We start from the raw sequence: 71,404 nt of genomic DNA on the forward strand, positions 1-71,404 counted from the left end.
CTGGAAGTGTTACCTATACCTGGCTTCTTTTCTGGTTTCTCCCCTCCTGACTCCACTGAAACTGCTCTGTCCAACATCTCTGATGATCTTCCTAATACCAAACAGACAAGGTCTCTCCTCTGTCCTCCACACATACACATACACACATGGGTCTGTCTGCTGCCTTTGATACCTCTTATCTCTCCCTTGCTTGTTTTTTTTAAAATATTTTTTTTATTTTTATAACATAACATAACACATAAAACAAAACAAACAAATACAATAATTAAAAAATACAAAAGAATATCAATTATATAATCTGCTTAATACAATCAAAATTGCAAAATTCAAAATATCCTTTTGACCCACCACCCACCATAGAAAGTTACCCATCACCAGACTTCCGGAGAAGTGTCTAAACAGTTTAAAAATTACAGTATTGACAATAAGATTAAAAAAAAAGTTAAACTTATTTCCATAACTCATTAACTAAAATAGTAAAATCCATTTTTGCCTGTTTATCCCAATATGTGACGCCCTTCGCCCATGTTTTTTTAAATTCTTGCATATCTTTTCCATGTAGGAATTCTGTTAATTTGGCCATCCTCATATACATCCATAATTTCTCTCTCCAGTCACTAATTGAAGGTTTATTTACTTGCTTCCAAACTTTGGCTATTATAATTCTTGCAGCAGCAAAACTATATTGGCAAATGACCCTATCATTTCTATCCATTTTTTCTTGAGGAATCCCCAATAAACAAAATGCAGGATTTCTTTTTACTCTCATATTAATCAAATTATTAGTTTTTCTTATTACTTTTTTCCTTTTTTTTTAATTTTTTACATACCCACCATGCATGCATAAAAGTTCCTCTTTCCTTTCCACATTTCCAGCATAAATCCATGTCTCCTTTTTTTCATTTTGCTTATCATCACGGGAGTTATATACCATCTATAAAACATTTTATATAAGTTCTCTCTAATTTCATGGGTTATTGTAAATTTGAATTCTTTCTTCCATAAGTTTTCAATATTATATCCTAACTCCTTCATCCATTTCACCATTACTGGTTTAATTATTTCTTGTTCTAAATTTACTTCAATTAATAACCTATATATCCTTCCTATCAATCCTTTATTTCCCTTTATTAATATATTTTCGAGTTTGGATTTATTTTTATTAAATCCAACTTGCTTATCTTTGTTAAATATATCTTTTAATTTATAATACATAAACCAATCTTTAATATTGTTCTTCTCTATTTCTTAAAACTCAATCTCCTTCCTTATAATCTATAATTTCTCTATATACATCCATATCTAAATTTAATTATATCCCTCTCTTCATAAATGCTTCTACTGGATTAATCCATCCCGGAGTTTTATTTTCCAAAAGCCTTTTACATTTTTTCCAAGTTTGAAATAAACCAAATCTAATAATATGAATATTAAAATCTTTGTTTGCCTTTTCCTTATCATATCGCAAATATGCATGCCATCCAAAACGTATATTAAAACCTACTATTTCCAATATTTTGGGATTCTCTAACAAAATCCAGGTCTTTAACCATACAAAACAAGATGCCTCATAATACATTCTCAAATCTGGTAACCCCAAACCTCCTGTTTCTTTTAGTTCAATTAAATTATTATATGCTATTCTATGTCTTTCTTTGCCCCATAAAAAATTTAAAATATCTTTTTTCCAAATTTTAAATATTTGAGCCCCTTTTATAATTGGTAAGTTTTGAAACAACAACAAAAAAAGCATTTTAGGTAATACCATCATTTTAATTACCGAAATTCTACCCCATAGTGATAGGGGTATTTTTCCCAGTTTTTTAAATCTATAACAATTTGTTGCCATAACTTAATATAATTGTTTTTGAATAAATTAAGGTTGTTTGAAGTTAACCCTTGCTTGTTGAGTAGGGTTTCTTGACTCCTCAATTGGTTCTCCTCCTATGTGTAACTGGTCGTTCACACTGTTTGAATCTGTATTCCTCTGTTGTTTTGTTTGTTTGTGGGGTACGGTCCTTGACCCCTTCCATGCTTTCATGATATGCTGGGTCTAGATGAATTATTCAAACTCTATCTGCTTGTCTATCTAGAACATTTTATCCCATTGTTCTTCCAAGTTGCTCAGAGTGACTTCTGTGATTCTACCCATCTTCATTTCATCCTTACCTTACTGTGAAATTGTTCCTTGGAAGAACAATGGGATAAAATGTCAGTCTGAGGGAAGAAAACTGGTTCGAAGTCACCCACACAATTTCATGTCTGATTGTCTGGATGAAAGTATCCCAGATCACACATAGCACTGGCTCTCCCACTTAGTTTTCATCACCACATACACACAAAAACACCGACCAGGAACTGAAACATCCTCCCTCCCTCCCTCTAGTCTCTCCCCTCCAATTGCACTTCTGGGATTTCCACTTGGATGGCACATTGCCACCTCAGATTTAAAACATAAACCCCAGACTGGACTTCTCCTCTTCTCCCAAGCTCTCCTGTCTGTCTCAACTCTGTATTCATGGTCAGTATAACTATAAAACAGCATGAATCACTAGATTTATCTAAGTCTTAAACTCCAAAACTGAATTGTACCCTTCTAGGCCCTTATAAGGGTACAACTCTTCTTAGGGTTACACCGTAAGACTCTTCTGTCACAAACAGGAGCAGGAATTTAGGGGAACAGTTGATGGCCTTCACCAAAAAGATCATGGAGGATGTTTCTGCAGGTCAGAAGCAGTGAGGGCCCAGTCATAGAATAGAATAATAGAATCATAGAGTTGGAAGGGACCACCAGGGTCATCTAGTCCAACCCACTGCACAATGCAGGAAACTCACAACTACCTCCCCCCCACACCCCCAGTGGCCAAGATGCCTTCCCTCTCATTATCTGCCTAAGGTCACAGAATCAGCATTATTGACAGATGGCCATCTAACCTCCCCTTAAAAACCTCCAGGGAAGGAGAGCTCACCACCTCCTGAGGAAGCCTGTTCCACTGAGGAACCGCTACAACTGTCAGAAAATTCTTCCTAATGTCTGGAGGAAAACTCTTTTGATTTAATTTCAACCCGTTGGTTCTGGTCAGACCACCTGGGGTAACAGAAAACAACTCGGCACCATCCTCTATATGACAGCCCTTCAAGTACTTCAGTCTCTCAGCGACAGACCCAACAGCAAGTCTAGAGACCCAGAACAGAGTAGCTTTGGGGTAGGATAAGAAACAAAGGAGCATTTCGGTAAATGTGGCCTTTTGTAGATTAGAAACAGTCAAACTGTATCAGTGGGTATTATGTGTTGAGTCTCAGATGCAGAAGGATCTGAGAAGAGCAAGACCATCCAGGTTCACAGAAGCAAAAATATATTTCCAAGATGGGATGTATTGGTTGAGGGCCAACAGATGTCCATATAGATCATAGAATCATAGAGTTGGAAGGGACCACCAGGGTCATCAAGTCCAACCCCCTCTGCACAATGCAGTAAAATTCACAACTACCTCCGCTCAACACCCCCAGTGATCCCTACTCAATGCCAGAAGATGGCAAAAAATAAAAAATAAAAAAATTAAATAAAATAAAAACCACCCAGGAGCCCTGGCCAATCTGGCCTGGAGGAAAATTGATTCCTGGCCCCAAAGTGGCAATCGCCACTACCCTGGGCATGCAAGAAAGGGCCACGAGAGCCAAACACTGATGCAAACCTTCCTGCTCTCCCTCCCATGATCTGCCTAAGGTCATACAATCAGCATTGCTGACAGATGGCCATCTAGCAATCAGCATTGCTGACAGATGGCCATCTAGCCTCTGCTTTAAAACCTCCAGGGAAGGAGAGCCCACCACCGCCTGTTCCACTGAGGAACCGCTCTAACTTGGAAAGTTCTTCCTAATGTTTAGCTGGAAACTCTTTTGATTTAATTTCAACCAGTTGGTTCTAGTCCGACCTTTTGGGGCAACAGAAAACAACTTGGCACCCTCCTCTATATGACAGCCCTTCAAGTACTTGAAGATGGTTATCATATCCCCTCTCAGTCTTCTCCTCTTCAGGCTAAACATACCCAGCTTCTTCAACCTTTCCTCATAGGACTTTGTCTCCAGACCCTTCACCATCTTTGTTGCCCTCCTCTGGACACATTCCAGCTTGTCTACATCCTTTTTAAATTGTGGTGCCCCAAACTGAACACAGTACTCTAGGTGAGGTCTAACCAGAGCAGAGTAAAGCGATACCATCACTTTGTGTGATCTGGACACTATACTTCTGTTGATAAAGCCCAAGATCACATTTGCCTGTTTAGCAACCACATCACATTGCTGACTCTTGTTCAGTGTTTGGTCTACTAAGACCCCTAGATCCTTTTCGCACACACTACCGCTAAGACAAGTCTCTCCATCCTATAATTATGCATTTGATTTTTTCCTGCCTAAATGCAGAACTTTACATTTATCTCTGTTGAAATGCATCTTTTTAGTTTTAGTCCAATTCTCCAGTCTGTCAAGATTATCCTGTATCCTGGCTCTGTCTTCTGCCATACTTGCTCCCCTCCAAATTTAGTATCGTCTGCAAATGTAAGCATCCCCTTTATTCCTTCATTATTCCTTCATATGGTAAACTTGTAATCACTATTTTTAAATAGGTTTGGTTATGGGAAAACGTAGCAAGATGAACCAACATTTTTTATATATTTTAGGATGTTAAAGTACAGATAACTTGGTATGGTGTTTGAAGTTATAATTAGCTAAGAATGTGCCCCCTTATCAAGTGGGACAGATAGGTATTGTTGTATGTGTGTGTTAAGTGCCGTCAAGTCGCTTCTGACTCATGGCAACCCTATTGTTAGGAGATGACATTTAAAAACCTATGGATTTGAATTGATGGGGAGCTTCTTCTTAGAGAGGGTTTCTGTGACTGCTAATCTTTGGGTAAGTATATTAATGGACTCGTGTCATTGGTCTCCTTTAATGATCTATGTAGCAATGCTAGATTCTGTAGTTTTCTGGAGTTTGTCAATTAAATGCTAAGAGGAACTTTTTTTGCACTTGAGATTATTTTAATAGTTGTCAGTGTTAAGCATAGACTTGGAAAACTTCACTGGACCCCAAAGGAGACATATCTCTGCCTTCCTCCCCTGATAGTGAATAGTTCAACAGTTCACTGCATCTATTCACATTCCTTTCTAGCATCTGCTTCTCCCTGGCCTCCTTTCTCTCTACTCCCTTTTCTCATCTTCCCCACTGCTGATGCTTTGATTGAAATGCCCTTGGAACAGGATTTGTTGGTGGGGTGTTCTGCTTACTTTACATTGGAAAGCACAATGGCATTATAAGCAAATAATAACTGTGTATTACTGTGATTTTATTGAGGCACTATCTGGATTGCATTGATTCAAGCTGCCAAAGTGGCAAAAAAAAAAAAAAAACCTAATTGTTGTTCTAAGAAAAAATATATGCAGTGCCCATTACATTCTACTGGACAGTTTTGAAATCTGAACAAACCATAGCTCAGTAAGACTCACCTGGAGGAGTTGTTGCCAGCCAAAGAACTTGAGAAGCTACCTCTTATTCTGCCTATGGGTTGAAAGGGGGATTTCCCAGTACCTGGAAATACGCTGGCCCCAAAAAGCTTCTCACCTTTGCCTATTCATGACAAGTCAGGGTCGGGTTCCTTCACCTCTAGGCTTCACCTCTAGGCTCTTATTCATCTTGTTTGCATGTAGGCAGAGCAGTTTAGCCTAAGGTTTTCAGAATGGCAGTGCATGGTAGCTCCTAGACATGGAACCTGCAATAGGTTCCTCTCTCTGCCTCCAGCATGAAGTTGCCAGTGCTTTGGAGCAGGTCTCTCTGCAGCTGGAGGTGTACAAGGCAGACACTACCTGGAGGTGAGATATTTTTGGGGGCCAGGGGGGCCTTGGGGATATTCCTAGATTGGAACCCCTCAGGAAGTAAAGCTCAGAGAGTTGGTATGGATAATGCCTCACAATGTCATGGGATATAAATATAATTTATACCCAGAGGGCTGTCCAAAACTTGTAAACATCCAGTGGGCTTGTTACCCTAAGTTAGCAATCTCCACCTTATTTGGGGGAATTAGTTGGGGAGACAGAGTGAGAGGGGGTAACTGGGATTGATAACCTATGTATACCAGGATAGTCCTGGGGGAAACTCTCAAATGTTCAGTTATACAATTAAAATGGGTTTTATTAAAGTATAATAAAAACAAGAAATACATTTTCAAGCATTGAACATACATGCACAAATTATACAAGAACTGACTAAGAAGAAAAGGGCAGAGGTGGTACAGGGCTTCAGGGATGGGTGATATTTACCAGTCTTGAGGAGATGTCCAGGGAAAGCAGCGCTGAAGCAGGAAATGATCAGTGTTTCCAGGAGCGAAGAAATAGCCCTCACGCAATGGGGGTGCATGGATGGATCCAGAACACACGCATACATACTATGAATGGCCAAAGGACCAATATTTATATCCCAAAATAGATCCTGAGGCAGTATGAGGTAACTGGCAGGAAAGCCAGACACAAAGAATTGATTGCTTTACCAGGGTCCGAACAAAGATGGGTGCAGATAGGGAAAGTAATGATCTGCTGGGAGCGCTGGTTAAATCACCTTAGGGTGACACATGGGGATTAGCTAGCCCCATTGTCCAGCCAGGCACACTTTAGGGCCAGGGGGAAAGTACACCTGCCAACTGCAGGAAGCCCAGGCTCGACATACAAGATGGATCGCAAAACTATTTGAGGGGCACCCATTTTGGGGAGAACAGTGCCTTGTTCTTATGCCCGTCTTTGGCCCCTGTGCTTTCATGGTACCCCTTAGCGGGATCCAACTGCTTACAGGTTGGCCTAGCAGTTTTGCCCTAAGCTTTATCCCTAAAATTGATGTGATTGTCCATTACAGGGTTAAAATCTTTCCTGAATGTAAATTATATCCCTCTGGATCAATAAACTATCATTCCTATTATGGAGATAGATCACATTGGGTAACCATTAGGGTTGTGCATATCTATAAACCTGAACCGAAAATAAACCCAAAATTAGCCATTTTGGCAATATTCGGTTTTTGGTTTTACTAGAGACTAAAACCTGGGAATAAAGCTGAAGCTGAATAGTCGATCGCTGATTTTTTTCTGGCTGTGGCTTTCCCCAGGCTTTTCCCTATGGATATTTTTAATGAGCTCTGGGGAATGCATTTTTGGAGGCAGAGTTCCCAAAGTTGCAGGGTAGCTTCAAGGGACTCTCCTTGCACGAACCCCAAAGTTTAATGAAGATTGGGTCAGGCCCCCCAGATTTTATGGGGTCCGGAAGGGGTTGCCCCCTCCTCCATAGAGAAGCACTGAAAATTTTACCATACTTCTCTATGGAGGAGGGGGTCTACCCCTTCCAGACACCATAAAATCGGACCCCCTAACCCAATCTTAACCAAACTTTGGATTTCATCCATGGAGAGTCCCTTGAAGCTTACCCTGATATTTTGGGAATTCTGCCTCCAAAAACACCCCCACAGGAGCTTCAAAAAAAATCCCCATAGATGACAATGAGCCTGAATTTTTCAACAAACCTGGAAATAAGCTGAATACTGAAATTTACTGGTATGAGTATTCGGCTTACTTGGGGTTTACCAAAAATATTGGGCCCAATAAACCCGAACCTCAAATTTACTGCATTTGTTGTTGTTTGCACAACCCTAGTAGCCATGTTAATCTGTCTGTAGCAGTTGAAAAGAGCAAGAGTCCAGTAATATCTTAAAGACTAAGAAAATTTCTGGCCAGGTATGAGCTGTGAGTCTCTGAAGAAGTGAGTTGTGACTCATGAAAGCTCATACCCTGCCATAAATGTTCTTAGTCTTTATGGTGCTCTTGCTCTTTTCTACTGCTACTGACAGATTAACCTGGCTACCCATTGTGATTTATCTCCAGCACTAATGGTCAGTTTTGAATGGGACTGACCCTTGGACTTGCTGCAAGCAAAAAGAGAAGTTTTACTACTTAGCAATAGTCTCTTCCCCTACATTTTAACATACTGATTTAACATGCCTCTTCAGAAGGTTTAGGGATAGTGCAGTGTGAGCAGCATCAAAATAGGAGTAGAAAAGAGCAAGAGTCCAGTAGCACAACTCACTTCTTCAGGGAGTCATGAAAGCTCATACCCTGACAGAAATTTAATTAGTCTTTGCGGTGCTTTTGGACTGTTGCTCTTTTCTGTTCCTATTATGTTTTGATGCTGCTCACACAACATTGTCCCTAGACCTTCAGAAGAGGAAACAGCATGTTAAAATTGAGGGGAAGAGACTATTGCGAAGAAGAGGAAGAGGAAGAGTTGGTTTTTACATGCCAACTTTCTCTGCCACTTAAGGAAGAATCAAACCAGCTTACAATCACCTTCCCTTCCCCTCCCCACAACAGACACCCTGTGAGGTGGGTGGGGCTGAGAAAGCGTGACTAGTCTAAGGTCACCCAACTGGCTTTCTGTGTAGGAGTGGGGAAACAAATCCAGTTCAACAGATTAGCCTTTGCCCCTCATGGGGAGGAGTGTGGAATCAAACCCGGTTCTCCAGATCAGAGGCCACCGCTCCAAACCACTGCTCTTAACCACTATACCATAAAGAACATCTCCTTATGCAGAAAGTCCAAGGGTAAGTCCCATTCAAAACTGACCATTAATGCTGGGCTGAACCATTAGTGGAAAGAAGGATAAAGAGCAGCACAGGGTTCACGAAAGCCCTGGAGAACAAATTACTGATAGGAATCACAAAAATCTCCCCCTTGCCCTATTTTATAGTGTGGAGACACGTAGACTTGCTTTGGCTTTCCAAAACCTTCTTCAGGGCCCCCTTCACTTCCTTGTTTCGGAGGCTATAGATGAGGGGGTTCAACATAGGGGGGATGATGCAGAACATGGTAGAGACCAGAGTGTCAATCTCCAGGGAATACCCTGAGCTTGGTCTATCGTAGTTAAGTAATGCATTTCCATAGTAAATGATTACAACGATGAGGTGAGATGCACAGGTGGAAAAAGCTTTGCGTTTGCCAGTGGTGGAATGGATCTTCAAGATGGAGGACAGGATGAAGATGTACGAGAGGATAGTGAACAAGAAGGGGGCCACGCCCACAAAAAGACTTGCCATGCCTAATGCCATTTCAATGGCCTGTGTATCACTGCAAGAAATTTTCATTAGCGGGGGAAGATTGCAGAAAATGGTACGAATCTGGTTGGTTTCGCAGAAGTACAAGTTTGAGCCAAGAGCTGTATGAAGAGCTGAATCCAGGAAGCCACAGATCCAAGTGGCGAAGGCTAGTAGGGTGCATACCTTGGTGTTCATGAGCAAGGAGTAATGCAGAGGTTTACAGATGGCGGCATAGCGGTCGTAGGCCATGATGGCCAGCAGCAGAGCCTCTGTCCCCGTGAAAGAGATCAGGAAGAACAGGAAGGGGCCCACACCCACAAAAAGACTTGTTATGTGGATTACCATTTCATTGATGCGTGTGTCGCTACAAGTAATTTTAATCAGTGGGGGTAGATCACAGAAAATGTGGTGAATCTGGTTGACTCCACAGAAGTACAACTTGGAGCTGAGAGCTGTATGAAGAGCAGAATCTAGGAAGCCCCAGAACCAAGCAGCAGAGGATAGTAGGATGCACAGCTTGGTGCTCATGAGGCGGGAATAATGCAGAGGTTTACAGATGGCAGTGTAGCGGTCATAGGCCATGACAGCCAGCAGCAGAGCCTCCGTCCCCGTGAAAGACAAGAAGAAGAACATCTGGGCCATGCACTGGTTGTAGGGGATGGTCTGTTGTTGGTACAAGAAGTTCACCAGGATCTTAGGAACTGTGACTGAGGAGATGCAAATATCTAAGCAGGAGAGATGGCTGAGGAAATAATACATGGGGGTATGGAGGCTGGAATCCAGTTGAATCATAGTAAATATCATGAGGTTCCCCAGTATGGTGACCAAGTAAATGGCTAGGAATGGCAGGAAGAGGTAGATGTGGCTGTTCGGAATGCCAGAGAAACCCATGAAGACAAATTCCACCACTTGCGTCTGATTTCTCGCTCCCATCGAGAGATCAGAACTCACCTGTAAGGATAGAATAATGGGTGGAGAGAATACACCTTAGGTAGCTTAGGGATCTAATAACCAATGGGTTGTAAGTTAAAATTCCAGCCTGTAATGGAAATATCACATTTTGCTCAGGACATTTTGGAGGACATTAATTCATAGGGTCACCATAAGTCGGAAGTGATTTGACAGTACTTAACACACACACACCCATCTATATTGTAAGCCACCTTGAGCTTCATATGAAAGAAAGGTGGCTAGTAAAGGTTTTAAATAAATACAAATTAATAATCCAAAGTCATAGTTAGTAGAAAAGAGCAAGAGTCTAGCAGCACCTTAAATACCAACAATATTTCTGGCAGGGTATGAGCTTTCATGAGCCAAGGCACACTTCTTTAGATACTGACAAAAGTTCATAGCCTGCCAGAAATTTTGTTAATCTTTAAGATGCTCCTGGACTCTTGCTCTTTTCTACTGCTACAGACGAACATGGCTACCCATTGTGATCGATCTCCAAAGTCAGAGCTTTTGCAAATAACCCCCTCTCCCAATACACACCCACAAAATAACTTTGAATGATTTTTCTAAATAAAGAATGGGTCTGGAAAGAACATAAAACCATTGAATTAAATTTGCTAGTTCTCAGCCAGTTCAGGCTATTCTAAATTTCTTTCGACGTATGGGAAGTAATCCACATGAACACATGAAGCTGCCTTCTACTGAATCAGACCATCCAGGTCCATCAAAGTCAGTACTGTCTACTCAGACCAGCAGCGGCTCTCCAGGGTCTCAGGCAAAGGTCATTCACATCGCCTACTTGCCTGGTCCCTTTAACTGGAGATGCTGGAGATCGACCCTGCGACCTTCTGCATGCCAAGTAGAGGCTCTACCACTGAGCCCACAGTGGCATCCACAATTATAACTTTTGCTGGTAAATGTGACATAAGTGGGAAAGTACCCTGGCAACGCCAGAGCCAATGAGTGTTGTGCTCCTAATATGAAAAGCAGAGGGGTGTTAAGGGTGTGAAGACCTGGCAGTTGGTTTTGTGAATGAGGAGTTACGTTTTGACACTGGACTCTTAGAAAGTATGCATGGGAGATGAAAATTTGGTCAAGAGTTAGCTTAACAGCAGATTGGATTAAGGATAGTGCAGGGATCAGATTGTCCATTTGGCTCCCATCTAAGGGATCGTGCCCCTCCTCCTCAGCCTGACACCCTCCGTTCTTGAGTCCCTCAATCTCCATGACAGCCGCAGAGCTATCAGCGCAGGAGTGGGACAGTTCCAGCAGGTTCCGGATGGTCTCCTTAACATACCTCTCTGTCTCTCTCTGTTTCTAAGGGTCAGCAAGCTTTGCTTCAAGGGAATAAGCCTGCTCCTTGAGAGCCAAGATTTCCGTGCATGGCGCACACAACAACAACTTCCGTCCAATGGGAAAATAGCCATACATGAGGCACTCCCTGCAAGACACTGGATAGCTCCCACTGGCCTGCTGGCTTTCCACCTTCATAATTGGTTTGGTTGCATAAGGTGTTCAGAGTCCTAATAGAGTGTTCACCTGAATCTATGTAGATTTCTGTAATGAGAAGGACTACACCAGCATGGTGTAGTGGTTAAGAGTGGTGGTTTGGAGCGGTGGACTCTAATCTGGAGAACTGGGTTTGATCCCCCACTTCTCCGCATGAGTGTCAGAGGCTAATCCGATGAACTGGATTTGTTTCCCTGCTCCTACACATGAAGCCAGCTGGGTGACATTGGGCAAGTCACAGTTCTCTCTGCCCCACCTACCTCACAGGGTGTCAGATGTGGGGAGGGGAAGGGAAGGTGATTGTAAGCTGGTTTGATTCTGCCTTAAGTGGTAGAGAAAGTCTGCACATAAAAACCAATTCTTCCTACTATGGCTAGAAGCCCTTCTTCCGTGAATCTGTATAACCCCCTTTTAAAGCCATCCATTCTGGTGTTCATCTCTGTGTCCACAATACAATTACTCATTGATTACATATATGAATGTCGGGTGTCTGATGAAGGGGGCTTTGACTCTCAAAAGCTCAGACTCTGGAAATCTTCTGGTCTTTAAGGTACTACTGGTGTCAAATTTTGCTCTTCTACTGCAGACCAACGTGGGGTCCCCACCTTCAACTATGTACAGTATGAATATATAAAGCTGCTTCATGTCAAGACAGATCATTATCTATCAAGGTTAGTGTTGTCTACTCTGACTGGCAGTGCAGTCCAGGGGTCTCAGACAGAGAAGAAGTAGTAGTAGTAGTAGTAGTAGTAGTAGTAGTAGTAGTAGTAGTAGTAGTAGTAGTAGTGTTTTTTTGTATGCCAACTTTCTCTACCACTTAAGGAAGAATCAAACCGGCTTACAATCACCTTCCCTTCCCCTCCCCATAACAGACACCCTGTGAGGTAGGTGGGGCTGAGAGAGCTCTAAGAGAGCTGTGACTAGCCCAAGGTCACCCATCTGGCTTTGTGTGGAGGAGTGGGGAAACCAACCCGATTCACCAGATTAGCGTCCACCGCTCATGTGGAGGAGTGAGGAATCAAACCCGGTTCTCCAGATTAGAGTCCACCCCGCCAACCTACCGCTCTTAACCACTACACCATGCTGGACAAGTCCTTTCGAACTGGAGATGCCGGAGATTGAATGTGGGACCTTCTGGACACAAAGAAGCTGCTCTACTAGTGAGCCATGGCCTCTGCTGTTTAAGTAAAAAAATCCCCAAAACCTTATTTTTGTCTATCCTGAATCTACTGCCCATCAACTTCACTGGTGCCTCTGAATTCTAATATTATGGGAGAAAGAGGAAAAGTTGTCTATGTCCCCTTTCTCCACATCATGCATAATTTTATAAATCCCTTCATGCCCCTCTTAAATCACCTTTTTCTTGCAACTCACCTTTGCCATGGATGACTAGCCCAGGATGAATTCCTTCTCCAGACCATCAACTCTAGTTCAACACTGAAAGCGGAATCACACCGTCTTTGGCTGTCTTTGCCACCAGATCACAAGGTCCCCTAGCAAACATTGCCTGAGGCTTGCAGGGGGGTCGTGAACACTAGCCCCACAGAGTGGTGTGCACAATGAATCTGGAAGGTCTCTCTCCATCTCCAACACCCAGAGCAAGCCTCTGCAGCCAGTGTTGTGTCAGGCTGAAGTTGCCTTTATTTGCCCTGGGGATTTAAGGATGCTGCTGGCATGGGAATGATGGTGTCGCTGCAGGAAGCTCAGCGAATTGGTCCCTCTGGTGGGGGCTTTAACCCTCTAGTTGCCTGATAGAGCCGTGCACAATGGATGTTGCCTTGAGATAAGCTTCTTTAGTGAAGAGTGTACCTAACGTAGGGTGGATTTTGAACAGGGAGAAGCTTAGCCTTGGAGAGGGAGAGAGAGATGGGGTAAGCTGTTCCCACAAGCGCACATTTTTGTAACTAAATAATTTGAATATGTACCTCTTGGGCCCAAACCTTATATGTCTGAACAAACATTCAAAATAGAATTACTGTCCTTCTGCTTAACTGCTTCAAGCAGAAACAGTGAAGATAACTAGTCAGTTTTCCACTTCTGCTGGTCTGTGCCCCCATAGAAGGGCTGTAGGCAACCAAAGACTTCCTGAGTCCCCATGATCACAGTCATTCTATTTCTCTGGCTGCTGGGGGGAAGGAAGTTTTAGATGACGTATGTATGTTTTCCCAGTTGTGGGTGCCAAGTAGCTTTGGAACAAAGTAACAACACCATCTTTATTTTAAAAGGATCATAGAATCATAGAATCATAGAGTTGGAAGGGAACACCAGGGTCATCTAGTCCAACTCCCTGCACAATGCAGGAAACTCACAACTACCTCCCCCACAAACCCCCAGTGACCCCTACTCTGTGCCCAGAAGATGGCCAAGTTGCCCTCCCTCTCATGATCTGCCCAAGGTCATAGAATCAGCATTGCTGACAGATGACCATCTAAACTCCCCTTAAAAACCTCCAGGGAAGGAGAGCTTACCACCTCCCGAGGAAGCCTGTTCCACTGAGAAACCACTCTGTCAGAAAGTTCTTCCTAATGTCTAGATGGAAACTCCTTTGATTTAATTTCAACCCGTTGGTTCTGGTCCAACCTTCTGGGGCAGCAGAAAACAACTCTGGACAATCCTCTATATGACAGCCCTTCAAGTACTTGAAGGATGTTTTGATCCCCACTCTGTGAGGACTGAGCAGATATTTAAAGATGAGAATTCCCTCCCATTTTGATGTAGTGTACATTGCTATTTCATGCTGATTCCACTGGAAGAGTAAGATCAACCCAAACTTTGGTCAGAAAGGTATCCTCCTCATGCTCATCACAAGCTCTGGTGCAGATGAGGAATCTTTTGTGCCTTGATTTATATCCTGAGAGGCCCCTGACTTCAGGGGAAAATAAAGTGCTTTTATGGGAACCAAGTTATAAAACTCAGGTTTGAGGCAGGGATGAGATTGGTGTCCTGTTTATGGTGAGAAATAGCCAGTTCAAGGAGAACCATTTGCCCACTTGTCAGGAAGAGGCAAGACAGAACACTTTGGGGATATCCCAGATTAGGGCTACAAACACCAAGGATGTGCACCAAATTAGGTGTGTCTGCCCAAAAATCACTAAATTTTGTTTTTCTGTCAGACAAGAGACAACCAGTATTGCTGTGATAATAACAGAATAATCTAATTACATACCAAAGGGCTCTGTCTATCCATTTGAAATGAGTTACTGTTTAACTCCCTTCACATGATACCATTGACCCCTTGGAGGTTGGCAACCCTAATAACAACATATTGGGCATGCTTGATTTGAATTCTGAACACACACCCCTACTGAGAAAATGTTTGCAGCAGATCTCAGTGAAGTTTGCCACCAGAAATGAAACTTAATCTGTCCACTTCTTCAGAACCTTCCTGAGGGCCCCCTTCACCTCCTTGTTCCGGAGGCTGTAGATAAGGGGGTTAAGCATAGGGGCGACTATGCAGAACATGGCGGAGACCAGTGTGTCTATTTCCAGGGAGTAGCCAGCGCTTGGCCGGTTGTAGTTCAGGAATCCGTTTCCAAGACAGAGAATGACAACGATTACGTGAGAAGCACATGTGGAGAAGGCTTTGCACCGGCCGCCTTCAGAGCGAATCCGCAGAACGGCGGTCAAGATGCAGACATAGGAGAGGATGATGAAGAGGAAAGGGCCCAGGCCCACAAGTCTTTAAGTTGCCACAGAACATGCTTCTGATTTTGTCTGCAACAGAATAGAGCAGCTGCCCCACCCAGAAGGAACACAACCCACTGGCACCCATTTTGACATATTTACACCCTTTCTAATTGGTGGCTTTCTTCTTTAAGTCGCTTTTACTGTGGATCTAAGTAGCTTCTCGGTTTCCCAAGGGCCCTGGCTCAGTGGCAGAGCATGCGCTTGGCATGCAGAAAGTCCTTCGTCTAATCCCTAGCAGCTCCAGTTTGAAACCATCTTGGGTAGCACAGCAGGGAAAGATCTTGGATCTTTCGAGTATATTTTAACCCACCTTTTGTACTCGGGGCTCAGCCTTTTCCATTCTATTATTACGATGACCCTGTGTAGTAGGTTTGGTCGAGAGAGAGAGTAACTGGTCTAGGGTCACCCTGTGAGCTCCAGAGGGCAGCTGTGTGGTCTGCATTAGAACAGCTAGTCCAGTAGTACCTTAGGGATCAACAAGATTTTCAAGGTATGAGCTTTCAAGGGAAGTTTTGAAGGGATCTTTGACTCTCAAAAGCTCATACCCCAAAACTCTGTTGGTCTCTAAGGTGGTCCTGGACTTGAATCTAGCTTTTCCAGTGAGCTCTGTGGTTGAGTGGAGATTTGAACTCACATCCTAGCCTAACATTCTCACCCATATTCCATGCAGGCCACAGTGACCTTGAGACCTTAGAGAGAAGCTGCCAATCAGAACAGGTCAAACTATTGCAGGTGGACCCAGTAAGGAACGTTCATGTGTCCATTAGGGCTGTGCCCTCCTAGACTATTCCCTTGAATAGTGCTGCCTCAGCTCACACACCCCTTCTCACGACAATGGATGACCCCATCAAAGGAGAAGGTAAGAACTTTGTAGTCCTCTCTCCTTTGACACATCAGACCCTAACGTGACTCACCTTTCCTTGCAATGATAGTCACCTGGAGTGGTCATGGAGGGACTCCTTCTTCCCACACCAGGAAATGGTGGCAGTCAGTTCTGGACCATCAGTGTAGAAATCTGTGGCTCTTTATGTGGCAGATGTCTCCTCTACCAGCTGGAACCCAGAGGTGTCAGCAGAGAAGAGCACAGCTTAGGGTTGTTACGCATGAAATCAATATATGCTATTGGAAATGTATTCTCTGATTTGAATTATATTCTTTGTACTCAATAAAGTATATCTGCACTCATAAACATGCCACACTCAGTATATAAGAGTTGGCATCCATTACTATAGTCACACCAAGCACTTGTATATGTTACATGCCTCAAGTATAAGAGGCTAAGTTTTGCTCCTTAGTTAGAAGCTAATTAAAGAATCCATAGATGGTCTTAATATGCTTTCATAAGCTGGCTTCCCACTCGTAAGGACCAACTAGGAACCTCCTTAGTTAGCCTTGGCAGGAACCAAGTTCCAAGATAAGGATAGCTATGATTTAGGATCAAACAGAGAAGCACCTGACACTGGTGGGTCTTCTCTGCTCATTAGTGAGCATTAGATCACCACATCCTCTGCAAGGCCTCCGATTCTCTAATAGGGAATGCTAATCCGGGGGTCCCTAGTATCGGGTATTTGGGTCCTTACGTTATGTATTACGTCTCTGTACCACCCATTACCAAAGACTATATTCGTGCTTGCAATCCTTTGATGTGTGTTAATTGTCCTGCGCTTTGGGCAATTTTCACCAGGTGTTTTGTGTATTGGCCAATAAACAAACTGCTTCGAATCTTCAACCTCCTGCTGTTTTATTGTCATTGGGTATTGATACAATAATACAGGCATTTCAGGGTAAAGCCTGCAGGATCTCAGACCATTCTGAGCTTCCAGACATAGTGCCAAGGAAGGCCTTAATGATTTCCCTTCAAGACCAGGAAGAGTGTGGCTACTATGTGGCTCGTGCTGTTTGAAGCAACTTGGAAGAGAGAATATTTTACTCAATAAGTGGGCCCTAGAGATGCTTCTGTGCTCTCAAGCCCACAGGGAGCAAGGCTGGTAGGGGAAGAGCCCTGGGAAATGCCGCTTCCCATGTGAGCTCAAGACAGAACCAAACACCAGGGAGAGAGGCTGCTCCCTCATGCAGGCCCTGCACATACCAATGACGGCAGGGCCACTAATGGCACCTTCTGTTAATCAGGCACACCCCACATTGGCTGGAGGTGAATCGACTCTCTGGTCCAGTTGCATGCTCCTGGAAAATTAAAATGGCAAATGAGATCCAATGTGAGCAGGTGTAAAGTGATGCATATTGGGGCAAAAAAATCTGAACTTCACATATACACTGATGGGATCTGTACTGGCAGCAACAGACCAAGAAAGGGATCTCAGGGTGATAGTGGATCGCTTGATGATGTCAACCCAGTGTGCGGCTGCTGTGAAAAAGGCAGATTCCATGCTGGCCATAATTAGATGAGAAATAGAGAATAAAACTGCTGCTATCATACTGCCCTTGTACAAATCTGTGGAGAGACCACACTTGGAATACTGTGTCCTGTGATAGTGGAGTCAAATTATATTATTTGTCCTTTGTTTCCATAAACACTGGCAATTTACTGTGGATGGAATCTGACATGATATTAGCAAGTCAGGATTGTTTGCTTTTAGGATGAGCTTTCTTGCAAAGGTTACCTGGAAACCTCATTTTGCATTTTACTTAATTTTCTACAATTATTTCTAATCAAGCTGCATCTTCCCCATGGTCTTTTGATATCATCTCTGGGTATGAAAGCCGGTGTGTGTGCGTGTGCTTTTAGCTATTGATTTTTCTACTTCCTTGGACAACTCAAGGCCCTAGATGATTATAAAGATTCTGGTGAAACAGAGTGGGGAGCAATGTTTGTCTCCCCCCTCCCTCGTACACTTGCTTTAGTAAAGAAATGGACCTACACTTTACACATCAAAGAGTAGATAAACTCGCAGTTAACGTGTCCCCTAGGTGGGGCGTAGAGATCTCCCGCTATTATAATTGATCTCCAGACGACAGAGAACAGTTGCCCTGGAAAAATGGCTGCTTTGGAAGGTGGACACTATGGCATTACACCCAAACTGAAGTCCCTCCCCTCCCCAAACCCCATCCTCCCCAGGCTCCACCCCCAAAACCTCCAGGTATTTTCCAATCCAGAACAGTCAACCCTAGTGTCCCCCTTAGCTGCTTGTATACTTTAAAAAAAAAAAGTATTTAAGATTTTCAAAAATATACAAACAAACACACACATATACCTATCTCAGTCATTCATATATATACAATGTGAACAGTCTTTCAGGGAGTTCATTTTGAATTAATACTTGTGTCAAACTGAACATTTATTTACTCATTAGTCTACTTAAATCCAGTATCCATGTTTTCACTTATTTTCAAGATGACTATAAAAGCTATACTTAATATTTAGTACAATTCTTGTTTTGCAATCTATGTTTCACTTTTATTCTTCATCTGCTACTCTAGACTATTACATAAACACAATATTTCTGCTACTTTGATATTAATATTATTATATTTATTACTATATCTCCACCTTTATTAATACGACTAAATTCTAATATCTGCTTCATATATTCAAAATACAATGCCCATTTCTTCTGACATTATTCGATTGTTCTACCATTCACCAAGTTGGGTAATCTGGTCGTCGCTGCATGTTCTGCCATTTTATCCTGCCAGTTTTCCATTTCTGGAATTTCTTCTTGTTTTCAAGTGGTTGCTGTAAAGGAAAAGCGCTCTGCGTTTCCTTTTACTGCAATACTACACAACATTGGCTCTCAAAAACATTGGCTCAGGCTTCAGCCTAGCTAGCAGTATTTAATATCAATCCTTTGCGGGCTAGGGACGAAGACCAGCCCCTAGCAAATGCATTTCAAAGCGAAGTTGGTTTCTGTTTGAAGACTGTGAGAGTGGGGGAAAGAGCTCCTTCACAGCTACCTTTCCTCTGAAGCTTCCCCCCTGATTGTAGGCCATAACCGCCCATTTGTTTCCAAGGTGACACATCTGTCACACCTTAGTTGTCTCGGGCTCTGAGAAACTCCTGGTGATTTGCATTCACTGCAGGGATGCAGATTGCCCCTTGTCTTCAAAGAGCTAGCGGCAACATGGCCAATATTAATGTGGTTTATTGTTCTCCTGACGACTACATTGGCTGACTGATCACCAGCTGATGAATTCGGAAGGTATAAGAATGAACCTCTTCTGATATAGAACTATAGAGTTTTGGGGACGCGCTGGCGTGTCCTCATTCGGCATCACTTTGCAATCTCTTTTGCCCCAGGGGGACTCCCTGTGGGACTGACACTCTGCAAGATGGAAACAAGCCTTGCGTTTGGAAATCTGGTAATAACTTTGAAGCAAATCCTTTTGTTGTTGTAACCTCTTGCAAGCCTCGCCTATTGCTTAAGAATTAATATGTAGTTAGCGATTGTTAGACTTTCTTGTTTTCATGCTATTTTGCTTCCACGAATATTTTACTTTCTGTAATGAGCACATTTCTTTAGAATAAATCTTTGACTTTACTTTGGAGTCCGTGAAACCTTTTTGAGCCTCAGGGCTAAATCTAAGTGCCTAAGTGTGTGTGTGTGGAAACCACCTATCTTTTGTAACGTTTGCTGACAGCTACCCACCCCTGACAGAATCTCTACTCTGCAGGGCTGGCGCGGTCTTTTGGGAACTAGCTGGGGAAGAGTTGCTCTCAGCTCCTCCCTGATAAGGCTAAACCTTTTGGAACTGAGAGCTGGTGGCAGAACCACCTACATTGCGTGGGTGATTCAGGTTTTCTTAAGGAAAACTTTTGGCAACTTTTGACCCAAAGAGGAACCGTCTTGCTCGAGAGTAGGCCGGACCTCCTCTGCAGTTGCCAATATTAGTCTCGATGCTGTAATCATATAGCTGAACAAGTCTCTATGATCCTTGTCAATCTTCTCCGGCAGTATTCCAAACAGCATCACTTCAGGATCTAGAGGAAAGTTAGTTTTCAAGACCTGCATTTCTTGATGAATCTGAATCCAAAATATTTTTACAGGTCCACCACATTTGAAAATAAGTCCCATCTTTTCCTTTGCATTTCCAACATCGACTATCATAAGCTTTATCCATTTTTCTAATGTCTATTAGTGTAATGTACCATCTGAAAAAGTGTTTATACCAGTTTTCTCTCAAATTGTTACCTTCTGTAAACTTTATTGAACTAGTCCAAAGTTTTTCCCATTGTTGATTGTGATCTATTTCTTAAAGTTTTGCATCCACTTGACCATACAAGTTTTTACTTGTTCTTGTTCTGTTTCATATTTAGGCAAAAGTTTATATATTTTACCTAAGACGTGATCTGATTCTTTATACACCAGGTCCTCAAATTCAATAGCTTCTTTTAATTTACTTTGTTGAAAACAGTCTTGCTTGCATTTCACAATCCATTGGTTATACGTTAACCACCCAATCTTCTTCTCTTTCTTAATTTCTTCCCATGACTTCAATTTGCTTTGATTAGTTATCATATCCTGATATCTTATAAAGCCTGTTGGCTTTTTCTCCACTTCACTTAGATAAGCATCTGATGGTGACATCGCAGAGTATTTATAGTTTTTGAAGACATCTTAGAGAACTCATATCCTGAATTGAGGAGGGGCTGCGGCTCAGTGGAAGAGCATCTGCTTTGCATGTGGAAAATCCCAGGTTCAATCCCTGACATCTCCAGTTAAAAGACCTCTTCCTGAGACCCTGGCAGCCACTGCTAGACTGAATGGACAATACTGACCCTGATGAACCAAGGATCTGATTCAGTATAAGGCAGCATCATGTGTGTTCACATTTCCCTTTTACTTAGATGTAATCGAATCCTTCTTCATCACTGGTCTCTCTCCTGTCTCTGTGTGTTTGTGCTTAGCTGACTTTGCACTGCCAGGGGACGGCCCTCTCATCCTGCGATATGCACATCTCAGAATGATGGAATATGTCTGGCAAACACACCTCCTCAAGAAAATCCTCAGCTGATGCAGCACTTTTCCTTGCTGGGCTCAGGAATGCCAACTGGAATGACCTTGTTTGGTATAAAAATGGGCTGTTTTGGTTGGATAAGGTCTCTGTCAGGCAGGTATCAGCTGAGCCAGTCTTGCCTCTGGCTGCCCAATCCCAAGAATGTGATATTTTTAAAGATTGTGGAAAAAATTGAAAATAAACGAGAATAGAGGTACAGACACAACGGGACTGTCAAAAATAGTGACAGGATGTCCCAGTTAGTTCCAAAGTATAACAACTCAGCATAAAAACTAGGGTTGCCAGCGCCAGGTTGGGAAATACCTGGAGATTTGGGAAGTGGAGCCTGAGGAAGGCAGGGTTTGCTGAAGGGAGGGACTTCAGTGGGGAATAATGCCATAGAGTCCACCTATCAAAGTGGTTATTTTCTCCAGGTGAACTGGTGTTTGTTGCCTGGAGATCAGTTGTAATCCCTAGGTGTTGGCAATCCTAATAACAACATATAGAGCATTCTTGATTTGAATTCTGAACACACACCCCTACTGAGAAACACTGTTATCAGCAGAACTCAGTAAAGTTTGCCACCAAAAATGGAACTTAATCTGTCCACTTCTTCAGAACCTTCCTGAGGGCCCCCTTCACCTCCTTGTTCCGGAGGCTGTAGATAAGGGGGTTAAGCATAGGGGCGACTATGCAGAACATGGCGGAGACCAGTGTGTCTATTTCCAGGGAGTAGCCAGCGCTTGGCCGGTTGTAGTTCAGGAATCCGTTTCCAAGACAGAGAATGACAACGATTACGTGAGAAGCACATGTGGAGAAGGCTTTGCGCCGGCCGCCTTTAGAGCGAATCCGCAGAACGGAGGCCAAGATGCAGACATAGGAGAGGATGATGAAGAGGAAAGGGCCCAGGCCCACAAAGAGGCTTATGATATGACTGGTCAGTTCATTGACACGCGTATCGCTGCAGGCAATTTTTAATAGTGGCGGGAAATCGCAGAAGATGTGTGGAATCTGATTGACTCCACAGAAGGACAACTGTGAGGCCAAGGCAGTGTAAACCACTGAGTCCAGGAAGCCCCAGATCCAAGTGGCAGATGCCAACTGGATACACACCCTCTTGTTCATAAGGAGAGAGTAGTGCAGGGGCCTGCAGATCGCGGCGTAGCGGTCATAGGCCATGATGGCCATCAGTGCAGGCTCACAGCCTGAAAAGCCAATCAGGAAGAAAACTTGCGCCAGGCATTCCTTGTAGGAAATGGTGTTTTGTGGGTGCAGCAAGTTGATGAGCATCATGGGGAGGACAACGGTGGAGACGCAAATGTCCAAGCAGGAGAGGTGACAGAGGAAGAAGTACATGGGGCTGTGAAGGCAGGAATCCACCAGGACCAGGATTAGTATCATGAGGTTTCCCATCACAATGGCCAGGTAGGCAGCCAGGAATGCAACAAAGAGGAAGATTGGGTGGTTCGGGAGGCTGGAGAAGCCCAAGAAGATGAACTCGCTCACCTGCGTGTCATTTTCTACAGCCATGGCAAAGAGGGGGTGCCTCTGTGAGGAGAGAAAGGTGGTATAAGAGGAAACCCAGGAATGAGCTCATACTTCAACACATGAAGCTTCCTTATACTGAATCAGACCTTTGGTCTTTCATGGTCAGTACTGTCTACTCAGACTGGCAGCGGCTCTCCAGGGTCTCAGGCTGAGGTCTTTCACATCACCTCTTACTGGTCCTTCTTACCGGAGATGCGGATTGAACCCAGGACCTCTGGTGTGCAAAGCAGAAGCTCTACCACTGAGCCACATCCCCCTCCTGAGATGTAGGTTGGAACATAAGAAGAGCCCTGCTGGACCAGACCAATGCCCATCAAGTGTAGCAGGCTGTTCCCACAGTGGCCCACCAGGTGCCTCTAGGAAGCCACAGCACCTGATATAATAGGCATGTTACTCTGATCTTGGAGAGAATAGGTATGCATCATAAGAACATAAGAAAGGCCCCGCTGGATCAGACCAAGGCCCATCAAGTCCAGCAGTAGCTAACCAGATGCCTCTAGGAAGGCCTAGCAGTAGCTTTACTTTGGAAGTTGGTCTAATAACATCCAGACTCCCATTAACTGGGAGTTCTTGATGCTTGAAGAGTAGCATCAAACGTGTAGCTGGAATAACGATGAGCATACTCAGATTGTCAAAACATCTGGACTTGATGGCACTTTCCATCACCACCACCACCACCACCACCACTGTTGCTTGTTAATGGAAAAACTCCTACTGAAAATTGTTTTTGTAAAAAAATGCTTCATGAATCAAGACTTTCCTTTTAGATCCCTCCTTTCCCAACAATTCAGATCCTTAGGAGGGAAAGAAGCCCTGGGGGCTGGTTTAACCAGCAACCAGTCATTCTAAAAGGGGATCCTCTCTATTTGACATGATCATTCCCTGAAAACATGGGATGCATAGATAGCTTCAACTCCCCTGGAGAACAATGCAAATGATTAATTTTATTTCTCATCTGAAATTTTCTAAACTTGCCTTTTTAAAATTTAAATCCCCACCCCCCAAAATTTAAGAAAACCAAACACAAACTTGCACAAAGGAGATGCAAGCAAACAATTAGAGATGCAAAAAAAGATTTTGAGGGGCATATCACTAAACACACCAAGACCAACAATAAGAAATTATTTAAGGACATTAGGAGTAGGAAACCAGCTAGCGAAGCGGTTGGACCATTGGATGATAATGGGAGTAAAGGAACACTAAGGGAGGATAAAGCGATTGCTATATGAATTCTTCTCATCTGTCTCCACTGGTGAGAATATAGGGCAGATACCTTCTCCTGAACAGTGCTTTTGGGGAGGGGAGAATGAGGAACTGGGGCAAATAGTGGTAACAAGGCAGGAAGTCCTAGAACGTCTAGACCACTGGTTCCCAACTGGGGGTCCGTGGACCCCCAGGGGTCCGTGAGAACTAAATTAAGGTCCGCAAAACAAAGTTATAAACCCATAATAAATTAACATTTTCAATTAAAAGTTCTCTATTATAAAAATATATATTCAAATATTATTCTAAGTTTAATGTTTAACTAACAGTTATGATTAAAGTTTATTTTCAAATTCTCGGAATTTTTATTTTGGACCTTGGGGTCCCTGCACCGAACAAAAAAGTCCTAGTGGTCCCTGGTCAAAAAAAGGTTGGGAACCACTGGTCTAGACCAACTGCAAACTAACAAGTCACAGGGACCAGATGGCATTCATCCTAGAGTTCTTCAAGAACTGAAATGGGAAATTGCTGAACTTCTAACAATAATATGTAACATTTCCCTTAGATCAGCCTCTGTACCAGAGGACTGGAGAATGGCTAATGTAACACCCATTTGGGCTGGAAATTACAGGCCAGTTAGTTTAACGTCTGTTCCAGGTAAACTAATGGAAAGCATTACTAAAGCATATGGAAGGGCAAGCCCTACTGAGAAAAACCAACCTGGCTTCTGTAAGGGTAGGTCCTGTCTCACTAACCTATTAGAGTTTTTTGAAAGCGTCAATAAGCATGTGGACAGGAATGAGCCTGTGGATATGGTGTATTTGGATTTCCAAAAAGCTTTTGACAAAGTACCCCACCAAAGACTGCTAAGCAAACTTCATAGTCACGGGATAAGAGGACAAGTCCTCTTATGGATTGAGAGATGGCTGAAAAATAGGAAGCAGAGAGTAGGAATCAATGGTCAGTTCTCACAATGGTGGGATGTGAGCAGTGGGGTGCCTCAGGGATCTGTGCTGGGACCGGTACTTTTTACCTGTTCATCAGTTGCCTGGATCTGGGAATGAACAGCAAGGTGGCCAAGTTTACAGATGACACCAAATTACGGAGGGTGGTTAAAAAAAAAACGGACTGTGAAGAGCTCCAAAAGGTTCTCTTCAAACTGGAGGAATGAGCATTAAAATGGCAAACGAAACTCAATGTGAGCAAGTTTAAAGTGATGAGTATTGGGGCAAAAAAATCCCAACTTCACATGTACACTGATGGGATCTGTGCTGGCAGCAACAGACCAAGAAAGGGATCTTGGGGTGGTAATGGATAAAGGGTGAGAGATTCAAAACAGATAAAAGAAAGTATTTCTTCACACAATGCATAGTTAAATTGTGTAACTCCCTGCCCCAGGATGTGGTGTTGGCTGCCAACTTGGAAGGCTTTAAGAGAGGACTGGACATGCTCATGGAGGAGAGGGCTAGCCATGGCTAGTAGTCAAAATGAATACTAATCATGATGCATACCTGTTCTCTCCAGGATCAGAGGAGCATGTCTATTATACTAGGTGTTGAGAAACACAGGCAGGATAATGTTGCTGCAGTTGTCTTGTTTGTAGGCTCCCTAGAAGAACCTGATTGGCTGCTGTGTGTACAGACTGCTGGACTTGATGGGCCTTGGTCTGATCCAGCATTGCCTTTCTTATGTTCTTATGGACTCGAATGTAGCTGTACCAGTGAGCTCTGTTAGTTGAGTGGAGATTTAACTCATGTCCTAGTCTAACATTCCCACCCATACACCATACTGGCGGCAGTGATCTTGAGACAGAGAGAAGCTGCCAATCAGAACAGGTCATACTATTGCAGGTGGACCGAGTAAGGTAGGTTCATGTGTCCATTAGAGCTATGCCCTCCTAGACTATTCCCTTGAGTTTCATGCTGCCTCAGCTCACACACCCCTTCTCATAACAATGGATTACCTCATTGGTTTTTATATGCCGACTTTCTCTACCACTTAAGTAAGAATCAAACCGGTTTACAAACACCCTCCCTTCCCCTCTCCTGTGAGGTAGGTGGGGCTGAGAGAGCTCTAAGAGAACTGTGACTAGTCCAAGGTCACCCAGTTGGCTTCATGTGTAGGAGTGGGGAAACCATCCCGGTTCACCACATGAGATATCACCACTCTTAACCACTACACCACACTGGCACGCTGAAGAAGGTAAGAACTTCATAGTCCTCTCTCCTTTGACACAACAGACCCTAACGTGACTAACCTTTCTTTGCAATAAATGTCACCTGGAGGGGTCATGGAGGGACTCCTTCTTCCCACACCACACCAGGAAATGGCGGCGTTCAGTTCTGGACCATCAGTGTAGAATTTTACGGCTCTTTATGTAGCAGATACCTCCTCTACCAGCTGGGACCCAGAAGTGTCAGCAGGGGAGAGCACAGCTTAGGGTGATGCCTGCAGGATCTCAGACCTCTCTGATCTTCCAGACATAGTACCAAGGAAGGCCGTAATGATTCCCCTTCAAGACCAGGAAGAGTGTGGCTGCTGTGGCTCATGCTGTGTGAAGCAACTCGGAAGAGAGAACGTTGTCCTCGGTAAGAGGGCCCAAGAGATGCTTCTGTGCTCTCAAGCCCACAGGGAGCAAGGCTGGTGGGGGAAGAGCCCAGGGAAACGCTGCTTCCCATGTGAGTTCAAGGCGGAAGCAAACGCAAGGGAGAGAGGCTGCTCCCTCATGTGTCAGACTCAGGGTTTTTGTCCTAGTGTCCCTCAAGCAAAACGTGCTCAGGCAAGACTCTGAAACAGGTTAGACTTTATTTGGGAGCAAAAGTGGACAAAGTCAGAAGCCGACTGCTACTCCAGCAGAAGAAGGCTACTAATGGAGTAATAGGGCTAGCATACAGGGTAAATTACATTGCAGAGGGTTACGCTGGCCGGTGAAATCCATGATAAGCTTTCCCAGGGTAGAAAGTCATTACAAAGCATAACAAGACATAACAAGGGTGTGCAGCTGTGGTAAACAGGATGGGCACACATACCACACTACTAAGCAGAGAGAGATAATATACAAATGTATGAGAACCAGAGGCACGTGACCGGGGCCTTGTCACCCGACAGAGCCAGGAGCAAAGTCAGGCCAAGATGAGGAGTCTGGGCCTGACATCATGCAGGCCCTGCGCATACCAATGACTGCAGGGCCAATAATGGCACCTTCTGTTAAACAGGCTCACCCCACACTGGCTGGAGGTGAATCAACTCTCTGGCCCAGTCGTATGCCCACAAAGCTCTCCCTACCCTTGGCTCGTAATGTTGGCCGGACGTCTGGCATCCAGGGTTGCCCACCTTCATGTGGGCCCTGGAGATCTCCCAGAAATATAACGGATCTCCAGACTACAGAGATCAGTTCCCCTTGGAGAAAATGGCTGCTTTGGAAGGTTGCTCTATGGCACTGTACCCTGCTGCGGTCCCTCCCTTCCCCAAACCCCACCCTCCCCAGGCTCCACACCCAAAATCTCCAGGAAAATTAAAATGGCAAATGAGATCCAATGTGAGCAAGTGGAAAGTGATGCGTATTGGGGCAAAAAAATCCCAACTTCACATGTACACTGATGGGATCTGTGCTGGCAGCAACAGACCAAGAAAGGGATCTTGGGGTGGTAGTGGATTGCTTGATGATGTTAGCCAAAATGCCCGGTTATGAATTGTTATATGGGGGAATTAGCGAATCAATAACCGGCAATGGGCATAATTTAAGCAGGGATGCAACCTTTGTATACCAGAGTCCATACCATAACCAGTGAATGAGGCAGAAGCAATGGAATTAGGTTTACAAGGATTTTACTCAGGTTATGTATACACACATACAAAACTACACATACGCATCACACAACATACAGAGTCTAGGAATCAAAGAGAGGAATATAGAGACGTTTGCCAATGTGGCAGGCCCACGATGATGGGATATACTGCACCTGTCCTGGAGTGGAGTTGTCCTGAGTTCCGTGTGGCTAAAGGAGGGAAAAGGGGTATGGATTCCCGTGGCTTAACCTGCGGGCTGGAAAGCTGGGTGGTCTGGCATTGCTACCCAGACCAACAGAATGGCAGCAAGTATGGAGGGGAAAACCTAAGGTAGGGGTATGGACTTTCGGGGACTCCAGTTATACTGTTCTCTGGGGGCAGGGTGATTGGATTACCCCTTCGTGGTTCCTGTGTGACAAAAGTTGACAAAGACACTAATGGTTGGCTCCCGGGGTGAGGCAATGGGCAATTTACTTAAACTATTCTAATTCCATGATTTGTGAAATACTGAAAGGGTCAAGAGTTGCTTGAAGATGGGATTATTACTCATACACAAAGGTGCTCTTAGCTGTCTCCGGGGCATGTCACTTTGCATAGCCGGAGGAACAATGTTTTGCTGTTATGTCAACGTCTGTCGATGGCTCATTGATCATCACTGATGGTGCAAGGGGAGGGGAGGTGTCGATGGGTGCTACATGCATGACAGCTCCCTGCGGTATGGCTCTCACTAGAACAGGACACACAGGAACATGGATTCCCTCTGGTTCTCTGGAGGGACCGTCTTGGCTGCTGTCCTTTCACTGGCGGTTTTGCGGGATGACGAGGAGCCCTTTCCACGGCGGTACAGGCTTGCCGCTTGGTCTGGAGAGGCAGCTTCACGCGTCTGCTGGGGTTGCCATGACCAGTCCAGGAGATTGGCAATCCATTTCCTTACAATGAAGATGTCAACCCAGTATGCGGCTGCTGTGAAAAAGGCAGATTCCATGCTGGCCATAATTAGACGAGGAATAGAGAATAAAACTGCTGATATCATACTGCCCTTGTACAAATCTATGGAGAGACCACACTTGGAATACTGTGTCCTGTGATAGTGGAGTCAAATTATATTATTTGCTACTTTCACGCTAGAGGAAACATATGTCCTAGGTTGATATTTCTTCGGGACTCACTCATGGCTGGTCTCTGACCTGAGATTGTGCTGATATCCTGATTAACTCGAAAACAGTGATTGAATATTTGCTAATTGATGTGCTGGGACTTGAGAGCTTTTATTTTTCTACTTTCTTGTGTGACTTGAGGCTCTAGATTAGTACCATAGAATCATAGAGTTGGAAGGGACCACCAGGGTCATCAAGTCCAACCCCCTGCCCAATGCAGGAAATTCACAACCCCCTCCCCCTCCCACACCCCCAGTGAACAGAAGATGGCCAAGACACCCTCCCTCTCATCATCTGCCTTATTATTATAGAGGTTCTGGTGAAACAGTGGGGAGCAACATTTTTCTCCCCCCTCCCTCCTACACTCTGCTTTTGTAAAGAAATGGACCCACACTACACATCAAAGAGCAGAGAAACTCCTAGTTAACGTGTCCCCTAGGGTTGCCCACCTTCATGTGGGGCCTGGAGATCTTTCGCTATTATAATTGATTTCCAGATCATAGAGATCAGTTCCTCTGTAGAAAATGGCTGCTTTGGAGGGTGGACTCTGTGGCATTGTACCCTGTTGTGGTCCCTCCCTTCCCCAAACCCCACCCTCCACATGCTCCCCCCAAAAATCTCCAGGTATCTCCCAGTCCAGAACTGGAAACCCTAGTGTGCCCCATAGCTCCTGAAATTAACTATAATTTTGAAGACATCATAGAGGTCTCAGATCCTGAACTGGGGAGGGGCTGTGGCTCAGTAGGACAGCCTCTGCTTTGCACACGGAAGGTCCGGGTTTCAATCCCTGGCATCTCCAGTTAATAGGATCAGGTGAAAGACCTTTGTCTGAGACCCTGGAGAGCCACTGCTAGACTGAGCTGACAATGTTTTATTTGTTTGTTTGTTTATTCAATTTCTAGCCTGCCCCCCCCAGCTGAAACCATTCTCAGGGTGGGTAACATCACTAAAACTCATACATTGAACAATATAAATATCAATAACACATTTCAAACAATAAAACATTATAACCACAGTTATCTAGAATTATTAAAACCCAGAAATGGCATACAGTTTCTATAGTACTTACTGGGGCAAGCAGGCAGGCAGCCCCATTCAGATCTATACAGCAGTTCAAACATAAGTAGGGTTGCCAGGTCCCTCTTTGCCACCAGCGGGAGGTTTTTTGGGCAGAGTCTGAGGAGGGCAGGGTTTGGGGAGGAGAAGGACTTCAATGCTATAGAGTCCAATGGCCAAAGCGGCCATTTTCTCCAGGTGAACTGATCTCTCTTGGCTGGAGGTCAGTTGTAATAGCAGGAGATCTCCAGCTATTACCTGAAGTTTCAACCCAAAATCAAAGCACTTCCGTGCCAATACCGCAAGGTTTGGAAAACAGCACAGGAACAGTATAGTACAAAATGACAACAACTGTATTGTGTTTAAACATGCAAAAACAAGCAAGTGGGAATACGCACAAGTAGCACTTATAACAAATATATACAAAATATACAATCAATGTTCGATGCAGTCTCAATGCAATATAGTTTTCTTAATATATTTGTAGGAATTCTCATTTAAAAAGTCCATCAGGTACATGTATGAATAATCATTGGATCTTCATAATAGAAGGTGTAGATGGGGGACGGCCGTTTCAAGGATATTTCTTCAGCCCCAATTCTATTCCTACATTAAATACAACATGTTGATATAAATTCTATTATAAATAGTCTTAAAATAGCATAAAGTTTAGCATACTTACAAGTTTCCAAAGTAATAAAGTATCATGCAACCTATAGTCAGTTCACTGGTTCCCGTAGGATACTCCCAAGTGTAGCCAACAGCAATGCTCGTCTAAAATCCAACAGCTATGCTCGTCTAAAATATATCTTCACAAAACAAGACACTTTTAAGGTCAAACTATTCGAAAGTCTGGGGAGAAATAGAAAAAGACCTGAGTTTATGGTCTAAAATGAATATTTCTTGGTTGGGAAGGATATCTGCAATTAAGATGAACGTACTTCCTAGACTGAATTTTTTATTTCAATTTTTGCCGATTGACATCCTTGACAGAACAATAGAAAGTTGGCAAAAACAAATCAATCGATTCGTCTGGAACGGAAAAAAACCGAGAATTAGATTTAAAGTGCTACAAGATGAAAAGAAAAGAGGAGGATTGGCATTACCCAATCTCAAATTATACTACCATGCAGCCTGTCTAACCTGGATTACAGAATGGATAAAATATCCTAAATCTAGACATGTTAATCTAGAACGAGCGGATCTCGGACAAGGTTTTCATAAAGCGCTGTGGGATTCTACAACAAAAATTAAAAAAGACAAAGCACCAGAAGACTGCGATGTTAAAATAGCGTTATTGAAAGTGTGGAAAAAATACAAAAAGAGAATAAGTCCTTCTCCACCATCTATAATGTCGCCAATCGAAGCTTATCATGATAACGTCACACTGAAACTGGGTGTTCACTTTACCTACAATCAAATGATAGAGCCCACAGGAGAAATTAAGAGCCTGATTAAACTTCAAGAAAAATTTCAAAAATTGAATTGGCTGACCTATCTACAACTGAGGTCTAACTTACAAAAAGACTGTTTATACCCCCGGCCATTCCGTGAACTAACAGAATTTGAGCAAACAATATCCAAAAATGACTCTCATTTATTAGGAAAAATTTATAAGCTTCTTTTGAAATATGATACAGAAGAAGAACAAGTGAAGATCAATATGATAAAATGGATGCAAAACTTTGGAGAAATGATCAATATGGATTTATGGGAAAAACTCTGCACTTCTGAAATGAAATATAGCGTGTGCCAAGAAGTGAAATTGGTATAAGACATTTTATAGATGGTATTTGACTCCCAATATGCTTTCCCAGATGACCACTTCCGGAAAAAGAGGCGCCTGCTGGAAATGTCAAGACACGGATGGCTCCTACTTCCATGTTTGGTGGACATGTCCAAAATTACAAATATATTGGAAAAAAATTCATCGTGAACTCCAGCTGATGTTAGATACCAAGATAACATTTGATTCTAAATTTTACTTACTCAGTATAGTGCCACCAAACCTGCCTTTAAAATTCCAGGACGTTTTCAAATATGCTACTACTGCAGCCAGAATAGTTCTGGCAAGAACCTGGAAACAAACTCATATACCCGAAACAGAAGACTGAAAAGAAAAACTGTTGGAATATGCCAGTATGGCTAAGATGACTTTCGAGTTAAATTTAAAGTTTAGTGAATCTACAGAGCAGTTTGATGATAAGTGGGCGTCATTCTATACTTATATGAATTGCAACTAATTGAACGAAGTACGCTGGCTTAACCTTTAATAATAGGCTGTTTTATCTTCTATGTTTTAACTAACTGTTAAGTAAATTCTGGATTTTTACATAATAGAACATTAATATGACACAAGTAGAACAACTGAACGATATTTTGCAATTATTTTTAACGCAGAAAATGTTTTATATCATAAACAACCAATAATTTTTTGTTGTTTACAACTGAGTTTATTTTATAATGTTGAATTGTTTTTATAAATACAACGCTTTACCCCTTCCTTTTTTTCCTGTACCCCTCCAACTATATAAATAAAAATCTTATTAAAAAAATAAAATAAAATAAAATCCACCTGACACTCACAGCTGCAGATAAGGGATCTGTCTGTTCGCGTCTGCAATACAATTTACCGTAGTCTACCTAATACTCCCAAAGGAGTCACCAGTACTGTATAATATTCAAATAAAGCAAGAGAAATCATTGTCCAAATTCAAGCCATTAGGTTTTATCGTATTGAAGAGGTGTATGAAGTAAGCTTCTTTCTGCCTCAAAATCCTTTCAGTGTCTCTCTTATCATGACGTTTCCCTATCAAATTCCAGATGACAAAGAATCTCAAATCATTTTCAGAATGGCACACCTCTATGAAATGATCGACCGCCGGCGCTGTGGTAATATTTGCATGTATTCTCGCTCTATGTTCAAGGATCCTCGTTTTTACCGGTCTAATACTAGAACCTATATAAAAAAGATCACATGGACATCGAAGGCAATAGACAGAGTTTCTTGTTTCACAATTGGTAAAAATTTTCAATGTAAAAGTGAACTGCGAATCCACCCGCTTAAATACTTTCACCTCTAGGCTAAGGCTGCATGCTAGGCAGCCATGACATTTATAATGTCCCCTACATATATCTACCCTATCTGATGTATTTGTCATGCTCATCAAAGCAGTATGAACTAGTTTATCTTTAATGGAGCTCGTTCTTCTGAAGCCGAATCTAGGGATATTTTGACAACCCGGTATATCTTTCACTAAATGCCAGTGTTTTTTTTAATAATCTGGCTGATCCTACCTGATAAGTGGGAATGTTGTAAAGCAAAAGTAAGTCTACCCACATCAATGGTAGTTTTAGAATTCCTATATACTAGCTCTGATCTGTTGGTATTTTGCGCCCTAACGCGGGCATTTTGAATCACTCTAGTTGGATATCCTCTATGTAAGAGTGAGGTAGATAGATGATCCGCTGCCTGCTGGTAATCCTGGTCATTGGTGGAATTTCTTTTGAGCCTAATGTATTGCCCATAAGGTAGGTTTTCCCTGATATGTTTAGGGTGAAATGATTCAAAATGTAACAAAGCGTTACGATTCGTGGGTTTCTTATACACTTTCACTGCCAATTTATTCGATGTAGTACGGTAGACGATTGTATCAAAAAAGGTATACAGTCTCTATTGCAGTGCCTGTGAATCTAATAGAGGAACATGAGTTCAACCAATTCAAAAAACAGTCAAAATCTGTCAGCCGTCAAAATAAAGGCCAAATCATCAATGTACCAATGGTACCCAATGATGGATTCACTAAAGGGATTGTTGTCATATATAAAACAATATTCAAAATCCGTCATGTAAATGTTGGCAATTGTAGGTGCACATGCCGAACCCATAGCAATGCCATTTATCTGCAAATACATTTGGTCACCAAACCTAAAATAATTGCACTCTAGAATAACATTCAGAAGACTAAGGAGAAGATTAGAATCAGGACATGCTTCTACACGTGATGCTAGATGTTTTTGAATAATATTTCTCACTTCCAAAATTGGAACGTTAGTGTAGAGGGATGTTACATCCACTGTTGCTAATATATAATCAGAAGGTATCTCTATATTCTCAACATATCTAATAAAATCTCCTGTGTCCTTTATGTATGACTCTGTATCAATGGCAAATTGTCTCAAGTGAAAATCTAAAAATTTAGCTAGGGGTTCTGTTATAGATTGTGAGGCAGAGACAGATTGATGGAGTAGCTATGGGAAGTCCACTCAGTCCAGTAATAGCAAACTTTTACATGGAATATTTTGAAAAGACAGCATTAGAATCGGCACCTTACAAACCTACAGTCTGGTTCAGGTTCGTAGATGATACATTTACTATTTGGAGCCATGGTGAAGAAAAATTAATGGACTTTCTAAACCATCTTAATAATATCCATCCAAACATTCAGTTTACCATGGAAAAGGAAATTGAGGGTAAACTCCCATTTCTTGATACCCTTGTCATCCGTAAAACAAACTTTCAGTTAGGTCACAAGGTCTACCGGAAACCAAGTCACACAGATCGCTACTTACACAAAAACTCCAACCACCACCCCCGACAGAAAAGAGGAATAATCAAAACATTAATGGACCGTGCAAGACGGCTCTGTGAACCCCAGTTTCTCAAGGAAGAAACTAATCATCTAAATCACGCACTTGTGAGGGTTTCCCACCTCCCTGTGCAACTTCCACAAAATCACTTGCTCAGACGGTCAACTCAGAAGCAGGTAAGTTTATTGGAAGGCTTCAGATAGATAGGATCTCTTACAAGACCAAAGTTGCAAGTGCCAGTACATTCACAAAAGCTAGACTATAAGCATTTCTCTACTGCAGATGTCAGTTACATGTTTTGAGAACTCACAGACAGATAACCATAACAGGCCAAGCCTTGCACAGTAACATCAAAGGTCTCGGGAAGTTCGTTAACGCAATCTACACAGCCAAGGTCACGGAAAGCAGAAAGGAGGGAGAAGGGACTGGGAGACAGGAGGGTATGAGAATCAGCACAACATTCCAGTTTGAGGCCCACTGGAAATTTACAACACAGCAACCTGAACCAAAGTTCTGCCTTGCCGCTTGTACGGGCAAACCAGACACACAGAGCAAAAGAGCAGTACAGTTCCTCACAGCACTGCTAGCAAACGGCTATTTCAAGAATAAAATCAGAAGGGCCATTAAACCAAACAAAAATCAGAAAGGAAAAACAGTCTCCCATAGGAAAGGTATTCTTGCCATTTATTAAAGGAGTCACTGATAGGATGGAGAAACTTTTGAAAAAACATAACCTACAAACAGTGTTTAAACCCACCAAGAAAATACAACAAATGCTACGATCAGCAAAAGACAAAAGAGACCCCCTCACCTCTGCAGGAGTATATCATATACCTTGCAGCTGTGGAGAAGTTTACATCGGGACCACAAAACGCAGCATACAAACAAGGATAAAAGAACATGAAAGATACCGCAGACTGGGCCAACCTGAGAAATCAGCAGTGGCTGAACATGGACTGACCCAAACAGGACACAGGGTCTTATTCCAAGACACTGAAAGACTGGACAATTCTACCAACTATTTTGTCAGATTGCACAGAGAAGCCATTGAAATTCATAAACATCAGCACAACTTTAACAGAAAAGAAGAGAGTTTAAGAATGAATAAGGCTTGGCTTCCTGCCCTGAAAACCACCATACTAACAAAGACTACAGTCAACAATAGCCATGCAGATTAGCTTTTGATTTCACACATTAACAGATCACTTCAGGATACAATGGTTCCATATTAACATACCACACCCTCATTAGCACATTATCTGGATACTTACAGGACAATGGTTAGCACATTACCTTTGTTACTTTTTGCAGGACAATGATTCAGCTCAAACCCAACCCCTTTCTGACTATATATTACTCTTCCTACACACTTGACACTGAGAGACACTGTCCTTCAGTGTTACTCCTCTGCAGATGCCTGCCACAGCTGCTGGCGAAACGTCAGGAAAGAAAATACCAAGACCACGGTTACACAGCCCGGATAACCTACAAGAACCAGTGAACTCTGACCGTGAAAGCCTTCGACAATATTTTGGAATGACCTTGTTTGGTATAAAAATGGGCTAAGTATTTTGGTTGGATGAGGTCTCTGTCAGGCCAGTCTTCCCTCTTGCTGCCCAATCCCAAGAATGCAAAAATTTTAAAGATGGTGGGCAAAAATGGAAAATAAAGGAGAATAGAGGTACAGATAACACAGACTGTCGAAAACAATGGTAGGATGACCTAGTTCGTTCCAAAGTATAACATTTCTTTGTATAAACGTTTCTTTGTATTGCCCTTCTCAGCATAACAACTAGGGTTGCCAGCTCCAGGTTGGGAAATACCTGGAGATTTGGGAAGTGGAGCCTGAGGAAGGCAGGGTTTGGTGAGGGGAGGGACATCAGTGGGAAATAATGCCATAGAGTCCACCTTTCAAAGTGGCCAGTTTCTCCAGGTGAACTGATCTTTGTTGCCTGGAGATCAGTTATAATCCCTAGATGTTGGCAATCCTAATAACAACATATGAAGCATTCTCAATTTGAATGAACGCACATCCCTACTGAGAAATACTATTATCAGCAGAACTCGGTAAAGTTTGCTAACGAAAATGAAATTTAATTTGTCCACTTCTTCAGAACCTTCCTGAGGGCCCCCTTCACCTCCTTGTTCCGGAGGCTGTAGATAAGGGGGTTAAGCATAGGGGTGACTATGCAGAACATGGCAGAGACCAGAGTGTCTATTTCCAGGGAGTAGCCAGCGCTTGGCATGTTGTAGTTCAGGAATCCGTTTCCAAGACAGAGAATGACAACGATTATGTGAGAAGCACATGTGGAGAAGGCTTTGCGCCGGCCGCCTTCAGAGCGAATCCGCAGAACGGAGGCCAAGATGCAGACATAGGAGAGGATGATGAAGAGGAAAGGGCCCAGGCCCACAAAGAGGCTTGTGATATGATTGGTCAGTTCATTGACATGTGTGTCACTGCAGGCAATTTTTAACAGTGGCGGGACATCGCAGAAGATGTGTGGAATCCGGTTGACTCCACAGAAGGACAACTGTGAGGCCAAGGCAGCGTGAACTGCTGAGTCCAGGAAGCCCAAGACATAAGTGGCAGCGGCCAGCTGGATACACACCCTCTTGCTCATGAGGAGAGAGTAGTGCAGGGGCCTGCAGATTGCGGCATAGCGGTCATAGGCCATGACGGCCATCAGTGCGGGCTCACAGCCTGAAAAGCCAATCAGGAAGAAAACTTGCGCCAGGCATTCCTTGTAGGAAATGGTGTTTTGTCGGTGCAGCAAGTTGATGAGCATCATGGGGAGGACAACGGTGGAGACGCAAATGTCCAAGCAGGAGAGGTGACAGAGGAAGAAGTACATGGGGCTGTGAAGGCAGGAATCCACCAGGACCAGGATTAGTATCATGAGGTTTCCCATCACAATGGCCAGGTAGGCAGCCAGGAATGCAACAAAGAGGAAGATTGGGTGGTTCGGGAGGCTGGAGAAGCCCAAGAAGATGAACTCGCTCACCTGCGTGTCATTTTCCACAGTCATGGTAAAGAAGGGGTGCCTCCACCACCACCACAGTTGCTAGTTAATTGGAAAACTCCTACTGAAATTAAAACAAAATGCTTCATGAATCAATACTTTCCTTTTAGATCCCCCTTTCCAAACACTTAAGATCCTCAGGAGAGAAAGCAGCCCTGGTGGCTAGGTTATTCAGCAACCAGCCATTCTAAAACGACATCCTTTCTAACTGACATGACCATTCCTTGAAAGCAAGGGATCCAACATGCATAGGTAGCTTCCACACCCCTGGAGAACAATGCAAATAATTAATCTTGTTTTTCAACTGAAATTTTCTTTGCTTGCCTTTTTTTAATGTAGGGTTTTAAAACTAAATTTAAGAATAGACTCCTGAGAAAAATAAATTAATGCAAAATGATTTTTCCTTTTAAAAAGCATTTGGGGAAGACTGCCACTTGCTAAGGGATATCTTAAGAACATAAGAAAAGCCCTGCTGGATCAGACCAAGGTCAAGCAAGTCCAGCAGTCTGTTCCCACAGTGGCCAACCAGGAGCCTCTAGGAAGCCCTCAAACAAGGCGACTGCAGCAGCATTTATCCTGCTTGTGATCCACAGCAACTAATATAACAGGCCTGCTCCTCTGATCCTGGAGAGAATAGGTATGCATCATGGCTGATATCCATTTTGACTAGTAGCCATTGATAGCCCTCTCCTCCAACATGTCCACTCCCCTCTTAAAGTCTTCCAAGCTGGTGGCCATCACCGTATCCTGGGGCAGGGAGTTCCACAATTTAATTACCGTATTTTTCGCTCCATAACATGCACCTGACCATAACACGCACCTAGTTTTTAGAGGAAAACAAGAAAAAATCTTGTTTTCCTCCTCTAAAAACATCCCGGAAAGGGGGGTGGTGGGTCTTTAAACTGCTCTGCGCTCCCTGCCCAGGCAGCGCAGAGCAGTTTAACCTTCCCCCCCCCCCCCGTGCTTTAAAGCCTCCCAGCTGGCCGTCAGGGCGGGCAAGCGGGGCACACAGAGCCGGCTGGGCGCGTGCGCATCCGGACGGAGCGAGCCGGCGTTCCCTGCCCCGACAGCCAGCTGGGAGGCGGGCGGGGTACACAGAGCCGGCTGGGTGCGTGTTATGTCTCCATAACATCCATAATTTTATAGACCTCTATCGTGTCTCCCTTTAACCACCTTCTATCCAAGCTAAACAGCCCTGAGCGTTTTAACAGCTCCTCATAGGGCCGTTGCTCTAGTCCCCTGACCATTTTGGTTGCTCTTTTCTGCACCTTCTCAGGCTCTGCAATATCCTTTTTAGGTGTGGTGACCAGAACTGTACACAGTATTCCAAGTGTGGTCTCCCTATAGATTTGAACAAGGGCAGTATGATAGCAGCAGTTTTAATCTCTATTCCTTGCCTAATTATGGCCAACCTTCTTACCTCTGGTCCTTCCTTGATACAAAGGGTCTTCGGGCACCCTAAAGGCTGTCTTTAATTTGCCACAGAACACACTTCTGATCTTGTCTGCAGCAGAATAGAGCAGCTACCCCACCTAGAAGGAACACACACATTTTGCCTAAGTTTTCAAATTTGAGATAAAACAGGTTTCTGAAAACGTGGGCAAAATGCGGGGAAATGCAGGGGTAGAGCATGGCAACCTCTGATGGTCGGAAACGGCATGCATCATCCAAACAAAGACACTAAGTCATCGGAAGGGTGACGGCGAGTGAAACAGCCATGCATAAAAGGTCTTTGAAAAGCTCTTGGGTAGCTCATCTGGGAAAGATCTTTGCTCTTTCAAGTACATTTTACCACACCTTTTGCCCATGGAGATCAGTCTTTTCTATATGGTTTTCCATTCTATTATCACAATAACCCTCTGTGGTAGGTTAGGTCAAGAGAGAGAGTAACTGGTCTAGGGTCACCCTAGTCCAGCAGTAGTTTAAATACCAACAAGATTTTTGGGGGATGAGCTTTCAAAAGTCTACAGCTTTGACTCTCAAAATCTCATATACCCCAAAACTCTGTTGGTCTTTACGGTGCTGCTGGCTTGAATCAAGCTGTTCCAGTGAGCTCTGTAGTTGAGTGGGGATTTTAACTCACATCCTCGTCTACCATTCCCACCCTTACTCCATGCGGGCCACAGTGACCTTGAGACCTTAGAGAGAAGCTGCCAATCAGAACAGGTCAAACTATTGCAGGTGGACCCAGTAAGGTACGTTCATGTGTCCATTAGGGCTGTGCCCTCCTAGACCAGTGATGGCGAACCTTTTAGAGACCGAGTGCCCAAACTGCAACCAAAACCCCACTTATTTATCGCCGAGTGCCAATGCGGCAATGTAACCTGAATACCACCCCCAGAGGGGGCCCAGAGGGAGAGGCTAGGGTTGCCAAGTTCCTCTTCACCATGAGTGGGAGGTTTTTGGGGTGGCGCCTGAGGAGGGCGGGGTTTGGGGAAGGACTTCAGTGCCATAGAGTCCAATTGCCAAAGTGGCAATTTTTTCCAGGGGAACTGATCTCTATTGGTTGGAGATCACCTGTAATAGCAGATCTCCAGCTAGTACCTGGAGATTGGCAACTAGTTCCTTAGTGTTTTCTCTCTACATATCAAGACAAATGGAAAGGTGTTTGGAGGATAGCTTGTGGGCACTTCAAAGGTGGAATAGGACTGCTCGCCCCTCCACCCGCACAGACCCAGAGGGTGCCGGAGAAGCCGCTGGAGGGAAAGAAGGAAGGAAGGAAGGAAAGAAGGGAAGGGAGGGGGAAAGGGAAGGAAGGGAGGGAGAGAAAGAAAGAAAAAGAGAGAGAAAGGGAGAAAGAAATGGAGCAAGGGAGAGAAAGAAAAGGACAGAGGGAGACAGAAAAAGAAAGAGGCCATTTATACATGGGAGGTTTTGCCTTGGATTTGCCACTCGGTGGGGCGCGGCGGCAGGCTTGTGAGAGGCGAGCAGGGTGGGGCAGAGGGCGCCTCCTTCGCACCCACCGACCAGCCATGCCCCTCCGCCCGCACAGGCCCAGAGGGCGCCGGAGAAGCCGCCGGCCATGCCGAGTGTGAGCGCTCAGCTTCTGTTCCCCGCTCTCCCACCCGCCTGGCTGGCCGCGCACGCTCCAGCGGCTGCAATGGCGGCAGCTTCTGTGGGAGAGTCCGGGGGCCACTGCCAATGATGTCGGAGGTTCCCCACCCCTGGGCTACAGCCTCCCCCATCTGGGGTGGGGCAGAGCCGGAAAGGCCAGCGGCTTGGAGGAACCGTGCGTGCCGGCAGAAAGGGCTACGCGTGCCGGAAGTGGCACCCATGCCATAGGTTCGCCAACACGGTCCTAGACTATTCCCTTGAATAGTGCTGCCTCAGCTCACACACCCCTTCTCACGACAATGGATGACCCCATCAAAGGAGAAGGTAAGAACTTTGTAGTCCTGTCTCCTTTGACACATCAGACCCTAACGTGACTCACCTTTCCTTGCAATGATAGTCACCTGGAGTGGTCATGGAGGGACTCCTTCTTCCCACACCAGGAAATGGCGGCATTCATTTCTGGACCATCAGTGTAGAAATCTGTGGCTCTTTATGTGGCAGATATCTCCTCTTCAAGCTGGGACCCAGAGGTGTCAGCACAGAGGTGTCACAACGTAGGGTAAAGCCTACAGGAGTTCAGACCGCTCTGAGCTTCCAGACATAGTACCAAAGGAAGGCCTTAATGATTTCCCTTCAAGACCAGCAAGAGTGTGGCTGCTGTCTGGTTCGTGCTGTGGGAAGCGACTTGGAAGAGTGAATGTTTTACTCGGTAAGTGGGCCCAAGAGATGCTTCTGTGCTCTCAAGCCCACAGGGAGCAAGGCTGGTGGGGGGAGAGCCAGCCCAGGGAAATGCCACTTCCCATGTGAGTGCAAGACGGAACCAAACACAAGGGAGAGAGGCTGCTCCCTCATTCAGGCCCTGCCCATACCAATGACTGCAGGGCCAATAATTGCACATTCTGTTAATCAGGCACACCTAAGGTTGCCAGGTGCCCAGTGGTGGCGGGTAAAATCCCACCAATCCACTGGGCTGCCCGCTGACCAGCTAAGAGCCGGAGGGCAACTCGTGCACGAGCACCCATGCGACGCGCCCATGTCACTTCTGGGTTCACTGTGTGATGCATATTGAGGCAAAAAATCCGAACTTCACATATACATTGATGGGATCTGTGCTGGCAGCAACAGACCAAGAAAGGGATCTCGGGGTGGTAGTGGATCGCTCGGTGAAGATGTCAACCCAGTACGCGGCTGCTGTGAAAAAGGCAGATTCCATGCTGGCCATAATTAGATGAGGAATAGAGAATAAAACTGCTGCTATCATACTGCCCTTGTACAAATCTGTGGAGAGACCACACTTGAAATACTGGGTCCTGTGATAGTGGAGTCAAATTATATTTATCGGTTCTTGTAGGTTATCCGGGCTGTGTGGCCGTGGTCTTGGTATTTTCTTTCCTGACGTTTCGCCAGCAGCTGTGGCCGGCATCTTCAGAGGAGTAACACTGAAGGACAGTGTCTCTCAGTGTCAAGTGTGTAGGAAGAGTAATATATAGTCAGAAGGGGGTTGGGTTTGAGCTGAATCATTGTCCTGCAAAAGTATCAAAGGTAATGTGCTGATCATTGTCCTGTAAGTATCAAGATAATGTGCTAATGAGGGTGTGGTATGTTAATGTGGAACCATTGTATCTGAGTGTTACTCCTCTGAAGATGCCTGCCACAGCTGCTGGCGAAACGTCAGGAAAGAAAATACCAAGACCACGGTCACACCACCTACAAGAACCCATGAACTCTGACCGTGAAAGCCTTCGACAATATTTCAAATTATATTATTTGCTACTTTCAGGCTAGAGGAAACTTATGTCCTTGGTTGATATTTGTTTGGGAGTCATTCATGGCTGGTCTCTGACCTGAGATTGTGCTGAGATCCAGATTAACTCAAAAACAGAGACTCAGTGTAGGAGATGAGATTTTTGTCCTTAGAATTAACTCAGAAAGGAAACAAGGTTATTCTCTTGGATGTGTTAGACGTTTATATTAATAAAATACCTCCTTGTCTTCTGTTAACATTTGTCCTTTTCCCCCCACAAACACTGATCATTTATTGTGGCTGGAATTGCATTTGAATGAATTTTGACAATCATTTCCTCTGAGTTTAATCCAGCTGTTCCTTCCTCTTGGCCTTTTGGCATCATCTCTGGGTGTGAAAGCAGGGGTGGCGCTTTCAGCTACTGATTTTTCTACTTTCTTGCGCAACTTGAGGCCCTGGATTATTACTAGGGTTGCCAGGTCCCTCTTTGCCACCAGCGAGAGGTTTTTGGCGTGGAGCCTGAGGAGTGTGGGGTTTGGAAAGGGGAGGGATTTCAATGCCATAGAGTCCAATTGCCAAAGGTGAACTGATCTCTGCCAGCTGGAGATAAGTTGTAATAGCAGGAGATCTCCAGCTAGTACCTGGAGGTTGGCAACCCTAATGATTACAGAGGTTCTGGTGAAGCATAGTGGGCACCCTCCCTCGTACACTCTGCTTTTGTAAAGAAATGGGCCCACACTTCACACATCAAAGAGCAGAGAAACTCCTAGTTAAAGAGCCCCCTAAGGTTGCCAACCTCCAGGTGGGGGCTGTAGATCTCCCACTATTAAAATCTCCAGACAACAGAGATCAGTTCCCCTGGAGAAAATGGCTGCTTTGGAGGGTGGACTCTATGGCATTATACCTTGCTGAGGTCCCTCCCCAAATACCACCTTCCCCAGGCTTCACCCCAACATCTCCAGGTATTTCCCAATCCAGAAAGAGCAACCCTAGTGCCCCCCATAGAAGAAGAGTTGGTTTTTATATGCCTATTTTCTCTACCTTTTAAGGAGAATCAAAGTGGCTTACAATCTCCTTCCCCTCCACACAATGGACACCCTGTGATGTAGGGGGGTAGGGTTGCCAGGTCCCTCTTCTCAACCAGTGGGAGATTTTTGGGGCAGAGCTTGAGGAGGGCGGGGTTTGGGGAGGGGAGGGACTTCAATGCCATAGAGTTCAATTGCCAAAGCGGCCATTTTTCTCCAGGTGAACTGACCTCTATTGGCTGGAGATCAGTTGAATTAGCAGGAGATCACCTGCTACTACCTGCCAGTTGGCAACCCTATAGGTGGGGCAGAGAGAGCTCAAAGAGAACTGTAACTAGCCCAAGGTCACCCAGCTGGCTTCATGTGGAGGAATGGGGAAACCAACCCAGTTCAGCAAATTAGAGTCCATGGCTCCTAACCACTACACCACACTAGCTGCTGGTATTAACAATAATTTTTGAAGACATCTTAGAGATCTCAGCTCCTGAATTTGGGAGGGGCTGTGGCTCAGTGGGAGAGCCTCTGCTTTGCATGCAGAAGGTCCGGGTTTCAACCCCTGGCATCTCCAGGGAAAAGGATTAAGTGAAAAAACTGTACCTGATACCCGGAAGAGCCACTGCTAGACTGAGTGGACAATACTGACCCTGATGAACCAAGGGTCTGATTCAGTATAAGGCAGTGTCATGTGTGTTCACATTTCCCTTTTACTTAGATGTAATCTAATCCTTTGAAATGTGGTGTTGGAGGAGAGCGTTACGGATTCCGTGGACTGCCAAAAAAACAAATCAGTGGGTTATAGATCAAATCAAGCCTGAACTGACCCCAGAAGCTAAAATGACTAAACTGAGGCTGTCATATTTTGGTCACGTCATGAGACGACAAGAGTCACTGGAAAAGACAGTCATGCTAAAAAAGTTGAGGGCAGCAGGAAAAGAAGAAGACCCAACAAGAGATGGATTGACTCAATAAAGGAAGCCACAGCCTTCAATTTGCAAGATCTGAGCAAGGCTGTCAAAGATAGGACATTTTGGAGGACTTTCATTCATAGGGTCGCCATGAGTCAGAAGCGACTTGACGGCACTTAACACACACACACACACACACACACAGTCCTTCTTCATCACTGGTCTCTCTCCTGTCTCTGTTCTGAAGAAGTGAGCTGTGGCTCACGAAAGCTCATACCCTACCAGAAAATATTTTTGTGAGTCTTTAAGGTGCTACTGGACTCTGGCCCTTTTTGACTACTGCAAACAGACTAACACGGCTACCCACTGTGTACTGTCTCTGTGTGTTTGTGCTTAGCTGACTTTGCACTGCCAGGGGACGGCCCTCTCATCCTGCGATATGCACATCTCAGAATGATGGAATATGTCTGGCAAACACACCTCCTCAAGAAAATCCTCAGCGGATGCAGCACTTTTCCTTGCTGGGCACAGGAATGCCAACTGGAATGACCTTGTTTGGTATAAAAATGGGCTAAGTGTTTTGGTTGGATGAGGTCTCTGTCAGACAGGTACCTGCTGAGCCAGTCTTCCCTCTGGCTGCCCAGTCCCAAGAATGTGAAATTTTTAAAGATGGCGGGCAAAAATGGAAAATAAAGGAGAATAGAGGTACAGACACAACGGGACTGTCAAAAATAATAAGAACAAAAGAACATAAGAAAAGCCCTGCTGGTTAAGACCCAGGCCCATCAAGTCCAGCAGACTGTTCACACAGCGGCCAACCAGGGGCCTCTAGGAAGCCCCCAAACAAGATGACTGCGTTCTAATGATAGAAAGTCCTAGTTAGTTGCAAAACTTTGGATTAGTTGTCCTCCTCAGCAAAACAACTAGGGTTGCCAGCTCCAGGTAGGGAAATACCTAGAAATTTGGGGGGTGGAGCCTGAGGAGGGCAGGGTTTGGGGAGGGGGGCAGGGTTTGGGGAGGGACTTCAGGGGGGTATAATTAACGATAAAATAGGGGCCATTTTGTCCTGGTGAAGTGATCTCTGTCACCTGGAGATCAGCTGTAATCCCAGATCTCCAGCCCCACAACCCCGGAGTTTAGCAACCCTAATAACAACGTATACGGCATGCTTGATTTGATTTCTGAACACAAACCCCTACTGAGAAACACTGTTTTTAGCAGAACTCGGTAAAGTTTGCCACCAAAAATGGAACTTAATTTGTCCACTTCTTCAGAACCTTCCTGAGGGCCCCCTTCACCTCCTTGTTCCGGAGGCTGTAGATGAGGGGATTCAGCATTGGGGCGACTATGCAGAACATGGCGGAGACCAGTGTGTCTATTTCTAGGGAGTAGCCAGCGCTTGGCCGGTTGTAGTTCAGGAATCCGTTTCCAAGACAGACAACGACAACGATTACGTGAGAAGCACAAGTGGAGAAGGCTTTGCGCCGGCCGCCTTTAGAGCGAATCCGCAGAACGGAGGCCAAGATGCAGACATAGGAGAGGATGATGAAGAGGAAAGGGCCCAGGCCCACAAAGAGGCTTGTGATATGATTGGTCAGTTCATTGACATGTGTATCGCTGCAGGCGATTTTTAACAGTGGAGGGACATCGCAGAAGATGTGTGGAATCTGGTTGACTCCACAGAAGGACAACTGTGAGGCCAAGGCAGCGTGGACTGCTGAGTCCAGGAAGCCCAAGACATAAGTGGCAGATGCCAGCTGGATGCACACCCTCTTGCTCATGAGGAGAGAGTAGTGCAGGGGCCTGCAGATCGCGGCGTAGCGGTCATAGGCCATGACGGCCATCAGTGCGGGCTCACAGCCCGCAAAGCCAATCAGGAAGAAAGTTTGTGCCATGCATTGCTTGTAGGAAATGGTGTTTTGTCGGAGCACGAAGTTGACAAGGATCTTGGGGAAGACAACGGTGGAGATGCAAATGTCCAAGCAGGAGAGGTGACAGAGGAAGAAGTACATGGGGCTGTGAAGGCAGGAATCCACCAGGACCAGGATTACTATCATGAGGTTACCCATCACAATAGCCAGGTAGACAGCCAGGAACGCAACAAAGAGGAAGATTGGGCGGTTTGGGAGGCTGGAGAAACCCAAGAAGATGAACTCTCTCACCTGCGTGTCATTTTCCACAGCCTCTGTGAGGAGAGAAAGGTGATATATGAGGAAACCCAAGAATTAGCTTATACATGGACACATGAAGCTGCCTTATACTGAATCACACCTTTGGCCCACCAAAGTCAGTACTGTCTACTCAGGCTGAGTCGCAGCCTGAGGTCTTTCACATCACCTCCTATTGGTTCTTCTTAACTGGAGATGCCAGGGATTGAACCCGGGACCTCCTGTGTGCAAAGCAGACGCTCTACCACTGAGCCATAGCCCCTTCCCTGAGATGCAGCTTCATGAGAGGCAGTATGGGCAGTGGTTGGAGGGCAAGACTAGGGCTAGTTAAACCTGGGCTCAAATCACCACTCTGCCATGAAGCTCCGTGGGTGGCCTGGGCCACTCATTGTCAGACTACCTTACCTCACAGGGTTGTTGTGTTGGTAAAATTGGGGAGAGGAGAAGAACTCTGTACCCTGCCCTTCGCCCTGTGGAGGAAGGGCCAGATAGAAACATAACCAACAAACCTGCCCAAAGGAAGCAGGGCAGCTGGGATTAGGAGACAGCATGACTCCTGACACCCCTCCACCCAAAGCCAGTGCAAAAAAATAAAATAAAATGCAAATACCTTGAGGTCCACTGCTCTGCATATAGTCTTGCCATTCTCCAGGTGGGGCCTAGAGATCCTCAGAATTACAACTGGTCTCCAGACTACAGATCTCAGTTCTCCTGAAGAAATTGGCTACTTTGGAGGGTGGACTCTGTGGCAGTGTTCCCCAGGGAGTTCCCTGTCCTCCCCAGACCCCGTCCCAAAATTTTCAAGAGTTTCCTAACCTGGATCTGGCCACACAACCACCATATCCCCCACTGGTGACCAGGAGGGACCTGGCAGCCCTAGTACTAGATTTGCCAACCTCCTGGTGGAACCCGGAGTTCTTCAGGAATTACAAGGAAAATCCAGACTACAAAAGTCAGTTTCCCTGGAATTGGCAGCCTCAGAGGGCCGACTGTTTGCCATCACATTCCTGCTGAACTCCTTGCCTTTCCCAGGGTCTGCCCCAAATCTCCAGGAATTTCCCAGGGCAGAGTTGGCAACCCTACCTAGTACCTCCTGAAGTTTCTGAACAGTTTTCAAAGGCAACCCAATGGAGAACTGGGGTGTTCCTCTCCTCTCCCATTGCTCACCGTATGAGCCACCTTCTGTAGCGTAGAAAATGGTAACTGAAGACATCCATGATGGTTTTTAATCAGCGTAATACTTGTTTTCTGCATTAATTTGAGCTTATCTGCAGGCTTAACTCCTGATTGTCCAAACCCCAATAGGGGTTTTCCCCTTTCCCCTTAGGCTAGGTGCTCCCTGCCACCCCTCAGTCTAGCTGTCCTCTGTGCTGACTTCAGCTCTACAAGTTCTTTTCCAAGTTGGGATGACCAGAACTGTATACAGGCTCCAAATGGGTTCAGGTTTATTGGTCCCGATTTTTTTTCAGGAAACCCAAAATAAGCCGAATTCCCATACAGGTAAATATGGGGATTTGGTTTATTTTCTGGTTTCCTGAAAAAATTCGGCCCTGAAAGGCATTTTTTTGGGGTAGAAGTTCTAAATTTTCAGGGTAGCTTTCAGGGACTCACCTTGCAAGAACCCCCAAGTTTGGGGAAGATTGGGTCAGGGGTCTGAAGTTATGGGGTTATCCCTCCGGCTCCATACATAAGCAGGAAGGTAAGTGTCAGACTCTCTGGTCGTCTGCTAATCGGCGAATGTTTGTCTATAGAGGAAGGAGGGGTGACCTCTCCAGAGCCCATAACACAGGACCCCCGATCCAATCTTCACCAAACTTTGGATTTCGTGCAAGGAGAGTCCCTGAAAGCTACCCTGAAAATTTGGGACCTGTTCCTCCAAAAATGCCTCCACAGGAGCTTCTCAAAAAATCCCCTTTGCTTTCAATTAGCCTACTTTTGCTACATAGACACAATCCTGCGGAAGTAGGGCTGATTGAAAGTTCCCACAATAGCAATTCTCTGCGCTGATTTGGATGGCCCAGGCGAGCCCGATCTCGTCAGATCTCAGAAGCTAAGCAGGGTCGGCCCTGGTTAGTACTTGGAGGGGAGACCACCAAGGGAGTTCAGGGTTACTATGCAGAGGCAGGTGATGACAAATCACCTCTGATTTGGAAGCACCATGAAGAGTCACCTTAAGACCTCTGCAATTTGATGGCACTTTCTACTAACACCAACACCACTGTTGCTAGTTAATTGGAAATGGCAAGTGGTTTTTTTGTTTGTTTTTTTGTGGGGGGGGGGGGTTTGTTTCGGATTTAGATAATAATTATAAGCTTGGTTCTTGTAGGTTATCCGGGCTGTGTAACCGTGGTCTTTCCTGACGTTTCGCCAGCAACTGTGGCAGGCATCTTCAGAGGAGTAACACTGAAGGACAGTGTCTCTCAGTGTCAAGTGTGTAGGAAGAGTAATATATAGTCAGAAAGGGGTTGGGTTTGAGCTGAGTACTGTCCTGCAAAAGTAATGTGCTAATCATTGTCCTGTAAGTATCAAGATAATGTGCTAAATGAGGGTGTGGTATGTTAATATGGAACCATTGTATCCTGAAGTGATCTGTTAATGTGTGAAATCCAAAGCTAATCTGCATGGCTATTGTGGACTGTTGTCTTTGTTAGTCTGGAGGTTTTAAGGCTTGGCTTCCTGTTCTGAAAACCTCCAGACTAACAAAGACAACAGTCCACAATAGCCATGCAGATTAGCTTTGGATTTCACACATTAACAGATCACTTCAGGATACAATGGTTCCATATTAACATACCACACCCTCATTTAGCACATTATCTTGATACTTACAGGACAATGATTAGCACATTACTTTTGCAGGACAGTACTCAGCTCAAACCCAACCCCTTTCTGACTATATATTACTCTTCCTACACACTTGACACTGAGAGACACTGTCCTTCAGTGTTACTCCTCTGAAGATGCCTGCCACAGTTGCTGGCGAAACGTCAGGAAAGAAAATTCCAAGACCACGGTCACACAGCCTGGATAACCTACAAGAACCAATGAACTCTGACCGTGAAAGCCTTCGACAATATTTTAATTATAAGCTTAATGTTGCATTTTGAATGATTTACCAGGCAACACATTAATGTTCTTGGTTACTGGTTTGTCTGCATAACTTTCTTTGTCAGAAAGTGTTTTAATTATGCAGTTTACATTTTTTCCCTCACTTGGAAAACTCCTAATAAAATAATAATAAAAAATGCTTCATGAAGCAAGAATTTCCTTTTAGACCCTCCCCCCTTTCCCAACAGTTAAGGTCCTCAGGGGCGAAAGCAGTCCTGGGGGCTGGTTGAACCAGCAACCAGCCATTCTAAAAGGATTTCCTTTCTACCTGACATGACCACTCCCTGAAAGCAAGGGATTCAGCATGCATAGATAGCTTTCACACCCCGGAGAACAATGCAAATAATTAATTTTGTTTCTCCTCTGAAATTTTCTTTGCCTGCCTTTTTTCCAGTGTAGATCCCCCCCCCAAAAAAATCTTTTTAGAAAATCCTGCACAATGTAGGAAATTCACAACTACCTCCCCCCACGCGCTCAGTGACCCCTACTCCATGTCCAGAAGATGGCAAAAAATTCTTCAGGATTCCTAGCCAATCTGGCCTGGAGGAAAATTGTTTCCTGACCCCACAGTGGTGATTGGCACTACCCTGGGCATGCAAGAAAGGGCCACAAGAGCCAAGTACTGATGCAACCCTCCCTGCCCTCCCTGTCATGATCTGCCTAAGTTCACCTAATCAGCATTACTGACAGATGGCCATCTACCCTCTGCTTCAAAACTTCCCAGAAAGAGAGCTCACCATCTCCTGAGGAAGAGTTTCACTGAGGAACCGCTCTGTCAGAACATTCTCCCTAATGTTTAGCTCTTTTGATTCTGGAGACCAAGTTCTATGAGGAAATTTTGAAGGAGCTGGGTATGTTTAGCATGAAGAGGAGAAGACTGAGAGGGGATATGATCACCATCTTCAAGTACTTGAAGGGCTATCATAGAGAGGATGGTGTGGAATTCTAACAGTTAGAGTGGGTCCTCAGTGGAACAGGCTTCCTCGGGAGGTGGTGGGCTCTCCTTCCCTGGAGGTTTTTAAGCAGAGGCTAAATGGCCATCTGTCAACAATGCTGATTCTATGACCTTAGGCAGATCATGAGAGGGAGGGCATCTTGGCCATCTTCTGGGCATGGAGTAGGGGTCAATGCAGGTGTGAGGGGGAGGCAGTTCTGAATTGCCCACATTGTGCAGGGGATTGGACTAGATGAGCCTGGTGGTCTCTTCCAACTCTATGATTCTATTATTTAATTTCAACCCATTGGTTCTCATCCAACTCTACAGTTGTATGAACTGTATAGTCCTCTCTCCTTTGACACAACAGACCCTAACGTGACTTACCTTTCCTTGCAATAACAGTCATCTGGAGTAGTCATGGAGGTACTCCTTCTCTCAGCAGGAAATGGTGGTGTTCAGTTCTGGACCATCAGTGTAGAATTCTATGGCTCCTTATGTGGCAGATATCTACCTGCTGAGACCCGAGGCAGAGCACAGCTTAGGATAAAGCCTACAGGATCTCAGACCACTCTGAGCTTCCAGACAGTACCAAGGAAGGTCTTAATGATTTCCCTTCAAGGCCAGGAAGAGTGTGTGTGCTTTCTGGCTTGTGCTTTGTTAAGCAACTTGGAAGAGAGAACGTTTTACTTGGTAAGTGGGCCCTAGAGATGCTTCTGTGCTCTCAAGCCCACAGGGAGCAAGGCTGATGGGGGGAGAACCCAGGGAAATGCCGCTCCCCATGAGGGTACAAGATGGAACCAAGCACAACAGATAGATTCTGAAGTGTAAGGCTGTGTCACTGGCCACCAAGATTAAGCTAATTCATGCTATCATATTCCCTATTACTATGTATGGGTGTGAAAGTTGGATGATGAAGAAAGCTGACAGGAAGAAAGTAGACTCCTTTGAAATCTTGTGTTGGAGGAGAGGGTTACGGATACCCTGGACTGCCAAAAAATCAAATCAATGTAGATCAAATCAAGCCTGCACTCACCCTAGAAGCTAAAATGACTAAACTGAGGCTGTCGTACTTTGGCCACATTACGAGAAGACAAGAGTCACTGGAAAAGACAGTCATGCTAGGAAAAGTTGAGGGCAGCAGGAAAAGAGGAAGATCCAACAAGAGAAGGATGGACTCATCAGAGAAGCACCAGCCCTCAATTTGCAAGACCTGAGCAAGGCTGTCAAAGATAGGACATTTTGGAGGACGTTGATTCATAGGGTCACCATGAGTCAGAAGTGACTTGATGGCCCTTAACACACACATGCACACACACACAACCAATAGAGGCTGCTCCCTCATTCCAGCCCTACGCATACCAATGTGCCCAGCTGGCAAATGGTCCAAGCAGAATACTTGGCCCCTCGTTGCCCCACTGGGTGTCATTCCTGACTGATGTTTTGGCACACAGCATTCATGTTGTGGCTCACTGGCTTGGGAATACCTCTGACTCAGGTTCTCCAAACTTGTTAAGCCTGTGAGCTCCTCTAAAATTCTGAAAACTGTAAGTGGGCACCACCACAAAATGGCTGCCAATATATCTATTCAGCTTTTTCAGGAATCAGCTATTTGGCTCCAGCTTTATCCCCAGGTTTTCGTATTCGGTAAACCTGAATCCCAAAATTTTACCAAAAAGGCTAATTTTTGGTTTATTTTTGGTTTGGGTTCATCAATATGTACAACCCTACCCCCAAACCAAATACCACAGATAGTCTTCAGTCACCTGACATTTTGTGTGCAGAGTGGTCAAGAAGCACCACTTTCTGGATGCTAGCTTAATGCAGGTTAGTTTATCATAGGATAGTTCACATCAGCTGCCCTGGTAGAACCACTAGGGAGGGCAGTGGCTCAGTGGCAGAGCATCTGTTTGGCATCCAGAAGGTCCCAGTTTCAATCCCTGGCATCTCCAGTTAAAATGACTGGGTTATAGGAGATGTGAAAGACCTCAACTTAAGACCCTGGACAGCTACTGCCAGTCTTAGTAGACTAGATGGACCAATGGTCTGATTCAGTATAAGGCAGCTTCATGTGTGTTCATGCGTTCTCCCTTCTCCAAGGCAAGGATGGGGGTTCAACACCAGCTCAGACAGGAAATACATCAGTGTCTGGCCTGGGGGTATTATAGAAGGATGGAGGAAGGGGAAATCATTGAGTGGCTGTGAATTTAGACAAAGGGGGCAGGATGAGATGAGAGGTAGGAGATGATAGGAATTTGACGAACAATCCCTTTCGTTTCAGGGAGGCCATTTTGTCTTTCAGAACAGAGAATCACTCCCAGTGTAATGTTTGTGCTCAGAGAATTCCTTTTGAAGTTGTTCCATTATAAAAGCCTCTATGAAAGAAGGGGATTGAAAACAACCTTGTATCAGATTGTTCAACCATGGTGGGCAATGGCAAACCACTTTGGTTCGTCTCTTGACTTGAAAACCCTACTGGGTCACCATAAATAATCTGCAACTTTAAGGCACTTTCCACCACCAAAAATCTAGAACAAAGCTGAAACAAAGCCTATTAACATGGCATATTAAACAATGCAGTAGTTATGTAATAGGCTACTACAGATAGCAACAGATAGCATGTACCATATATAGTTCACAGTCCCTTTCTATTTATGAAAGCATCTTCCTGAACCATTCCATTTTAATAAAGCCTTATTACATTTGTAAAAATGCCTTCTTGAATAATTCAGTTTTGCATAAACGGTGGCCAGCCTGAACCTTAATAGTCCATGATGCTTCTCTCCAGCCATATTTGTTGCCACCCCCACAAGTATTCCCCTCCCCGGAGCTTCTTTTAATTGCTCTAGAATTTTTTAACTACTGTTTTAACTTAGGACACTGCTTTGAGCATCTTATTTGAAACTGGTTTATGTCCTTTTATAAATACATAAAACATTTCACAGAAAACACTAATTCTGGGCTGGTACAGGGTATTAATAAGCATTAAGGGACCATTGTATTTCCTACCATTGTATTTTGCTACACAGAGGCAGGCAGTAGCAAACCACCTCTGCTTGTCTGTTGCCTAGAATTTCCCAGGAATTTCCCAACCCGGAGCTGGCAACCCTGGGCTACACGGACCAAATCCAAATAGCAAAATGTCATAGTCCCACTGTATACTGCATTGGTCAGGCCGCACCAGGAGTATTGTGTGCAGTTCTGGAGGCCCCACTTCAAAAAGGATGTGGACAGAATGGAGAGCGACGAGGAGGATCAGGGGCCTGGAGACCAAGAAGCCCTGCGAGGAAAGGCTGAAGGAGTTGGGAATGTTTAGTCTGGAGAAGAGGTTGAGGGGGGACACGGTTGTTCTCTTTAAGTATTTGAAGGGCTGTCACTTAGAGGAGGGCAGGGAGCTGTTCCTGTTGGCAGCAGAGGATAGGGCTTGCAATCATGGGTATAAATTGAGGGCATAAAGGTACTGGCTGGATATTAGGAAAACATTTTTAAAGTAAGAGTTGTTTGACAGTGGAATCAGCTGCCTGGGGAGGTGATGAGCTCCCCCTCACTGGCAGTCTTTAAGCAGAGGCTGGACAAGCACTTGTCAAGGGTGCTCTAGGCTGATCCCGCATTGAGCAGGGAGTTGGACTAGATGGCCTGTATGGCCCTTTCCAACTCTATGATTCTATGACTCTATGACTCAGGGCAATTGCATATGTTGTGTTTTATTAACTTAAAAGGGTCAACCCATTTGTTGTATCTCTGCTCTCCTTATGCATTTATTTCTTTAATCTCAGGTTTTAAAAGTGTCCTTCCTCGTGCCATGAGTATATTTATCATCTTCACCCTCTACTTGTGCACTGGCTAAGAGGGCTCCAGCCCCCTCCCTCAAAGCTCCTGCCACAATGAAAGAGGCAATGTCACGGGGATTTTGGTTTGTTTGGATGGAAAAGCCTGGCAGCACAACCCTACTCATATTTACTCAGAAGTCATTCCCATGGAATACAATGGCATTGACTTTGAAGCGAGTGCGCAGAGAAAGGCTTATCTTTGGGAATGTGTATCTCCACTGCAGCTGAATTAAAGACAAGTCAATCTTATTTCCTTTTCCTGCTCGTAATGTTGAGAACTGGATTTGTGAACTTGCTGTGGGACCGCAAAGTAAAACTTTCAAGCAATGCTAAGACCTTGACACTAATCAAGCGCAGAGGACACCTCCATGCAAACGTCCCCACCTGAATAACTTTCCCCTGTATCAGCCGCTAAGGGAACAATCGGCATCTCTTCAAGAAACACGGATTCCCTGGAGTGTCCTTCACAGAAGAGGATCCTAGTAGAACCCTCAACCCCATAATTGGTCCCCAAAGAGAGGAAGGACTAATTAATAGATAAACTGAAAACTAATTGATAGATAAACAAGAATTGGCAATTCTTTCCTGTTAATCCTCGGAGACCCTTGGAAAAGGAGCATTTTACATGTCAGTCAAACCATATTTCTTCCTAGCCGTGTTTTACATGAATATCACAGTACATCTTCGTTTTCTTAATTTTTAACACATTTTTAAAATGTGTTGCTATAAATTCTGTGCCACCACATTAGTGGCTGCAAATTTAACCAAGACAGATATAATAGCTGAGGTTGGACAGAACTAGGTTCAAATCCCCACTCTGCCATAGAAGCTCGCTGAGTCACCTTCGACCAGTCAAATATGCTTAGCCTAACCTACCTCATAGAGTTGTTGTGAGGATTAAGGAGATAAGCCGCTTTGGGGAGAAGGGTGGGGTAGAAATGAAATTCAAATTTATTTATTTATTTATTTATTTATTTATTTATGAATCCCGAATGAACCAATGGGTTGAAATTAAATGAAAAGAGTTTCCGTCTAGACATTAGGAAGAATTTTCTAACAGAGCGGTTCCTCGGTGGAACAGGCTTCCTCGGGATGTGGTGAGCTCTCCTTCCCTGGAGGTTTTTAAGAGGCTAGACGGCCATCTGTCAGCAATGCTGATTCTATGAAATTAGGCAGTTCATGAGAGGGAGGGCATCTTGGCCATCTTCTCGGCATGGAGTAGGGGGTCCCTGGGGGTGTGTGGGGGGGGGAGATAGTTGGGGATTTCCTGCATTGTGCAGGGGGTTGGACTAGATGACCCTGGTGGTCCCTTCCAACTCTACGATTCTATGAACTCAACCAGTGTGGTGTTATCAGGTTACTCAGTGCTGCAGTATATTGTCAAGACGAACACTGTCTCAGCCGTCTGTTCCCATACCTGGAATAATGATGCTCAGTTTTAGGGAAGATTTAGTATCAAAACAGATGCATTGTCCAGAAGGTTCCCACTCTCCTGCCATCCCACATAATGTGTAAAATGAAACTGTTCAGGAAGGTGTTTGTATAAAGTGAGCACAATTGCCTCAAATGTCGGTAGAATTTAAAGTCATTGTCATGCTTTCTTCACTATGGTCGTTTATGCATGGGTACCTTCACTCATGTTCACCCCCGGTCTGTTGCGTTGTTCCTCAAAGTTATGCATGAGTTTTCCCTCCATTAGAGATGACCTCACTGCCAGCCCTCACAAATTCCGGGACTTCCTGCCCCTCTGTTAAGCTGATTCTTCCCTCTCCCCTGAGCTCAGCCCGGGTGAAATCCCCATGCAGAAAACAAAGCATGGGACACACAAACTTAGAATCATAGAGCTGGAAGGGACCACCAGGGTCATCTAGTCCAACCCCCTGCACAATGCAGGAAATTCACACCTACCCTTCACACACACCCAGTGACCTCTACTCCATGCCCAGAAGATGGCCAAGATGCCCTCCCTCTCATCATCTGCTTAACTTGGTTTCACAGCCAATTACAAAGCAGCGTGTCAAGAGGCGGGGATTCAAATACTTCCTGCTTCCTCAGAGCTCTTTCTGAGCAGAAGAAAGGCTCTTTAAAAATGAGGCTTGGATTTCTCCCCCTCCCCTTCCTTTCAGATTGCTCCGTTTTTGTTGTTATTAAAATGCTTTTTAATGTGGCAGTTGGGTTTGGGAGGGGGGATTTTCTTACATAGTAAACACTACAATGTAAGCCAATTACAAAGCAACATTTAAAGAGGCAGGGATTTGGTTTGAGCTTGGAGACTGCTGGTGCAAAGATTCCCTACAGGAAAGTGTGGGTCCAGTGAGCGACGAACCTCAGATAAAACTCCCAGGCATAGATGACCCATTGTCCTCTAATTTTGTAATCCAGCTTTATTACTGCTGTATGTAATAACCGAGTTTCAGTGCATTGTTTTCCAGTCTTTAATGCTTTTTTATTGTATGTATTAGTGGGAAGAAAGTTGGTTCCTTTGAAATGTGGTGTTGGAGGAGAGTGTTACGGATACCCTGGACCGCCAAAAAAACAAATCAGTGGGTTTTAGATCAAATCAAGCCTGAACTGACCCTAGAAGCTAAAATGACTAAACTGAGGCTGTCGTACTTTGCTCACATGATGAGAAGACAAGAGTCACTGGAAAAGACTGTCATGCTAGGAGAAGTTGAAGGCAGCAGGAAAAGAGGAAGGCCCAACAAGAGATGGATGGACTCAAAAAAGGAAGCCACGGCCCTCAATTTGCAAGACCTACCCAAAACCTATTTACTTTATTTCAAAGGCTGACATGGGACGTAAACAGCTTTATGTGATCATGTCCATGTGTCTGCAACAAAATCCGTCAAGTAGGAGCAAGAGGTGAAACTTAAAATCATAAGGGGCCTTTTTCACTGAGTGCCTAAAAGTGAGACATGCAGGTGACAGTTGAACAGCTGTAGAGTTAGGCTTGCCAGCTTCAGGTTGGGAAATACCTGGAGATTTGGGGGGTGGAGCCTTAAAAGTGTGGTATTTGGAGAGGGGAGAGACTTCAATGCCATAAATTGCCAATGTGGCCGTTTTCTCCAGGGGAACTGATCTCTGTTGCCTGGAGATCAGTTGTAACAGCGGGAGATCTTCAGCTACCACTTGGAGGTTGGTAACCCTAGATAGAGAAGGAGTACCAAGAATGAGGTGCCGTTGCAAAAAAGGCCCTGCCTCACCCAGCCACCCACCCAGCTCACAGCAAGGACCTGGACAAAGACCTCAACACATTATTGGTTGTGAAGCATCTTCCGGAGGCCCTCCTTCACTTCCTTGTTGCGGAGACTGTAGATGAGGGGGTTCAGCATGGGGGGTACAATGCAGTACATGGTGGAGACCAAAGTATCAGTCTCCAGTGAGTAACCAGTGCTTGGTTGGTTGTAGTTAAGCAATCCATTTCCAAAGTAAATAGTGACCACTATGATGTGAGAGGTGCAGGTGGAGAAAGCTTTTTGCCTCCTGGTGTTGGAGGGAATCCGCAAGATGGTGGACAGGATGTAGAAATAGGAGAGAATAACCACCAGGAAGGGTGAGAGGCCCATAAAAATGCTTGCCACATGAGTTATCATTTCATTTGTACGTGTATCGCCACAGGCAATTTTCATCAGTGGGGGGAGATCACAGAAAATGTGGTGAATCTGGTTGACTCCACAGAAGGACAACTTGGAGCTGAGAGCTGTGTGAAGAGCGGCGTCTAGGAAGCCCCACACCCAAGTGGCAGAGGCGAGTAGGATGCACACTTTGGTGCTCACGAGGCGGGAGTAATGCAAAGGTTTACAGATGGCGGCATAGCGGTCGTAGGCCATGACGGCCAGCATTGCAGCCTCCGTCCCTGTGAAAGACAAGAAGAAGAACATCTGGGCCATGCACTGGTTGTAGGGGATGGTCTGTCGCTGGCACAAGAAGTTCAGCAGGATCTTAGGGATGGTGACAGAAGAGATGCAAATATCTAAGCAGGAGAGATGGCTGAGGAAATAATACATGGGGGTATGGAGGCTGGAATCCAGTTGAATCACAGTAAATATCATGAGGTTCCCCAGTATAGTGACCAAGTAAATGGCTAAGAATACCAGGAAGAGGTATGTGTGGCCGTATGCAATTCCAGAGAAACCCAGGAAGACAAATTCCACAACTTGCGTCTGATTCCTCACTCCCATTGAGAGCTGAGAACTCAGCTGTAAGGACAGAAAAATGGCTGGAGAGAGCACGTCTCAGTTTCTGGATTCAGCAAAGATATGATGACGTTCCCAATGGCCCTGTCGATCTCTGCTGTGTCACCAGGCATGGAGAATTTACAGATTTTGAATCTGTACGATGGTCTTGCACTGTGTTAAAAAGTGGTATGGGCTCACTTTACCACGTCTACAGACACATGTGCCATCACATGAACATGCCGGTGGCACAGCCAACAGGGGATTTGGCTTTGCATCAACAGCCATTCAAGCATCAAGCATTCTTTGGTGCTGCAGGTCCATCATAGGGGAGGGGCTGTGGCTCAGTTTGTAGAGCATGTGCTTGGCATGCAGAAGGTCCCAGGTTCAATCCCCGGCCTCTCCAGTTAAAGGGACTAGGCAAGTAGGTGATGTGAAAGACCTCCGCCTGAGTCCCTGGAGAGCCACTGCCAGTATGAGTAGACAATATTGACTTTGGTGGACCAAGGGTCTGATTCAGTAGAAGGCAGCTTCATGTGAAATCGTTTCAACCTCCCGTAACCACATTCGACATTTGCCACCTTCAAAATTTACCATCTAGCCACTGAAGTGTGTTCCTGCAAAGGAGAGATCAGAAGAGTTAAGAGTCATGCACACCCTTCTTTGGCACTCATTCCACTGCCCAGGTCACCAAAACAGTGGAGGTCAGGGAAGCTGATTCTATGACCTTAGGCAGATAATCAGAGGGAGGGCACCTTGGCCATCTTCTGGGCATGGAGTAGGGGTCACTGAGGGTGGGGGGGAAGTAGTTGTGAATTTCCTGCATTGTGCAAGGGGTTGGACTAGATGACCCTGGTGGTCCCTTCCAACTCTATGATTCTATGATTCTCCCATCCAAGTACTAACCAGGGCTGACCCTGCTTAGCTCCCAAGATTTCAAGAGACGAACAGAGATGTTTTGCCAGTATTCCTTGGTAGCCTCCCATCCAAGTACGAATCAGGGCCGACCCTGCTTAGCTTCCAAGATCTGATGAGATCAGGCTAGCCTGGGCCATCCAGGTCAAGGGAAGAGATGAACAGAGGTGGTTTGCCATTGCCTGCCTCTGCATAGCAACCCTGGATTTCCTTGGTGGTCTCCCATCCAAGTACTAACCAGGGCCGACCCTGCTTAGCTCCCAAGATTTCAAGAGACGAACAGAGATGTTTTGCCGGTATTCCTTGGTAGTCTCCCATCCAAGTACAAACCAGGGCTGACCCTGCTTAGCTTCCAAGATCTGATGAGGTCAGGCTAGCCTGGGCCATCTAGGTCAGGGGAAGAGATGAACAGAGGTGGTTTGCCATTGCCTGCCTCTGCATAGCAACCCTGGATTTCCTTGGTGGTCTCCCATCCAAGTACTAACCAAGGCTGACCCTGCTCAGCTTCCAAGATTTCAAGACAAGAGATGAACAGAGGTGGTTTGCCAGTATTCCTTGGTGGTCTCCCATCCAAGTACTAACCAGGGCCAACCCTGCTTAGCTTCCAAGATCTGATGAGATCAGGCTAGCCTGGGCCATCCAGGTCAGGGCATTTTGTGATTTTGGCTTCATCCAAATCCAAAGTGATTGCCAGCCAATCAGAGCTCATGGAACACAGCTTAAGAGAGGAGGGAAATCCCGCCCCCCTCAGACATGGAATTTTGACGGCTCTGGATAAGAGCATAAGCTTAGCCAGGCTTTTATTTGGCTTTCAGTTAGGGTTTGGGGGTCGGCTGAGGGAAGATAACCATCTTGAACACATGACCACATCAAGCTTCCTTCTACTGAATCAGACCCTGGGTCCATCAAAGTCAGTATTGTCTACAGAGATCGGCAATGGCTATCCAGGGTCTCAGGCAGAGGTCTTTCACATCACCTACTTGCCTAGTCCCTTTAACTGGAGAGGCCGGGGATTGAACCTGGGACCTTCTGCATGCCGGGCAGATGCTCTACCACTGAGCCACAGCCCTTCCCCTTCAAGTACTTGAAGGGCTGTCATGAGGAAAGGGTGAAGGAGCTGGGTAGGTTTAGCCTGAAGAGGAGAAGGCTGAGAGGGGACATGATCACCATCTTCAAGTACTTGAAGGGCTGTCATATAGAGGAGGGTGCCGAGTTGTTTTCTTTTGCCCCAGAAGGTCGGACCAGAACCAACCGGTTGAAATTAAATCAAAAGAGTTTCCATCTAGGCATTAGGAAGAATTTTCCATCTGTTAAAGCGGTTCCTCAGTGGAACAGGCTTCCTCGGGAGGTGGTGAGAGCTCCTTCCCAGGAGGTTTTGAAGCAGAGGCTAGGTGGCCATCTGTCAGCAATGCTGATTCTATGACCTTAGGCATGAGAAGGAGGACATCTTGGCCATATTCTGGGCATGGAGTAGGGGTTGCTGGGGGTGTGTGGGGGGAGGTAGTTGTAAATTTCCTGCATTGTGTAGGGGGTTAGACTAGATGACCCTGGAGGTCCCTTCCAACTCTATGATTCTATCATTCTATGATTCTAAGAGAGCTTGCTTTAAGTGTGACAAATAAGCATTTTGTTAAGAGCCCATCATTTCTAACTGGTGTGCATAATAAATCCAGATTCATTTTTGCCCCTGCTGCATATCTTTTCACTCTGGAAATAAATAGCCATTGAAAGGCCTTTTGCAAGCCTTCCCCTCAGTACTCCTAAAGGGTAGATCTATATTAAAAAATCCCCGTCACAGAGAGAGATTATGCCGGTCTGGTATAGGGGACATAGAAACCATGGAGCATATTTTCATCCGCTGCTTTTACTATGAAGAGATTCGTGGCAAATTTATTTGGCCTTGGATTAACAGACTCACAGATAATTCGGAGTCGGAGAGGGCAAGGAAGCTGCTCTCAGCTGAAAATCCAAAGGTTTCTGTTGACACTGCTAAATTTTGTGCCACCGTGTCCAAAATGAGGCACAAATTGTTGGGATGACCTATTTTATTATCTGTGTACATAGTAGTGTCCTCTTAGGATTTTATGTGGTCGCCAGTGTATTTTATGCTTGGAATTCCTGTTTTTAATGTTCATGGGATTTTAAACAAATGCTATTTTTTTTTTATGTCTGGTTATGTGCCGTACCCATAAATGACTACGACTAACTGGTGTGTGTAGGTTCTGTGGAAAGGTGCACTGTGAGAGGAAAGCGTGGTGGTGAACCCGCTGAGGTATCCTGTCCAGAGAAAGGGGAATCAAATCTCCCCTCAGGACTTATTTACTTTATTTGAAAGCCAGCTTTCCTTTACAGATCTAATTCACAGTGGGTAGCCATGTTAGTCTGTCTGCACTAGTAGAAAAGGGCAAGAGTCCAGTAGCACCTTAAAGACTAACAAAAATATTTTCTGGCAGGGTAGGAGCTTTCGTGAGCCACGGCTCACTTCTTCAGATACAGCTAGAATGTGAATCCATCTGTCTTTAAGTAGAGGAGAGTGAATTCAGACAAGCATTAGTATGTAAATGTTAACAGTATGTAAATGTGAATGGCAGGCGTGATGGGATTAGGTGTGGTATGCAGAAGAGTCTGAGATGTCCAGGGGAGAGATGGGTGTGGAGAAATCAGCATTGGTCATGAGCCATGAATGCAAGGTCTTTATTCAGCCCAGGTAAATGCATTGTCTTTAGTTTGAATATCAACTGTAATTCAGCAGTTTCTCTTTCCAATCTCCCTTTAAAATTGCTTTGTAAGAGAACTGCTACTCTTAAATCTGCAACAGAATGTCCTGGAAGGTGAAATGTTCTCCCACTGGTTTTTGAATATTGTGGTTTCTGATGTCCATTTAATCTTTGTCTAAGAGACTGACCTGTTTGTCCAATGTAGATTGTGGAAGGGCATTGCTGGCATGTGATGGCATAAATCACATTAGAAGATGAGCAGGAGTATGAACCTGAGATAGTATGGCTGACATTGGTGGGTCCAGAGATGGTGTTCCTAGAATCTATATGAGGGCAAAGTTGGCACCTTGGTTTGTTGCAGGCCTTGGTGCCAGAGTCCATGTTCCTGTTAAGTAGTTTATCATCATGGGTGAGAAGTTGTTTTAGGTTAGCCGGCTGTCTGTAAGCAAGAAAGGGACGCCCCCCCCCCCCCCAGTGCTTCAGCGAGGGAAGTGTCACAATCCAGCATTGGTTGTAGGTCCTTAATAATACGTTGGACTGGTTTTAGTTGGGAGCTATAAGTGACAACCAGAGGTGTTCTGTTGTCATTCTCTCTGGGCTTATCTTGTAGTAAGTTGTGCTCATACCCTACCAGAAAATATTTTTATTAGTCTTTAAGGTGCTACTGGACTTTTACAGATCTAAGTCATCCACACATCCTATTTGCCTTATTAAATACTTCATTTCCTGTTAAATAAACCTTCATTGTTCATCTCCATCTGCATCTTGTCTGCTGGGTCAAATATCTAAGAAAACATGACTTCTATTTACCGCACATATAAGTACAGCCTCGGTCTAGCAGGTTTCCAAATAGGATACCTTTAGGGAGCTCTTCATTTGCACGCTACCAGATCCTTTTTTATTTGATCGTGGGTGGTTGGGGTATAAAGGATCCACAGGAGAGTGGGGCCAGAGTGGGGGGACTGGGCGTTCTTCAGTCCAGAGTCTTCCCCCCCACTTCACCCCATTGTCACCACAGTTGCCAACTCTGGGTTGGGAAATTCCTGGAGATTTGGGAATGGAGCCTGGAAAGGGTTTAGGGAGGGGAGGGAGCTCAGAGGGGATATAATGCCATAGACTCGATCCTCCAAAGCAGCCATTTGCTCCCAGGGAGCTGCTTTCTGTAGTCTGGAGATCAATTCTTATTCTGGGAGATCTCCGGGCTCTACCTGGAAGTTTGCAACCCTACACTTAGATCACAATATCCTAAGATCAGGGATCTTTACTGGGGTGGGAGGTTGCTGCTTTATGCTGGGAAGCACCATGTGTACAAATGGCACAAAACAAAAACGGTTTTTCTAGCAGCTCCTTCATGTTAACAGCTCAAATCCCTCTGTTTTTCCATAGTGCTGGCGATGTTATCTGCTGTGCGTCATTTCTGTCTGTTTCCCTGTCAATCTCCATTCCATTGTGGTGATTTTGGATAAAGATTTTGCAAGCGAAACAATTGGTACGAATGAAGAATGGATGGGCCACCTTAGCTCTATGCAGCTTGGCATGTTTTCCCTGTAATCGCTGTCGCCAGCCAAGTGGCCTGAGAAGCCCCCTCCTTTCAGCCTGCTTTTAGAGACAGGGCTTGCCCAGCGCCCCCCACCCCCACCACTACTCACTGTGGCACTTGGATAGTAAGCCAATGCTGGATTCCTTCTCCTGCAGGTTTTCAGCCCTGGTTCATCCTGAGAAGGAGAATCTCACGATCTCTTCCTGGTAACTTCTTCTCTCCCCGTTTCCAATGTTAGAGCGGAGACGGGGCTGAGACGAAAGGCTTCAGGACGGTGGGTCGTGCTAGCCCCTAAATGTGGCACCTACAATGCGACCGGAAGGTCTCCCTTTATCTCCATGTCTCAGATGCACCGATGCTCTCTGCAGCTAGAGTTGCAAGAGGCTGATATTACCTGGAGGGGTGAATGTTTTACTTGACGTGGGGGCCTTGGGGAGACACCTGGATGGGAAATCCACAGGGAGCCAATCGCGGCTGCAGGAAGGTGAGAGAACTGATCTCTGACAGGGTGCTTTCTAGGAGGCTCCATAGAGGCACACAGTCCTTATCCTCCAAAAAAGGGGTCCCCAACATGATTCCCATGGGTATCCAATAATGTGTGTGTGTGTGTGAAGTGCAGTCAAGTCGCAGCCGACTTATGGTGACCCCTTTTGGGGGTTTTCATGGCAAGAGACTAACAGAGGTGGTTTGCCAGTGCCTTCCTCTGCATAGTAGCCCTGGTATTCCTTGGTGGTCTCCCATCCAAATACTAACCAGGGCTGACTCTGCATATACAGAATCTCAAATCCTGTACATCCTTACATCCATCTGTCATCAGCCTCGTGTTGCCTCCTCCACCCATGGCCCTGAGCCTCTTTGGACCCATCTCCATCCATTGCCCCCTCCTTATCCTCCTTAGACTGCCTTCTGCCTCTTTAGACCTGTCTTTATCCCATTGTCTCCTCCTCGGTCTCTCTTATACCTCTTCAGATGCATCTCCATCCATTGCTGGCTCCTAAGACTGCCTCTTAACCCATTTTGACCCATCTCCATTCATTGCCTCTACTCCGTGGACTGCCTTCCACCTCTTTAGACATATCTCCATCCACTGTCTTCTCTCTCCTCCTTAGACTGCCATATGCCTCTTTTGACCCATCTCCTTAAATGGCCTCCTTCTTGGACTGCCTTCTATTTCTTTACACCCCTCTCAGTCCAACACCTCCTCTCTCTTCCTCAGCCTACCTTCTGCCTCTTTAGACCCATGTCCATCCATTGCTAACATCCCCACAAGTTCCACTTCAGCTCTTATGCTTTCTTCTCATTGCCTCCTGTCTTATTTGCAGTTCTTGTTGTTTGGGTCATTGGGTGGGAGACCTTGGCAACAGGCAGAGGTTGTAACTCCCACCCTTTACAACTGATGTGAATTTTCCTAAGTAGTCAAGAAAACCACCAGTATAACAAAGAACAGAAATGGGCAATCCCAAGATGTGTCTGCTGCAACTTCCCCTCCATTAAGTGAGGAAGAAAAAGGGGTGTAAAGAAGAAAAAAAATCTGGTAGCTCATTCCCAATCTTTCAGGCCACCACTAAAATTATTTCCTCTGTTGTGTATGTATATAGTTAGGAGATATGCAGGAGAATGTTGGCGCTTGAGTCTTGGGCGAAGGCTCCAAAGCCCTGCTCACGCGATTGGCCAAAGCCAGCGCGCACCATTGGCCCTAAACTGGCATGCGCCATTGGTACCCCGGGGTTGTTTCCCCCCTATCACGGATCGGGGGGGAGTAGCCGCAGGCGGCCAGAGGAGCATATAAGCAGGGCCGTTTCTACTGTGTTCTCTAGTTCTGTTCTGTACTACAATAAACGTGTTGTGTTGGAACTCCGTCTCGACCTCGTGTGTCCTCCCCACGCGGACATCCTCCTCCCCAGCTTCTCTTAACCACTGTAGTATTTGAATGTTACAGAAATTTCTGAAGGGAAGGGCACAGGAAGTCAATCAAACTCCTCTTTTAGCATAATTTCCCAACCATATTCCTGATTGTGTGTGTTAAGGGCCGTCAAGTCACTTCCAATTCATGGCAACCCTATGAATCAATGTCCTCCAAAACGTCCTATCCTTTAGAGCCTTGCTCAGGACTTGCAAATTGAGGGCCGTGGCTTCCTTTAATGAGTCAGTCCATCTCTTGTTGGGTCTTCATGTTTTCCTGCTGCCTTCCACTTTTCCTAGCATGATTGTCTTTTCCAGTGACTCTTGTCTTCTCATAATGTGACCAAAGTACAATATCCTCAGTCGAGTCATTTTAGCTTCTAGGGCCAGTTCAGGCTTGATTTGATCTAAAACCCACTGATTTGTTTTTTTGGCAGTCCGCAGTATCCATAACACTCTCCCCCAATACCACATTTCAAAGGAATCTACTTTCTACTATCCCTGACTACCATGCCTTTAGATTACTAATTGGCAGAAGGAGAGATTCCATTAGGATGTCCTGCCATGAGTTCCAAAAATCCTCATCTGGACCTGCTGCAAACGAATCCAAATGCGATACCCATACTGTCTGCTGTAGCAGCATGACATTCTGGATTGTGTAGCGCTGAACTGTGTGGCGTGTGATGGGCAGACCTCTGGGAAAGAAAAGAGGCTTGAAGATCTCACAACCCCTTCCAGTATCGTGTCTGCTCAGTGAACAGGGCTTTTGCTGTGCCCATGAAATAAGACCGGGGCGTTTATTCAAGAAGCAAGGGGGAAAGGACAGCGTTTATTGAGATTCAGATAATTGTACATCCTGGAGGCCTGAGCAAACTGACCCACACCAATCTACAGGGAGGGGGGGATTCCAATATAGGGGAATTGATCTGGGGGGGTTTTGATGGGAGAAGGCCATCTCGGGGGGGAGGGGCGGGTTGTACAGTTTTATACCCTGCTTGTCTCTACCAAAAAGCGTCTCAAAGCGGTTTACAATCACCTTCCTCCCCCCCTCCCTCACAACAGGCGCCTTATGAGGTAGGGCTGAGAGAGTTCGGAGATAACTGTGACTGGCCCAAGGTCACCCGGCAGGCTTTGTGTGGAGGAGTGGGGAATTGAACCTGGTTCTCCAGATTAGAGTCCACCACTCATAACCACTACACAGTGCTGGCTCTCCAGCAGATAGGGGAGGGGCCGTGGCTCAGTGGTAGAGTATCTGCTTGGCATGCAGAAGGTCCCAGGTTCAACCCCCAGCGTCTCCAGTTAAAGGGACTAGGCAAGTAGGGGATGTGAAAGACCTTTCTCTGCCTGAGACCCTGAGGAGCCGCTGCTGGTCTGAGTAGACAATACTGACTTTGATGGACAAAGGGTCTGGTTCAGTAGAAGGCAGCTTCATTTGTTCATGTGTTCCCTGGCCTGAAGGGCTCATCCTTGTGGATTCTCCTCAGATGTGGAGCCCTTTCAGGGGACCGGGGAAATCAGCCACACACCCTAAGGCTTATGTTTGCAGACGAATGCTTTCGCAATGTCACAATCAGTGTCATCCCACTTCCACCGTCCTAGAAAGAAAAAGAGAAATTGGGTGGTTGTCCCACGCTGGACTAGACTTTTTTATGTCTCTGGGCTTCTTTGGAATTCCGAAACAGCATGATGGGCAGAGCCGCAATGTGGTTGCCACAAAACGGCCACTGAAGAAGGCAGACCTTCATGCACAAAGTGAAGAACAGTGTGCTGTGGTGGCAGCTACTGCCAAAGCAGAAGAAGAGAAGAAGAAGAGTTGGCTTTTACATGCCGACTTTCTCTACCACTTAAGGAAGAATCAAACTGGCTTACAATCACCTTCCCCTCCCCACACTAGACACCCTGTGAGGTAGGTGGGGCTGAGAGAGCTGTGACTAGCCCAAGGTCACCCAGCTGGTTTCATGTGGAGGAGTGGGGAATCAAACCCAGTTCTCCAGGTCAGAGTCCACCACTCCAAACCACCACTCTTAACCACTGCACCATGCTGGCAATGTTTTTAAAGTGTGCACAGCAAATTTAAAATGGCCCATCAGAAACCTGGCTGGGCAAAAGCCCCACCCTTGCCTTTAAAAAAAACACATTGGGGGCACCAAAAAGGTGTCAGCAGGCACAGTGGTGCCCATGGGCTCCAAGTCAGGGACCCCTGTGCTAGACGATGGCAATGTCTCTTCCGTTGCCCTGGGGAAGGAGGCAGGGCAGAAGGTCTGAGGCAGGAACAAATCCCACAGTTAGGGGAACATCTTTCCTCAGGACCATGGAAGAACTGGGCTATGGCTCAGGGGAAGGACACACACTCTACCCTAGGCTCAAACACCCGCACCTCCCATGAGAAAGCATCTAGCAATTCGGACCATCCGCTAAATGAATCCTGATGCCTCAGCAAGCAAGATATGGATTGGATTCAGAAGCGCCCCTCTGGCCCCAGCCCCCGGTGACCCACATCTGCCAGTTGTCTGGCTGAGTGATCCCCCACCCCCTCTAACTGCATATCGACTGGCCTCACCTTTAATAGTTTGATAAAGCTGGACACAGTAGAACTTGGATTTCCCTTGATAGTCGGGTTCTCCGGGTGCCCATGCCTCATAATCGTATCTGGAGTCATCAGTCCACCACCACAGCCCCTGAAGGTATTGACAGGAAAGAAGTTGCGACGGGGAAAAGACGTGCCTCTGATTCTGTTAATTCTGTTAATGGTTCCCGTGCAAACGCATGGAAGTGGCCGAGAAGGCTGCGGGTTTGGGTTTGATGCATGGATAAAATCCCACGAGCATGCATGATATGTACCAAAAACAGCAAAAGGGTCTTAGCATGACTCTGGGCATGGAGTAGGGGCTCAGCAGGGTATTGTACTTTTCCAAAGCTGTCCTTACTCGCTGGTCCTATGTGAGGGAGGTTGTTGCATGATATGTAGACTGATGAAGTTATCCTTCAAAACGGCAGATATCCAGGTCTCCCTCTCTTCTATCAACATTACTGTTTATTCATCATATTGTTACTGTGTTGGGATTGTGATATACCCATTTACCTGCTTCAAGCAGAATTTGGACAATTTTGTCTTTCTTTGAGCTTTTCTTTTTTAGCTCCTGGATGTTAATTTATGATAACATGCCTTCTATCATGCATTCACAATGAAATCATTATGTTTCGAGTGCTTGGGATTTTATTGTTTATTGATAGCCTATTGTGCTGTTTTTGGGTTTATGTTGAGTAATATACCTCAGCAGGATATAATGCCATAGAATCCACCCTCCAAAGCTGCCATTTTTTCCAGGGGAACTGATCTTGGTAGTCTGATCAACTATAATAGTAGGAGATCTCCAGGTGCCATCTGGAGGTCGGCAACCCTGCCCCTGCCCAAATTCCAGCTGCTCTGGCATGCTGAAAAAAAGCATGCCCTGTAGAAAACCCACCCCCAGAATTACCAATGGCCATTTTTGTAATACAGAGGACTAGTTTTAATTTGGGAAGAAGGCCCCAGTGCACAATGATCTGAGGCCATCAGACCAGTGCAGTTTGCCACAAATACAAAGCAAACATCTTTTGATTAAAACAGGGGTGGGGAACCTTTTTCCTGCCAAGGGCCATTTGCTCATTTATAACATCATTCGGGGGCCATACCCAGGTGTAGATCTCCCGGCGCGGGGTGGGGGGAGAGGCTAGGGTTGCCAGGTCTCCAGCCACTACCTGGAGGTTGGCAACCACAGGGAAGGCCCCGCAGAGAAAGCCTGGAGGGCACCCCTGCTCCCCCTCCCTCCCCCTCCCAGTCGGGAGGGCAGCCAGCGGTGGGCCCCGCGCAACCGGGCCCCAGCCTCCACGCCCTCCCACCCCAAGTTCACAAAAGGCCCTCCAAGCCCAATTAGCTCCCCTGCGCTTGTTCCGCCGCCGGTAGCCACCTGCATCTCCCCCACCCTTGCCACTTGGCAGGCGGCGAGAGGGGCTTACAGTGTGCCGCGGCGTTCCTGCATGCCGCGACTGTAGGGGGCAGCCTTGGGGGAAGCGTCCCTCCCCCTACCCCCTCCTCTCGCCGGCCAACAGTCGACGAGAGGAGGTCCAAAGGGCGCCGCGGCCCCAGGAACACCCTTGGGTGGGGCCATGCTGTGCTGTGCCTCCGCGGCTGGGCCCTGGAGCTCCCGAGGGCCACTGAAAATGTCCTCGGGGGCCGCATACAGCCCCCGGGCCGGACGTTCCCCATCCCTGGATTAAAATAAAAGAATAAAGTGAAATTGTAGTTTCTAGATGTTTCTGTTGTTTTCAGTTAATCAAACACAATTAAAAAGTTAAATGCTGAGAACTGAGTGCAGGTAAAAATACTCAGCAAAGCCCCAAGATAATAATACATAGCCAGGCAGGGCCCACCTTTCAAAACAACGTTACATACATTTAGAACAGGGGTGGGGAACGTCAGGCCCGGGGGCCGTATAAGGCCCGCGGAATCATTTGGTCTGGCCCTTTGTGAGTCCTGGCAGATTTCTAGCTCAGAAGGATCTAAGACTGGTGATCTGGCCCCTCCCGTGGACAGGAATAGCCTCTATTCAAGGCGGATGTGAGTTTGTTTTGCTGAGAAAACGAACCTTTTTCCCCCCTTGCAGAAGAGTCGTTAGCTATGGAGCTGCTAGGACCACCCAAGAAACTGTGTTAACCCTTTCCCTCCTGGGCCATGGAGAAACTTATTTCCTCTGTACTACAAGAGGGCTGGGGGTGGACGTGGCGACAATGGAGGGGTTAAAGGGGGCAGGGCCAGAATGCGCGGCCCGCAAATGATGTTATAAATATCCAAATGGCCCTTGGCAGAAAAAAGGTTTCCCACCCCTGATTTAGAAGAAGATAACCACCCCAAATTCCACCCCTCAAAAACATTGGTCCATCATTTTATTTATTTATTTTATTTTCATATTTCTAGCCTGCCCTCCCCCGACCAGGCCGGGCTCAGGGCAGGTTACAACATTAAAATTTCCAATATAACAATAAAACAGTAAAATATATAAAACCATTGTATATAATGCTAGAAAAGCAGTTTAGATGTTTTTAAAGGAATGAATCAAGCACAAAAGCCAAGTTGGAACTCACCATGCTATCAGTATACAGTCCAATCCAGGCTGTTTCGTAGTATTTTACAGCTGTAATCAGTCCAGCCACAGCAGCTGCTTCTTCTTTGCTATGCACTGAGACCAGGTGCCCATTTCTGCTGTAATCTTGGCATTGATACTAAGAGGCAGCAACAGAGAATTTTCTTTTTTTATTCATGGTCTGTTTCCGCTGGATCTGCTGCTCTCTAACTGCACAATATTTGCAGGTGGATTCTCAAAAGACTATGTGTATTGTGTTCAGTTTGGGGCACAGCAATTTAAGAAGGATGTAGACAAGCTGGAACGGGTCCAGAGGAGGGCAACAAAGATGGTGAGGGGTCTGGAGACCAAGTCCTATGAGGAAAGGGTGAAGGATCTTGGTATGTTTAGCCTGAAGAGGAGAAGGCTGAGAGGGGATATGATAACCATCTTCAAGTACTTGAAGGGCTGTTATATAGAGGAGGGTGCCAAGTTGTTTTCTGTTGCCCCAGAAGGTTAGACCAGAACCAACGGGTTGAAATTAAATCAAAAGAGTTTCCATCTAGACATTAGGAAGAATTTCCTGACAGAGCGGTTCCTCAGTGGAACAGGCTTCCTTGGGAGGTGGTGTGCTCTCCTTCCCTGGAGGTTTTTAAGAAGAGGCTAGATGGCCATCTGTCAGCAATGCTGATTCTAT

General features: G+C 45.3%; 5 protein-coding genes across 5 annotated transcripts; all 5 read right to left on the minus strand.

Annotated features, from left to right (window-relative positions):
• Window positions 1–8,769: 8,769 nt before the first annotated feature.
• On the minus strand, window positions 8,770–10,059 carry LOC130474972 (olfactory receptor 1020-like). Its single transcript, XM_056846662.1, has 2 exons — window positions 9,453–10,059; window positions 8,770–9,128 (listed from the first exon to the last, which is right to left on the minus strand). The coding sequence occupies exons 1-2, from the start codon at window positions 10,057–10,059 to the stop codon at window positions 8,770–8,772; spliced, it is 966 nt and encodes a 321-aa protein (XP_056702640.1).
• Window positions 10,060–21,822: 11,763 nt separating this feature from the next.
• Window positions 21,823–22,755, minus strand: LOC130474973 (olfactory receptor 5V1-like). The gene has a single exon (XM_056846663.1). It carries the CDS (start codon window positions 22,753–22,755, stop codon window positions 21,823–21,825), a length of 933 nt encoding a protein of 310 aa, XP_056702641.1.
• A 13,906-nt stretch (window positions 22,756–36,661) lies between these two features.
• On the minus strand, window positions 36,662–37,594 carry LOC130474974 (olfactory receptor 5V1-like). Its single transcript, XM_056846664.1, has one exon. It carries the CDS (start codon window positions 37,592–37,594, stop codon window positions 36,662–36,664), a length of 933 nt encoding a protein of 310 aa, XP_056702642.1.
• A 7,975-nt stretch (window positions 37,595–45,569) lies between these two features.
• On the minus strand, window positions 45,570–47,697 carry LOC130474975 (olfactory receptor 1019-like). The gene is made up of 2 exons (XM_056846665.1): window positions 47,652–47,697; window positions 45,570–46,501 (listed from the first exon to the last, which is right to left on the minus strand). The coding sequence occupies exons 1-2, from the start codon at window positions 47,695–47,697 to the stop codon at window positions 45,570–45,572; spliced, it is 978 nt and encodes a 325-aa protein (XP_056702643.1).
• A 9,913-nt stretch (window positions 47,698–57,610) lies between these two features.
• Window positions 57,611–58,537, minus strand: LOC130474976 (olfactory receptor 1020-like). Its single transcript, XM_056846666.1, has one exon. It carries the CDS (start codon window positions 58,535–58,537, stop codon window positions 57,611–57,613), a length of 927 nt encoding a protein of 308 aa, XP_056702644.1.
• Between the last annotated feature and the right edge of the window lie 12,867 nt (window positions 58,538–71,404).

The sequence above is a fragment of the Euleptes europaea genome, chromosome 3 (genome assembly GCF_029931775.1).
Source record: "Euleptes europaea isolate rEulEur1 chromosome 3, rEulEur1.hap1, whole genome shotgun sequence".
Lineage (NCBI taxonomy): Eukaryota > Metazoa > Chordata > Lepidosauria > Squamata > Sphaerodactylidae > Euleptes > Euleptes europaea.

Excerpts from the sequence above, each read along its gene's own strand:
- LOC130474975 (XM_056846665.1), bottom strand. The coding sequence starts at position 47,697 with ATGTCTTCAGTTACCATTTTCTACGCTACAGAAGGTGGCTCATACG. Across the intron at positions 46,502-47,651 it reads TACAGAAGGTGGCTCATACG|AGGCTGTGGAAAATGACACG; the intron begins GTGAGCAATGGG and ends CTCTCCTCACAG.
- LOC130474972 (XM_056846662.1), bottom strand. The coding sequence starts at position 10,059 with ATGGGAGCGAGAAATCAGACGCAAGTGGTGGAATTTGTCTTCATGGGT. Across the intron at positions 9,129-9,452 it reads AATGGTAATCCACATAACAA|GCATGGCAAGTCTTTTTGTG; the intron begins GTCTTTTTGTGG and ends AAATGGCATTAG.
- LOC130474973 (XM_056846663.1), bottom strand. The coding sequence starts at position 22,755 with ATGGCTGTAGAAAATGACACGCAGGTGAGCGAGTTCATCTTCTTGGGC.
- LOC130474976 (XM_056846666.1), bottom strand. The coding sequence starts at position 58,537 with ATGGGAGTGAGGAATCAGACGCAAGTTGTGGAATTTGTCTTCCTGGGT.
- LOC130474974 (XM_056846664.1), bottom strand. The coding sequence starts at position 37,594 with ATGACTGTGGAAAATGACACGCAGGTGAGCGAGTTCATCTTCTTGGGC.